The sequence below is a fragment of the Lactuca serriola genome, chromosome 7, assembly GCF_051521515.1.
Source record: "Lactuca serriola cultivar US96UC23 chromosome 7, Lser_US96UC23_V15, whole genome shotgun sequence".
Classification (NCBI taxonomy): domain Eukaryota; kingdom Viridiplantae; phylum Streptophyta; class Magnoliopsida; order Asterales; family Asteraceae; genus Lactuca; species Lactuca serriola.
In genome coordinates, this window is record NC_136414.1 from 206,534,615 (window position 1) to 206,606,703 (window position 72,089).

The 72,089-nt window shown below is 41.8% G+C and overlaps 1 protein-coding gene and 1 pseudogene across 4 annotated transcripts; one reads left to right on the forward strand and one right to left on the reverse strand.

Annotated features, from left to right (window-relative positions):
* Nucleotides 1-27,584: 27,584 nt before the first annotated feature.
* On the forward strand, nt 27,585-30,104 carry LOC145062406 (putative WRKY transcription factor 20). Its single transcript, XM_079010015.1, has 6 exons — nt 27,585-27,903; nt 28,314-28,490; nt 28,597-29,026; nt 29,127-29,247; nt 29,324-29,473; nt 29,553-30,104. Exons 1-6 carry the CDS (start codon nt 27,721-27,723, stop codon nt 29,926-29,928), a joined length of 1,437 nt encoding a protein of 478 aa, XP_078866141.1. The 5' UTR covers nt 27,585-27,720; the 3' UTR covers nt 29,929-30,104.
* A 91-nt stretch (nt 30,105-30,195) lies between these two features.
* Nucleotides 30,196-32,376, reverse strand: LOC145062405 (scarecrow-like protein 21 pseudogene; annotated as a pseudogene). 3 transcript variants are annotated; one of them, XR_013687551.1, is made up of 3 exons: nt 32,162-32,376; nt 32,016-32,059; nt 30,196-31,874 (listed from the first exon to the last, which is right to left on the reverse strand). The product of XR_013687551.1 is annotated as a scarecrow-like protein 21 pseudogene, transcript variant X3 (transcript). The 3 variants fall into 3 exon arrangements; XR_013687549.1 differs by lacking the exon at nt 32,016-32,059 and having other exon boundaries at nt 32,162-32,375; XR_013687550.1 differs by lacking the exons at nt 32,016-32,059; nt 32,162-32,376 and adding an exon at nt 31,979-32,001.
* Between the last annotated feature and the right edge of the window lie 39,713 nt (nt 32,377-72,089).

The window sequence follows — 72,089 nt, forward strand, 5'->3', positions numbered from 1 at the left end:
CTTGGAGTGAATGCTGATGCGGTGTGATCAGTAATATTGGGCCCGTACTACTGAAGACACCGGATCTGTAGGCATTCCATGTAAGAATCTTTTGGACAACGGAGGATGAGTAGGGTTGCGTCATTGAGTATGAGTATGCTCGATCGAGTCTCTGATAATTTTTGTTGTATTTCAGAGGCATCATGGTTGGGACTCGACACACACCTAAGAGTAGTGGTGTCAGCGACGAGGAGATCCGTCGATTGATTCACAAGGAGGTGGCTGTTGCCATCCGGGCTGAGATTCCTAAGATGTTTGGGGACATCAAGACCACATTGATTGAGACTTTTGTTGAGCGGTATGCAGCGCTGACTGAGGCTGCTGCAGCTGCAACTACTGTTGTTGTTGCTGCTGCCAGACCTCAGGGAGGTAACTCGTTGTTGTTTCGGGAGTTCAGCAACACGAAGCCACCAGAGTTCGACAGGACGCAGGACCCGATTGCCGCTATGAGATGGATCTCTGACATCGAGGGATGTTTCTATATGTGTTCTTGTCCAGAGCACTTGAGGGTTCGGTTCGCCCTGAACCAGCTCCGCTTGGGAGCGAAGGATTGGTGGAAGTTCGTGACGGCAAACTTCACTTTGGCTGAGATTTCCGAGGTGACCTAGGAGAGGTTCACCGCTATGTTCAGAGAGGAATATGTTCCCCCGGTGGAGAGGGAACGGTTGATTCAGGAGTTCTTGACCCTCAAGCAGGGTACTAATTCTGTGGCAGTGATCACCAGGAAGTTTCACGAGAGGGCGATGTTTTGCCCTGAGCAGGTGTCTTCTGTGCAGGCTCGTATGAGTAGTTATCTGAGTGTTCTGAGGAGAGATATTCGGGAGTTCGTGGCAAACTCGACTTACCGGACATTTGTTGAGCTCCAGGCAAATGCTCAGAAGAGGGAGATTGAGTTGGAGACTCAGGCCAGGGAGGAGGCCGAGTCATAGAGGGCGGATCGGCGACCGACTCAGTCTCAGCCGGCAGCCAAACGGGCTAGACCCACTGATTCGAGATCTGGGGACGCGAAGGGCCGCACTTGTGGGAAGTGCGGTAAGAGTCACGAGGGGTCGTGCAGGGCTGGAGTATGCTACAAGTGCGGGAAGGAGGGGCATATCGCGAGGGATTGCCCCAAGGGATTTTCGGTTTGCTTTCATTGCAACCAGACCGGCCATCGGAAGGCCGAGTGCCCTCAGCTTCTTCAGGGGTCAGCGTAGGGGTATGCGCCTGCTGCTAGGGCTACTGAGGTTCGGTCGGTGAAGGTCGAGGCCCCGAAGGCTCGTGGGAGAGCATTTCAGTTGACTGCGGAGGAGGTCTGCACGGCACTCGATGTTGTGGCTGGTATGTATTCTCTATTCATCTTTTATTTGAGTTGAGTTTTTATGCTTATATGATGATGTGCGTAGGTACTTTTCTTGTGAGTTATGTGCCTGCTTTGGTATTATTTGACTCGGGTGCGAGTCGGTCGTTTGTTTCTGTAGCATTTAGTCAGCATATTAGTATCCATCGAGAGGCGTTGGATCGGCCTCTGCGAGATTCCATAGCTGATGAGCGAGTAGTGTATGCTTCAGGTGTGATTCGAGGATGTGTCCTTGAGATCTTCGATGTGGAGTTTCCGATAGATCTGATTCTGATCGCGATGGGGGACGTGTGTGTTATAGTGGGTATGGATTGGTTGAGTCGATATGGAGCTGTGATAGACTGCGAGCATCAATTGGTGACGATTCGAGACCCTAGTGGGGGAGTTCTTATAGTGTACGGCGAGGGTACACGTACGGGGTCAGCATTTTGCTCGGCCGCCAAAGCGAGACAAAGTCTATAGCAGGGCTGCAAGGGATTTGTGGCATATGTGATGGATGTGAGGGTTGATTCAGAGAGACCGAAGTCAGTGGATGAGGTCCCGATAATGCGTGAGTTTCCGGATGTGTTTCCAGAGGAATTGTCGGGTGTGCCTCCGGAGAGGCAAGTAGAGTTCGGTATTGAATTGGTTACGGGAGTTGTGCCTATCGCTAAGGCGCCTTATCGCCTCGCGCCTCCGGAGATGCAGGAGTTATCCTTGCAGCTCCAGGAGCTGCTGGGGAAGCGGTTTATCAGGCCGAGCAGTTCGCCTTGGGGGGCGCCTATTCTTTTTATCAAGAAGAAGGATGGTTCGCACCGAATGTGCATTGATTATCGTGAGTTGAACAAGCTAACGAACAAGAACCATTACCCGTTGCCGAGGATCGATGATTTGTTCGATCAGTTGCAGGGAGCATCTTGGTTCTCCAAGATCGATTTGAGGTCTTGGTATCATCAGGTAAGGGTGCGGGAGGAGGACGTCCAGAAGACAGCATTTCAGACTCGTTATGGGCATTACGAGTTCGTGGTGATGCATTTCAGACTCACCAACGCACCGGCGGTGTTCATGGATATCATGAACAGAGTATGCATACCGATATTGGATCGCTTAGTGATCGTGTTTATCGACGACATATTGGTGTATTCTAGATCCAGAGAGCAGCATGAGGAGCATTTGAGGGAGATCCTCGGAGTTCTGAGATCGGAGAGGCTTTATGCCGAGTTCTCCAAATGTGAGTTCTGGCTACGATAGGTTCAATTTTTGGGGCATCTCGTTAACCCGAATGGGATATTGGTCGATCTAGCCAAGATTGAGGCGGTCATGAGGTGGGAGGTGCCAAGATCACCCACCGAGATCAGGAGCTTTCTGGGTTTGGCCGGCTATTATCGGAGATTTATTAAGGATTTCTCCAAGATCATCGCGCCACTCACCAAGTTGACCCGGAAGGGTGCTGCGTTTTCTTGGCGTCCGGAGCAGCAGACCTCGTTCGAGACACTTCGCCAGAAATTATGCAAAGCCCCAGTGTTAGCCTTTCCGGAAGGGATGGAGGATTTTGTGGTATATTGTGATGCATCGATATCCGGATTGGGAGAGGTGCTTATGCAGAGGGGGCATGTGATAGCATATGCATCGAGGCAGCTTAAGCCGCATGAGTCGAGGTATCCCACTCATGATTTGGAACTGGAAGCGGTAGTGTTCGCCCTCAAGATATGGCGACATTATCTATATGGGGTCCGGTGTACGATATACACGGACCACAAGAGCTTGAAGTATTTGATGGATCAGCCCAACCTGAATATGCGCCAGAGGAGGTGGTTGGACGTGGTCAAGGATTATGATTGTGAGATCCTGTACCACCCGGGCAAGGCTAATGTTGTAGCCGATGCACTGTGCCGTAGGGCGGCGGGCGCCCCAATGCGAGATGTTTGTTTGAGATTGACAGTGATGACCCCAGTGTTGGATGCTATTCGTGGGGCCCAGGCTGAGGCTGTAAGGCCAAAAAACCAGAAGAGAGAGCGAGTTGTCAGGATGGTATCGGAATTCGTTACCGATAGCCGGGGGCTTATGACATTTCAGGGTCGGATATGGGTACCGTCCGTGGGCGGAACGCGTACCATTTTGATGGAAGAGGCTCATCGATCGAAATTCTCAATCCATCCCAGGGCCACTAAGATGTATTTGGACCTGAAAAAGGAATATTGGTGGCCCTGTATGAAAAGGGATGTCGCATGGTTTGTAGAGAGATGCTTGACCTGTCGCAAGGTTAAGGCCGAGCACCAGCATCCACATGGTAAGCTGCAGCCATTAGAGATTCCCGAGTGGAAATAGGAATAGATTACCATGGATTTCATCACCAAATTGCCTAGGACCGCGAGGGGTGTCTATGCAATTTGGGTGATTGTGGACAGGTTGATGAAGAGTGCTCACTTCCTGCCCATCAGTGAGAGCTCTTCCGCGGAGAAGTTAGCAGGGATGTACGTGAGAGAGGTGGTATCGCGGCATGGAGTGCCAATCTCGATTGTCTCAGATCGATATGTACATTTCACTTCCAGATTCTGGAAGAAGCTTCATGAGGAATTTGGTACGAAACTGCATTTTAGTATCGCATACCACCCAAAGACTGACGGGCAGAGTGAGCGGACAATTCAGACGCTCGAGGACATGCTCCGAGCATGTGTGTTGGATTTTGACGGGAGTTGGGACACGTATTTGCCCTTGACAGAGTTTTCTTACAACAACAGCCATCATTTGAGCATTGGCATGCCGCACTTTGAGCTATTGTATGGGAGGAGGTATCGGACCCCTATTTGCTGGGGAGAAGTAGGGTAGCGTGTGATGGGTAGTACCGAGATTGTGCTTCAGACGACAGAGCAGATCCAGCAGGTCAGATAGAGGTTATTGACCGCTCAAAGTCGTCAGAAGAGTTATGCGGATAGACGCCGGTTCGAGCTCGAGTTTTAGGTCGGCGACTTCGTGCTCTTGAAAGTCTCTCCTTGGAAAGGAGTGATTCGATTCAGGAAGAGGGGCAAGTTGGGGCCCCGATATATTGGTCCGTTCAGTGTGATCACGAGGGTAGGCAGGGTAGCCTACCGTTTGGAGTTACCATCAGAGTTAGGTCAGATTCATGACACTTTCCACGTGTCGCAGCTGCGAAAGTGTATAGCCGACGAGTCGGCAGTGGTGCCATTGGAAGATATTCAGGTGGAAGCGAGCATGAATTATGTTGAGAGACCGGTGGCGATTAGGGATCGAAAGATCAAGGTTTTGAGGAGCAAGGAGGTGCCTCTGGTCCAGGTCCAGTGGCAGCATCGGAAAGGGTCAGAGTTAACTTGGGAACCAGAGTGTGAGATGCGGGAGCAGCATCCAGAGTTGTTTGCAGAGTGAGACTTCGAGGGCGAAGTCTGATTCTAGTGGGGGAGAACTGTAACATCCGGATTCCCAGGTATTATATTTTATTCTTTTATTTTTGGAAGTTGTGAGGGAACTCGGCGAGTTAGTGTCTAAACTCGCCAGGTGTGACTCGTCGAGTCAGGAGAAGTACTCGACGTGCCAAGAGAGGGACTAAGAGAGTCAGTGGACACGTGTAGACTCACCGAGTCGCCCTAGTGCACTCGACGAGTCGTGTCAAAGTTTGACCATTGACTTTTAGGGTTGAGTATAGTTGTATTTATGAGAGTATTTACTTTATGTGATTAGGCGAAGGCTAGATCACATTTCTACCGAGACACCGAGGTGAGTCTTCTCACTATACGTTACCTAGAGTGGTATTATGTGTGGATCAGAGGGTCTTATGTGTTATGTATGAGATTATGTGCTATGTGTTATATGTATGTTGTATGATGTTATAGACCGGACCGAAGGGTCCAACAATATAGACCGGGTCGGAAGGTCCAACGAGCTATGACCGGACCAGAGGGTCCAACGAGCTACGGGACTAGAGGGTCCCGCTGAGACACATCGACCGGAGGGTCGTATTATAGCCTCGAGTGGCGTATGTGTTGTATGCGGTATTTTGGGGAACTTACTAAGCATTTATGCTTACAGTTGTTGTGTTATGTGTTTCAGGTACCAGTGATGACCGCGGGAAGGCGGCGGCATGATTCGTACACACGCACATTGGAGTTTATATACTATGATCTTGGGGTTTGCACTGATACAATGTTGATAGAATGTTTTTAAAATGATCGTGAATGATATTTTATGGTTTTTCAAAAGTGAAAATTGTTCAAATTTTTACGGTGTTACAGAATCACGCATCGCTGCCATTTCTTCCATATTCCGCCGCCACCAGCCACCGTGGGTGGTGGCTGTGGGTGTTTATATGGACCGAGATTATGTCATCCAATAGCTGGGGTTGTGTCTTCGGGACTTCAGCAGTGTGAGGTGAGTTACCTTCCAGTGGCGGTGGGTCTACGACCACAATGTCGGCCCACTAGTAGGAGTTGTATGTTAGATGATTGTCTTTGTGATATTCATCTAGGTTTGTTGCTACCTTGTAGCACCTGGTTCCTAGTACGTATGACCTATCTCAGTAATGTACATTTTTAGCCTTGGACTCGGCAAGTTGTAGGCCCGACTCACCGAGTAGAGTCGGGATATTGAGCACGTTTAAGTTGGCGACTCGGCGAGTCCACATTCTGTACTCGGCGAGTCCCCGCTGTCTGGATGAAACCCTAATTTCAAGGGTTTGCACCCTATTTAAATCAACCTTATGCGCCCCAAGCCCGACTCCTTCACCCTCAGAGCTCCGTATATCAACCTATCCCCCCCTTTTCTTGTGAGATTGAAGTGTTTTGGTGTGATTTCTTGAAGATTTTGAGAGAAGAAGGAGAGTGGATCAAGAGGAGATGAAGGAGGCCATATATCTTGGTGCTATTTCAGAGATTCATTGAGGTATAACTCAGTTTCCTTCCGTTTCTATGCTTAAAGTCCCTTAGATCACCATTAAAGTCCTTCTTGAACCATTTCTAAGCTTGATTATGGATTAGGGGTTGTAATGAGTTGATTAACCTCTAGATCTAGGCATGTTTGAGCTCCAGAAGCTCAGATCCATGGCCTTTATGGAAGTAAATTGCTTGAATGTCCTAGATTTACCATTTTAGCCTTTATTAAGCCTTAATTCCCCATCCTATGCATGTGTACACGTAAAGTTGGAAACTTTACGTGCAAAACCTACCCTAAGAGCCCAGATCTATGTATGGCATGAGTTGGATTCAAGCAAAATCGAGTATATAGTAATTGCATGTGAACAACTCGGCGAGTCGTTCATCGGACTCGGCGAGTCGAGTCGCGAGTCCCCAAGTTTTCCCCTTTTTCGTGTTTGCTGAGTGGAGTTGTGAGTCACGGGTGGACTTAGTGAGTCGGAAGCCAGACTCATCCATGAAGGGACTCGGTGAGTCCAAGGCAATCTTCTTACCTCAAGAACAGACTTGGCGAGTTGCTCATACAACTCGGCGAGTCAAAGCATAGAGTGTTCATCGGATGAAGATGAACTCGACGAGTTGTTCATACAACTTGGCGAGTAGGATGAAGGACTTTTGGCCATCAGTTAGAAGGAGAACTCGTCGAGTCAATGCCTAACTCGACGAGCAGAGACGGGATTAAGGACAATCGAATGGGTAGGGACTCGACGAGTTGGCAAGCCAACTCGGCGAGTCGGGTCAACTGGAAGTTGACTTTGACTTGGACTTTGACCTGGTCAAGGGTAAAACAGTCATTTTACCCTAAGTACAGCTAACAGTGTTTGACTGAATGTTTTGTGGGAATTATAGTCGGAGGACTTCCGGAACAGCAGCAGCAGCAGCAGTAGACAGTTAGTTCCCGCTCAAATCAGCAGCTACTTTGAGGTGAGTTACCTTCCACTAGCGTTGGGTCTACAGCCACAATGTCGGCCCACCAGTAGGAGTTGTATCTTAGATGATTGTCTTTGTGATATCATCTATGTTTGCTACTACCTGATATGTTATGTGCTGGCATGATATGTTATATGTGATAGTAGTAGAGTTCGGTCGTTAGGACCGAAGGGTAGGTCAGGCACCCCAGTTATGTATGACAGTAAGTGATGATATGTTTATATGCCAGTATGATCTGTTATATGTGTTAGTGGTAGTAGGAGGGGAGCAGTCCCCGAGGTTCGGTCGTTAGGACCGAAGGGTAGTCAGCACCCCAGAACGGCTTGACATGGGTAGTCAGCACCCCAGAATGGCTTGACACGGACAGGATGGCACCCCAGAATGGCCGCACAGGTAGGTCGGCACCCCAGAATGGTCGTACCGGGTAGGTCGGGCACCCCAGAATTGCCTGGCAGTATTTATGCTATATGGATATATGGTATGTGGTACAGTGGGGGAACTCACTAAGCTTCGTGCTTAAAGTTTACAGTTTTGGTTTCAGGTACCTCTTCGTCGAAGGGGAAAGAGCTGGCGCGGTAGTGGCAAATCATACACACACTCACACTGTTTTCCGCATTCATGAGATTGTTCTGGGATTTATACTCTGACTTTTTGATTACTTACATGTTTTGGTTTTCAGACATAGTATATGTTTATGAAATGGTTGATTTGACAATGTTTATTTGCAAATGATTTTACTAAATATTGAATGAAAAATGAAATTTTTGGTCTGTATTTTTGGGATGTTACAAGTTGGTATCAAAGCCCTGGTTTGAGGGATTCGGACACACCTTTGGGGGTGTCTGAACTCAAATCGAGGGATTAAAAGATTTTGAAAAAGAAAAAGTTTTCTAAAAGGTTAAGTAAAGAGTTTTAAGAAGGAACAAAGTGTGTGATGTGTGCGACCGGCCGAGCTCAAGTAAGTATTCCCCAAAGTACCCAAACAAGGTTATGTTATATTTATCAGTTTCAGTAGAACAACATGCTAGAATAGGACTAAGGATCTAGGAGTGATGTCTTATGTGCCTACTTTATGTGCTTCAGTGTATGAAAATTGCATGCTAGAATTGATTAGACAACAGTAGGATAGCCTGTTTAGGTTATGCCTGATAGTATGAGTTTAGCAATGTATGCTAGTTCAGTTCCTCTCTATGAGAGCAGATTTGCTTGAGATTGTTTCCTTTTGTCTGAATGTTGCTTGCTTTGTTCTTCGTGGGACTCTGAGTGATGGGAGTTAGCCATTAGGTGAATACGTCACGTCACATGTGATCCGGGTTGAATAATCTTAGAGTGTTGGATTTGTCCCTATTGCGTAGCTCTTGTCTGAGTCTAACCGTTGTAGGGACGAGTCTGTTACTCGAAGGATTATCTGAGCCTCATCACATGTGATGGTATTTAGGTAATGGCTAATTGGCATTACAAAGAGGCCTTCAGCACCTGAGGATCGGGTAGGGTGGAGTCAGAGATTTCCCTAGGGCAAGCCTAGGATGAGTATAGCAGTGGCCAGCAGTAGTGAAAGGGATCTGGTGGAGTCGAGGTAGTCCTTGAAGAAGGTATGGATAGATGTGGAAGGTAGTATGGGCCCGTACTACTGAAAGCAGAGGATCCGTACCCGAACCGAGGAAGGCCAAGATAAGACCATGGAACTTTTAGTAGATGTGATCCCTCAAGAAGTATCAGTATCGCTAACGGTTGTTATTTATGTATTTCAGAAGGGTGGTACAACGCTCGAGTCCAGCAGTTGGCAGTTCAGGAGAGGGATCGGGCTCGGGATCAGGTTCCGAGCCAGTAGATGAGGGGCTACGCGAGTTCATCGCGTCAGAGATCACCAGGGGCATCCTTGAGTCGGTCCCCATTATCTTCGGGTCGATCAAGGAAGGGATGGTCGAGTTGATGGAGGATCGCCTCAGGGCATTCAGGAGCGACATGGCATCTGGCCAGTCGGGATCTCGCACACTGTCCTTTAAGGACTTCAGGGGCAGTGGTGCGCCGGATTTTCACAGGGCGAAGGACCCCATAGCTGCCAGGCGATGGATTACAGACATTGATTATGCACAGTTGACTAGCTTCTGCCCTGAGGGGTCGAAGGTGAGGTTTGCAGCAAGGGTGTTTACGACATCGAGCTAGGGATTGGTGGGAGTCCGTTGGTGACTTGTTGGGAGCCTCGGCTGTCGAGGCTATGACCTGGTCGGACTTCGTGACCAGGTTCAGGGCAGAGTTTGCACCGGCTATCGAGCTTTAGTAGCTGGCCAGGGAGTTCTTAGATATGAGACAGACGACGGAGACTATGGCGGAGATCACCGCCAAGTTCCGGGAGAGGGCATTGTTGGTGCCCCAGTATGTGGGTGATGAGGATATGAGGAGGACCCGCTACCATGACATGCTCCGAGCTGGTATTCGGGAGCATGTTAGTTTTTTGTCTTGCCCTACCTTGGACTCTATGATTGCTAGGGCGAGGGAGAGGGAGATACATCTGGAGCACATCCGGAAAAGGAAGGCAGAAGAGGGACAGACAGGAGGGGCTTCGAGGAAGAAGCCGAAGGGATCAGATGGTAGGCCGAAAGGCCATTCAGGACCGAGCCGCTGCAGGAAATGCGGCAGGCCTAATGAGGGGGCATGTAGACTGGGATCGTCGGGTTGCTATAAGTGTGGAAAGACGGGGCATTTCAGCAGGTATTGTACCGCCCCTGCACCTATGATACAGACGTTTGAGTTGCTATGTTTCCATTGCAACCAGAGGGGCCACAAGAAGGCCAATTGCCTCCAGTTGACAGCAACAACGCCAGTGAAGGCGCCAGCTCCAGCGACCCTACGGATCACTGATGGCCGTCAGGGCAAGGCAGAGGCTCCGGTGGTGAGAAGCCGGGCATTTCAGCTGACTACCGAGGAGGCACGTGCCGCACCCGATGTGGTGACGGGTATGATTCTTTCCCTCTATTTTATTTATATGATGTTATGTTATTGATATGTGCTCTGTGTATATGCATTAGGATTGTTCCATGTGAACGGTATCCCTGTTTAGGTGTTGTTTGACTCGGGTGCCACCCGATTGTTTGTTTCTTTTACTGAGTCTTCAGGCATGTTGGATTGCCCTTTAGAAGTAGAGATTGTCGATGATCGATCGGTGCGGGCATCAGCGGTGTTCAGAGATTGTGTTCTGAGGTTATTCAAGGAGTGCTACTTGGTGGATTTGGTTCTCATTCCGTTGTGTGGGAACAAAGTGATTATACGCATGGATTGGTTGAGCCCTAATGGGGCAGTGATAGATTATGCACAGCAACTAGTGCGGATCAGGACCCCAAGTGGGGGAGAGTTGGTGATCCACGACGAGAGGACACAACGAGGACCCACAGTATGTTCAGCAGCGAGAGCTAGGTGCTACCTTCAGCAGGCTTGCGCGGGATATGTCGCGTACGTTATCGACACCCAGGAGGCTGGTAAGGCGACAATGAGCAAGGTTCTAGTGGTGCGAGACTACGCTGATGTGTTCCCGGAGGAGCTTCCTGGAATACCTCCGGAGCGACAGGTAGAGTTAAGGATCGACCTAGTTCCTGGTGCGGCTCCGATAGCCAAGGCACCGTATCGGTTGGCTCCTCCTGAGATTCAGGAGTTGTCTACACAGCTATAGGAGCTGTTAGACAAGGGATTCATTAGACCGAGCAGTTCACCCTGGGGAGCCCCAATCCTGTTTGTGGAGAAGAAGGATGGGTCGCATCGGATGTGTATAGATTACCGGGAGCTGAACAAGGTAACAGTGAAGAATCGTTACCCACTCCCGAGGATTGATGACCTCTTTGATCAGTTACAGGGAGCATCTTGGTTCTCCAAGATCGATTTGCGTTCAGGTTATCATCAGATGAGGGTCAAAGAGGAGAATGTGTAGAAGACCGCGTTTCGGGTGCGTTATGGCCATTATGAGTTCGTGGTGATGCCGTTTGGGCTCACCAATGCTCCTGCCGCGTTCATGGACCTCATGAACCGCATGTGCAGACCGATGCTGGATCGGTCTGTGATAGTTTTCATTGATGACATCTTGGTTTATTCCAAGACGCAGGAGGAGCACAAGGAGCATCTGAGAGAGGTTTTGGAGACCCTGAGGAGGGAGAGCTTGTACGCTAAGTTCTCCAAGTGCGAGTTCTGGTTGCGCGAGGTGCAATTCCTTGGGCACCTTGTCAGCCAGAAGGGTATATTGGTCGACCCGGCCAAGATAGAGGCCGTGATAAGATGGGAGGTTCCGAAGTCTCCATCCGAGATTCGAAGTTTCCTAGGATTAGCGACCTACTATCGGAGATTCATTCAGAATTTCTCCAATATAGCCGTACCCCTGACACGATTGACTAAGAAAGTCGTGGTTTTTCGATGGGGGCCTAAGCAGCAGGCAGCGTTCGAGATTCTGAGACAGAGATTGTGCGAGGCGCCAATCTTAGCCCTGCCCAAGGGCGTAGAGGATTTTTTGGTATACTATGACGCGTCCATTTCGGGGTTGGGCGCGGTACTGATGCAAAGAGGGCATGTCATTGCCTACGCTTCGCAGCAGCTGAAGCCTCACGAGGCGAACTACCCGACACATGATTTAGAGTTGGGGCGGTGGTCTTCACCCTCAAGATTTGGCGACATTACCTCTACGGGGTTCGATGTACCATTTACACGGACCACAAGAGTTTGAGGTACCTCATGGATCAGCCGACTCTGAACATGAGACAGCGTCGGTGGTTGGACGTGGTGAAGGATTATGATTGCGAGATCCTTTATCACCCGGGGAAGGCCAATGTGGTGGCCGACGCGCTTAGCCGTAAGGCGGCGCCGATCAGGGATGTGTGTATGAGGATGACGGTGGTGAGTCCACTGTTAGAGCATATTCGGGAAGCTCAGCAGGAGGCTATGAAGGAGGAGCATCGGAAGAGCGAACGGATAGTGGGTCCAGTCACCTTCTTCGATTATGATAGCCAAGGATTATTGACACTACACCGTAGGGTGTGGGTGCCGTATCACGGAGGTGTGCGCCAGATCTTGATGGAGGAGGCGCACAAATCCTGATTCTCTTTTCATCCAGGGGCAACGAAGATGTATAGGGATCTTCGTCTAGACTATTGGTGGCCTTGCATGAAGCGGGATGTAGCTTGGTACATTGAGCGGTGCTTGACCTGTAGGAAGGTCAAGGCCGAGCATCAGAGACCGCACGGCAAGATGCAGCCATTGGATATCCCATTGTGGAAATGGGAAGATATTACGATGTATTTTATCACGAAACTTCCCAGGACTGCGTGAGGAGTAGATTCGATATGGGTCATCGTGGATCAATTGACCAAGAGCGCCCATTTTATTCCGATCCAGGAGAGTATCTCGGCCAAAAAGTTGGTCGATATCTATATCAGGGAGATAGTGGCGCGGCACGGGGTGCCGGTGTCAGTGATATCAGACAGAGATGTGCGTTTCACTTCCAAGTTTTGGAAGAAGTTTCATGATGAGTTGGGCACTCGTCTGCATTTTAGCACCTCTTTTCACCCGCAGACGGATGGTCAGAGCGAGCGGACTATCCATAATTTGGAGGATATGTTGCGGGCATGCGTGTTAGACTTCGGTGGTAGCTGGGATACCTATCTTCCCTTGGCTGAGTTCTCGTACAACAACAGCTACCACGCGAGTATTGACCGTCCTCCATTCGAGATGTTGTACGGACGGAGGTGCAGGACCCCGATATGTTGGGGTGAAGTTGGCACAGAGGTGGTGCTCAAGACGACCGAGAGGATTCAGCAGGTTCGGAGCAGGCTTCAGACTGCGCAGAGTCGGCAGAAAAGTTATGCCGACAAGCGCCGATCAGACCTGGAGTTCCAAGTCGGGGATATGGTTCTCCTGAAGGTGTCGCCTTGGAAGGGCGTCATTTGATTCAGGAAGCGGGGCAAGTTGGGCCTGAGATACATTGGACTGTTCAGGGTTGTAGCCCGGTGGGCAAGGTGGCATATAGGCTGGATCTGCCAGCCGAACTCACTCGGATCCACAGCACCTTCCATGTCTCCCAGCTGTGGAAGTGCCTAGTGGATGATTCAGCGGTGGTGTCGTTAGAAGATATTCAGGTTGATGACAGCCTGAATTACATTGAGCGCCCAGTCGCAATCCTCGACCGGAAGTCGAAGGATCTGAGGAACAAGAGGGTGGAATTAGTGGAGGTGCAATGGCAGCACCGGAAGGGTTCGGAGTGGACTTGGGAGCCGGTGGAAGAAATGATAGAACATTACCCCGAGCTGTTTTAGGATCGAGCAGCAGACTTCGAGGACAAAGTCTAAAATAAGTGGGGGAGATTTGTAGCACCTGGTTCCTGGTACATATGACCTATCTCAATAATATACATTTTTAGCCTTGGACTCGGCGAGCTGTAGGCCCGAATCGCCGAGTAGAGTCGGGATATTGAGCACGTTTAAGTTGGCGACTCGGCGAGTCCACATTCTAGAGTCGGCGAGTCCTTGTTGTCTGGATGAAACCCTAATTTCAAGGGTTTGTACCCTATTTAAATTAACCTTATGCGCCCCAAGCCCGACTCCTTCACCCTCAGAGCTCCCTATATCGACCTAACCCCCTTTTCTTGTGAGATTGAAGTGTTTTGGTGTGATTTCTTGAAGATTTTGAGAGAAGAAGGAGAGTAGATCAAGAGGAGATGAAGGAGGCCATATATCTTGGTGCTATTTTAGAGACTCATTGAGGTATAACTCATTTTCCTTCTGTTTCTATGCTTAAAGTCCCTTAGAGAACCATTAAAGTCCTTCTTGAACCATTTCCAAGCTTGATTATGGATTAGGGGTTGTAATGAGTTGATTAACCCCTAGATTTAGGCATGTTTGAGCTCCAGAAGCTCAGATCCATGGCCTTTATGGAAGTGAATTGCTTGAATGTCCTAGATTTACCATTTTAGCCTTTATTAAGCCTTAAATCCCGATCGTATGCATGTGTACACATAAAGTTGGAAACTTTATGTGTAAAACCTACCCTAAGAGCCCAGATCTATACATGGCATGAGCTGGATTCAAGCAAAATTGACTATATAGTAATTGCATGTGAACGACTCAGCGAGTCGTTCATCGGACTCGGCGATTCGAGTCGCGAGTCCCCAAGTTTTCCCTTTTTTCGTGTTTGCTGAGTGGAGTTGTGAGTCAAGGGTGGACTCATTGAGTCGGAAGCCAGACTCATCCATGAAGGGACTCGGCGAGTCAATGCCCTGACTCGGCGAATCTAAGGCAATCTTCTTACCTGAAGAACAAACTCGGCGAGTTGTTCATACAACTCGGCGAGTCGAAGCATAGAGTGTTCATCGAATGAAGATGAACTCGACGAGTTGTTCATACAACTCCGCGAGTAGGATGAATGACTTTTGGACATCAGTTAGAAGGAGAACTCGTCGAGTCAATGCCTAACTCGATGAGTAGAGACGGGATTAAGGACAATCGAATGGGTAGGGACTCGACGAGTTGGCAAGCCAACTCAGCGAGTCGGGTCAACTGGAAGTTGACTTTGACTTGGACTTTGACCTGGTCAAGGGTAAAATGGTCATTTTACCATAAGTACAGCTAATAGTGTTTGACTGAATATTTTGTGGGAATTATAGTCGGAGGACTTCCGGAACAGCAGCAGCAGCAGTAGACAGTCAGTTCCAGCTCAAATCAGCAGCTACTTTGAGGTGAGTTACCTTCCACTAGCGGTGGGTCTACGGCCACAATGTCGGCCCACCAGTAGGAGTTGTATCTTAGATGATTGTCTTTGTGATATCATCTAGGTTTGCTACTACCTGATATGTTATGTGCTGGCATGATATGTTATATGTGATAGTAGTAGAGTTGGGTCATTAGGACCGAAGGGTAGGTCAGGCACCCCAGCTATGTCTGACAGTAAGTGATGATATGTTTATATGCTAGTATGATCTGTTATATGTGTTAATGGTAGTAGGAGGGAAGCAGTCCCTGAGGTTTGGTCGTTAGGACCGAAGGGTAGTCAGCACCCCAGAACGGCTTGACATGGGTAGTCAGCACCCCAAAATGGCTTGACACGGGCAGGACGGCACCCCAAAATGGTCGCACGGGTAGGTCAGCACCCCAGAATGACCGTACCGGGTAGGTCGGGCACCCCAGAATTTCTTGGCAGTATGTATGCTATATTGATATATGGTATGTGGTACAGTGGGGGAACTCACTAAGCTTCATGCTTACAGTTTACAGTTTTGGTTTCAGGTACCTCTTTGTCGAAGGGGAAAGAGTCGGCGCGGTAGCGGCACATCATACACACACTGTTTTCCGCATTCATGGGATTGTTCTGGGATTTATACTCTGACATTTTGATTGCTTACATATTTTGGTTTTCAGACACAGTATACGTTTATGAAATGGTTGATCTGACAATGTTTATTTGCAAATGATTTTACTAAATATTGAGTGAAAAATGAAATTTTTAGCCTGTATTTTTGGGATGTTACATACCTATTATGTTTTATGTGCTAGCATAATATGATGTTATTGATGGGTTTTATGCATAAGAAACAATCCTATGTGCTCATACAAACCCTAATGCTTGGATCTAGGTTTCTCTATTGTACATGCTTTGAATCCAAAGCCATAAACCTTAGATCTAACATATAATAAACTGAATTAGGGTTTAGAAAATTACCATTCATTGTTATATTGCATTAACAAGCAATTCCTTGATTTGATTGGCTTTAGAAAGCTTAGCGCCTCAAGTGCTGCACCTCCAATGAAGTCACAAACACCTTATGCAACTTGGATGAAGAGGAGAAGAAAGGAGGCTGCCCAAAACGACTAGAAACCCTAGAGAATCAGTTACTCACCTTTTTAGGGCCTAAGGGGTCCTTTATATACTTGTGTGGGATGCTAGGGTTTCAGTCAAAACCCTAATGGATAGCTTAAACTCTAAGCAGCCCATGGAACCTTCTGGATAAGGCCATGGACGAAATATGATGGGCTCCCATCATAATTTCGTTCACTCCTTGTTCCTTTTGCATTCCTTAGCCCAATAACTCAATTATCCAATAATTGCAGTCTAGTCCCCTAAATTTAATTAATCTCTTTTAGCCACAAAATTAATTCTTAATTAATTCTTGACTAATATTATATTAAACAATATGATTTCTCTTTTAATATATTATTTTCATAATATATTAATAAATCATATTTAAACCTTTCTCTCCTTAATTCATCCTACATATTGCTATGGTGAAGGCAACCCAAAAGGACCATGCTTATAATCGGGTCAAGTACATACCAAAATAGTTATGGACTTAGACACTAATCCAACAATCTCCCACTTGGATAAGTCTAATAACTATTTTCCGTATAACTTCAGAACCTGATCAGCAATCGTAGCTTTCAAAAGCCGCTGTCAACTCTGATCTTATCAGATAGCGTGTCCTTTAGATAAGGGATTATATATTCCTCCATTCTTAAGATATTGTATAGACATAAGACATGAATTTTAATCATTCTCTCTATACTGTTTCCCGACTTCCGATTTATGACGACTGACAACAGACTACAATTGAACACAACAACTTTGTCCCGGCTTGGCCAAGAGCTTAGGTGTCATCACTAAATCATCGAGAGGCCCACATATATCGCTTTTATCCCACTTTGGGTAAAAGGAATGGATAAACTTCGACTCATATGCTTGCTTGCATTCACTGATCGAATCACACACAACAGTAAGTTTTATAACACCAAGTTACTGGTGCGTTTACTTATTATCAATGTGCAACCGACCAACAATTAGCAACTCACACGTCTCGGTTTCAAGAATATACAATATTATCGTCTCACTAATCACTCGTGATAAATCCATGAAGTGATCCAAGTGAGCGTGGGTTTAATCCAATACTCTAATCTTATCAAAGCATTCATGAACTCTGCAGCAAACATGTGCTATGTCTAAACCTTTCAGACAATCTACAGACTCTTCATGATAGTCTTCCTTCATACTTACTTCCAACATATGATCGACTGTGGATGTTCGAATAACCTAGTTATTCTGGAAGTCAAAACATGCAAACTGAAACATAACAATAATACTTAATCCTATATGGCCCCAAACTTGTGAGAGTAAATAAAACACTTCTATTTATCCACCATATTGATTACTCATTATTTATCATTTAATGTTTCGGATAATCAACTCATTACTTGAATTACAACAATTGTCCCATGGTCCAAGCATGCACACTTTGTTTCCTATGGTCCTTACTTTGTGAAATAGATCAATTGAAAAACTTTTCCAACGATGCTCATTTCACAATTCCCAATCCTTATCGTTAGTGTAATAATACAACATTCTTTCCATTAATAGAATATGTTAGATTCTAACATTTTATGCAATGATCCTTTCATAATGTCACAGCACAAAAGTCACCAAGACTTGGCCAATGAAATTACAAAGTACTCTATCAGAAATTGTTACAAGACAATTCCATAGACGCGAAGTCTCACATTCAAAGTACATTCCTTTGAACATCCTTCTAGCATCAAAGTTTCTAATCTAGACATAGACTCTCAACATCCAACTCCCAATATGGAAACATTTCCACATTTGCCATATGACAACTTAATAGAATCTTATCTATTCATAATAATGTCACTATGGTCCATCAATACCATACTTCCAACTACTCACAAGCGACCAATCCTCAGCGAACTTTGGATCTTCCTTTGATAGTTGTTTAATTATTTTAGTCAAAACCGATTCTAGTCCTTTTTCCCTCTTAATGCGCTAGACATTTGGAAAATTTAAGAATGGTCAAATATTATAGCATTTGCAATCGATCCTATATCTGAAGCGTATGGGACATGATGCATAATGTCTTACATAAAGATATGATACTTTATCAATCTTTTGCCATAATATTTTATGTGTCACGTTCTCACAATTCGAACTATGAAGAGGGATGTCATAATCATAATCGAAATTTAAGAACACACTATGTATCCTTTGACTAAATTTATTAAAATTTCTCAATCTAGGCTTTAGTTTTGAAACGAAGTATAATATTCTCTCCCTTAATTATAGCAAAACAACTTTTCAACCCATGCAACTTTGCAAATTGAATCTTTGTTTTTCTATAATTAATATTGCTAACTTGCAATACTCGCCATAATAATCATACAAGCATAACACTTATGCTCCCACTATCATGATTATCGTATAAACATAACACTTATGCTCCCACTAGCTTTGACATGTATTTAGAAAACAAATGAACTTCTAGAAAACAATGCCTATTGATTTTTTGAAATTCATATTTCTAATACCAGATGCTTCGATAAGCCTTTATCTAAGCTTCTTCAACTTATACACCTTTGCCTTAGATAGCTCATATGTGTGCTTAAACAATTTAGAACTTATGTTACTCAGTTCCAAATGCTAAAACTAATTGCCAAATCTCACAATTCGAACTATGGAAAGGGATGCCGTAACCATAATCGAATTTGAGAATACAATTTTCACAATTGTTATCTTCTTAAGATCTCTTAGTGAAAGCATTTCCTCACAGTCATTTTCATGAAGGAGAGAATCTTATGACACTTAGATTTTATGGTGTATGAGTTCCTATCCATGTGAATTTGCTAAAACCAAGGTTTGCGACAAATCCAAACTCATATGGACTGAACTTTTATTAATATTGATCTCTTGCCTTATGGTAACACGAGTGCCCACCATGTCTTCCAAGTAGTTTAGTAACTTGTCCTTACATATCAATGTACTTTCCATCGACTAAGGCACTAGTATGCATTTAAATGAGAGCTCATAGAACTCACATACACAATTATCTCAATTGGAATGGCACAGAAACAAAATAATGCCAACACGATAGGTTGTAAACCTCAAGTCGTGTGCTAGTGATGATCGATAAGGTTTATTCTTGATTTGTTCTTGAAACCTTTCAAGACCATTAAGACTCCCACTGACTCCTTGATATATAAGATTCTCTTGTCAAGAAACATTTCTTGACAAAGCAAATATTCAACAGTTAGTGTAGTTCTTATCAAGAAAAAACATTTCACATAATTGGTCCTAGTTTGTCTTTGTCTTATCCAAGACAACACAACTTACCAATTTCAAATGGGCAAGAATGAGAAACCTTTTTCCAAATTCCACATTTGGTGAATGTTATAAACCTACTTAATACTTTTCACTCAATGTCACAATCTTGGAGTATGACTCTAAGACTTGATATTGGAACTAAGTATGATTGACTTCTTGATTTAACCATTTCTACAATTCTCGATTCCTCTTCTTAGACATGCAGTTGCACTAAGACTCACTTAGAGGATCAATTGAGACATGGTTCTTAATCATTAAGACTTATCATAAAACACAATAAAAGGTACTCTCCCTTCTTCTTAGAATAGAGAAACTTTTATCTTTCTGCCTTCTTGATTCTTCTTATTCGTTTGCTATTGGTTGAAACTCTTTCAGTTAACTCTGAATTATACTCAATCTTATAAGTATAACTACATTTACTAAACTTTAGTAAATCATGACGAATATCTTTGTCACTCTTATGGTAGACTTGATCAACGTACGACCTAGTGTACTCAATCTCCTAGTCCTTCAATCGACACTTTGTCAAAGAATTAGTCTAAGTTTCCCAAATGTGAAAGTTTTTCATTCATCATATAATACACGTTGCATGATTCCAAGTTTCTTTCCAATTGAAACTTAGGTGATGAGAAACTCTCCATATTTGGTAAACTTTTGACATTTCCACAAATAACATAATTAAGAATCAAATCCATTTTGCTAATAATAGAAGTACACAAACATAAATTTTTCATATATGCCATTGTAAGGATAAACAAATAAGATAAAACCAAAATTTATTTTATTCATAAAAGCAGCGGAAAACATGTCCTTACAATGCAAAATTCGAATGAAAAACTATGTAATCAAATACTCCTAACAAATCTATCATAACTTCCTAAGCTTAAAATTTGATCTTCGAATCCATGCGATCGTAATCCATTTTTTCGTGATCAGACTCATCTTGCTCTTCCATCAAACTTCCTCTCTTTTCTCTAATCCTGCAAAACATGCAAATGTAATCTTATCACATTATGTATAAAGAATAGTAATTTAAATGGAGTTAGATAGTGGATTTTATACCTAAAGTAGAGTCATACTTCTTGACTCTCCCATCTCTTAGACTATTCAGGTCCTTTGGGCAGATTCGTATCCATTGCCCCTTCTCTTGGCAGCAGAAACAGGTGGGTTCTACAGAAGCATGGTTGGTTGAATTATCAGACAAATATGCTCCATTACTTTGCCAAATCATTTATGATTCTGCAGCAATAAGCATTTAAGTCAAGTCAATGAGGGTTGCATCAAGATCCGTCATATAATACTCTCTTATGAACTTATCATATGATTCTGGGAGTGACTGAAGAACCCATTCCACAGCCAACTTATTGGGGATAGACGCACCCAACATAATCAACCTATCAATGTGTGATTTCATCCTTAGGATGTGAGCACACACGTGTTTACCATCTTCATGTTCCATTGCCAATAGGGATTCAGTGATCTTGAACCTTTCAAATCTTCGATCTTGTGGGTTAGGGAGAACAACGGGAGGAAGAGGAGGAAGTGAAATCAAGCTAGTCCACATTGATCCTTCACTTTGAAACAAGCTTCCACTTTCAACAGGAACACCTTTTCCTTGGGATTCGGGAATACCACGGTTAGAGTCAGACATCTACAAAACGGGAGAAAACTCAAGTTAAGTTGATTGAGTCCTTAATAAAACACCTAAATGAGTTATTAAGGCTAGGATCCAAAACAATATTCTACAACCTATAAGAGGGATGCCGTAATCTAGTTGCAGAATATTTGAAGGTAGGTAAATGACGATTTACCAATTTCCACCATGAAAAACGAAAAAGGAAGTTTAAGTTTTAAATGAATTGAAACTCCGAGTTCTTTTGAGATTCATTGAACTTTTCAATGGCATGTTTGATCTCGATTATGCCCTTCTATTTGTGACTGGGATGCCGAGAATCACAAATAAGGTGTGAATAACCATACGAATCACGTGGTGCACCCAATACTACTATCACCTAATCAATGTGCCGGTTAGCCACACACGCTCCATTGATCTATGAGAAGCATCGAGTCACCCTTCGCTACCAATGTCATCCCCAAATTAGTGTGCCGGTTAACCACACACGCTCCACTAACGTTGACAAGGGTACGAAGTGAAATTCTATGGATTAGCATACAATTTCACATTTTTCTTAAAGTAACTATGATTTGGGAATTTGAAAAAGCATTTAGTTACTTTGTACTTCATTATACTTATAATGGAAGGTTTATGTCATATCCTACCCGTTCGGCTAACGACCCTCCATTAGTCAAGAGTGCGGTGGGTAAGAGTGGATACCCATTCAATCGCCATTTTATAGGCAATTTCCTTAAACACCCCTTATAGACCAGCTTCGTGAATGAGGCCTACTAACGGTAAGACTGACTGTTTACTCATATATATATATATATATATATATATATATATATATATATATATATATATATATATATATATATATATTAGACTCTTAACGTTATATATGGTATAAGGTGTATTTTACACTTTTAAAATAATAGGTGGTTTAACTTAGTAAATTATACTTTTAATTAAGGTGTTGTTTGTTTTTCTATAAAAACCTCTTCAAACCACTTATTGCTGCACGGCGCAGCACACGCGCATCACTTTCCCTCTCGCAGCAGTTTGTTTTTTGGAAGACTTCAGACTACAAAACCTCTGCGCGTGTGCTGCGTGGCGCAGCACTTGACTTGCCTCTTCTAACCTCTTCAGCTTTCATTTTTTCTAAGTGTTTTATTAAGAATTTTTGTATAACTTTTTTTTAATTTTTTTTTTAAACTTTGATTTTCTTAAATTTTTATTTACGGATATGACACAATTTATTTTTATAATTTCCACGATTTTTTTTAACATGATTTTTTTTAATTTTTTTACCGTTTTATTAATAATATTTTCAATTTCAGTTGCATCTTTTTTTTATTATTTTCTTTTTTAATGTTTTTTAAAATTAGTTTTTTTTTCTAGAATAAAACTATTAGCTTCTTTTACATTTTTTGAAGTTTTTTTTTAAAAAAAAAGTTTCATATTTTTGTTTTTTACATGTTCTTTTTATTATTATTTCAATGTTTTAAAACTAGAATTGTTAAATTTCGGTGTTGAGAACTATTTTCAGTTTATAAAATTAGTTTATTTAAATTTCAGTTTACTGCAGCAGTCTACAGATGTTAAAAAACAAACATGCTTCTTATTATAGGCTGCAGCCGTTTGTTCCACCTCTTCTGCTATAGAGGATTGCAGAGGTGGTCCGCATACTTCATGGATTTTCGCTTCGAAAAAACAAACAACACCTAAATGTAAACCAAAACTTTATGGATTTATTAAATCACTTTTAATTATACACTTTAATCAATTAATAAAACCATAAGTGTGTGATTTGAACTTTTTCAAATTATTAGGGTTTTAGAATTTAACATTTCAAAATTAAACTTTTAATCAACTTTTAAATTCCAAAACTTGAGGGCAAGTTTTTGAAACATTTCAAAACATTTAGGGTTTAACTTATTTAAATTTCATAAACAAAACTTATAAGTTCAAATTTGAACTATAAAACCTAAAGGGTGCAATTGAAACTTTTTCACATCACAAAGGATCAAATAACAAATAATATAAGCTAAACAATTAATTTAGTCATTATCTATATTTTACCTAATCTTATTTTAGTCACTAGATAATTACCAAATAATCCATATTTATCATATAAACAACCATTATTCAAAAGATTTGAAATTATCTATTGTTTTGGCAAGGATAATCATTAATTTAAGATAAAAATCGGATTTTAACTTCAAAAAACAAATTAGGCATTAAATCCAAGTCAAAATAGCAGTTAAATCCTGAAATACCCTCTGTTTGACGCTCGAACTCGCCGAGTAGGGGCCAACTCGCTGAGTCCAGATACTGACTCGCCGAGTTGAGTCGGGCAGAGGCCAGAAGCTCGATTTTTAGCAAACAAAACAGTTAAGCATCACATACAACTGATACCACTGATGGGTTTTATGCATAAGAAACAATCCTATGTGCTCATACAAACCCTAATGTTTGAATCTAGGTTTCTCTATTGTACATGCTTTGAATCCAAAGCCATAAACCCTAGATCTAACATATAATAAACTGAATTAGGGTTTAGAAAATTACCTTTGATTGTTATATTGCAATAACAATCAATTCATTGCTTTGATTGGCTTTAGAAAGCTTAGTGCCTCAAGTGCTGCACCTCTAATGGAGTCACAAACACCTTATGCAACTTGGATGAAGAGGACAAGAAAGGAGGCTGCCCAAAACGACTAGAAACCCTAGAGAATCAGTTACTCACGTTTTTAGGGCCTAAGGGGTCCTTTATATACTTGTGTGGGCTGCTAGGGTTTCAGTCAAAACCCTAATGGACAGCTTAAACTCTAAGCAACCCATGGAACCTTCTGGATAAGGCCATGGACGAAATATGATGGGCTCCCATCATAATTTCGTTCACTCCTTGTTCCTTTAGCATTCCTTAGCCCAATAACTCAATTATCCAATAATTGCAGTCTAGTCCCCTAAATTTAATTAATCTCTTTTAGCCACAAAATTAATTCCTAATTAATTATTGACTAATATTAAATTAAACAATATGATTTCTCTTTTAATATATTATTCTCATAATATATTAGTAAATCATATTTAAACCTTTCTCTCCTTAATTCATCCTACATATTGCTATGGTGAAGGCAACCCAAAAGGACCATGCTCATAATCGGGTCATGTACATACCAAAATAGTTATGGACTTAGAAAGTAATCCAACAGTTATGTGATAGTGGTAGTAGTAGCGGGTGAAATAGTCCCCGGTTACCGGTCGATAGGATCGAAGGGGTATATTAGTACCCAACTATGCTAGACAGATTATGATATATGTGATTTGATATTATGTGGTAGTAGTAGGGGTGAAATAGTCCCCAGTTACCGGTCGAGAGGACCGAAGGGGTAGGCCAGCACCCAGATATGCTAGGCAAGGTCACCGGTCGAGAGGACCGAAGGGGTAGGTCGGGCACCGAGATATGTCTGGGAGTATGCATGTCATATGATTGTATGGTATGTGGTATGATGGGGGAACTCACTAAGCTTCGTGCTTAAGGTTTACAATTTTGCTTTCAGGTACTCATTTTTGTAAGGAAAGGAGACGAGTTGATCGCATTGCATCACACTATGGTTTTTCGCACATGAGATCTTTAGGATTACACTCTGATATTGTTTTATTATAACATGTTTTGATTATTTCTACTTTGGTTTTGACATGACATGATATTATGGATGTTTTATTATACTGTTGGTTTTATAATAATGTATTTAAAAATGAAATTTTTGGCCTGTATTTTTGGGATGTTACACATTAAGAGCTTAATGGTCATTGTGCATGTCTAACTTGTACGCCGTGTGTAGCAGCATGTACACAACGCGTACTGACTAAGGCACTAGTACGTTGAGTGTACTGGAGTGGTACGCTGGGCGTACGCACTCTAATGGGTTTTGGGCTTCGTGTGGGCTTGTGAGCCCTTTAGGCCTTAATCAGTTTTGGGACTGGTCATATTTTGGGGTTAACGGCCCGATTATCTGTTTTGGGCCATGGTTGCTTTGGTTGAGCCTTATTGGGCCATGTGGCCCATTAATAGCTTTGGACATGGACTTTGGGCCCATTCGCAAAGGAAAGACTCTTGGCCCATTATGGAAGGATTTGGGCTTAGGTAATTGGGCTCTTTAATTATATTGTACTTAATCCTAATTTTGGGTTAATGGCATTATTGTTCAGCATGGGTGGTTTCAGACTATTAGACGAGCAACTTTCAAGTTCAGCAGATAGAGGTGAGTCTCCTCACCATACCAATGGGTTGAGGCACTAAGGCCGACCCATTTTGTGATATGTGTTACACTAGTTGATGTAGTGATATGTGGTATACTAGTTGGTTATATGTTATGTGGTATGTTAGTTGTTTTGTGATACTTGCATGAAAGACCTCGGGGGGTTCCCGAGGCACTTGGGTGTAAGACCTTAAATGGTTTCCATGGAATCCTAAGTAAAGACCTCAGGGGGTTCCCGATGCACTATGGTGTAAGACCTTGGAGGGTTTCCATGGCATCCTTAGTCTAGACCTCGAGGGGTTCCCGAGGCATTGGGCTAAGACCATGGGGTATCCATGGCACCCGAAGTAAGACCCTGGAGGGTTTCCAAGGCATCCTTATATGCTTGTACGTATGGATTATGTGGCTTATATGGCTGATATGTTTTATTTGATTATATGGATTGGGTGGGGTATGTTATGGGGAACTCACTAAGAGTTAGCTTACAGTTTGTTGGTTGTTTCAGGTACTTTAGGATCTAAGGGAAAGAGCCTTTCGTTATGACGCGACATGCACTCTCTAGCGTTTTGTTTGGGGACACTTTGATTTTATGAATAATTTATCTGATGTTATGGATTTTGAAAACAATTGTGATTGGAATTTTATAATGAATCTCTTAATTAAAAATGAAAATCTTTATTTAGAATTTAGGTTGTTACAAGGAAGATATTAGTATTGGCGTATCCCTTGATCTTGTGGTTGGCAACATCTTACTAAATTCTACTGATTAAAAACCTCAATTCATCAACTAAGTCTTTATGGTTGATTGTAGTATATGAACCAACTAAGTCTTTATATTGTACAATGGACTTTAAGGCATCAATTGGCTCATTTAATTCCAACTTCCTACTACATAAACCAATTTTTTTTTCTTTAGATTCTAACTCTATTCAATTAAGGAGAAGCATCCCCTTTAAGTTCCTCAATATGAACCTTTAATGGGGACTTAAAGTATGAGACTATTCTCATGCTCCCATGCTCAATGTACAAATAAATATCATTGTGATCAAGCACATACCTTGCCAAATGAATTACTTCTTGATTAATACCAAGTGGTAGCAACCCACTATCCAAGTATGTATACAGGATCATGAAATGGTTGAAAATTATACCTCCATCATTGCACCTTTAAACCGCTATCATATCACCTAATTCATGGACTGAAAACACATCCATGTCCACAAAATCAAGATAATCCACTAGCCCTTTCATGTATAACCTTCTAGGAAGCCTATTGGTGAACCAAACCCCATGGTTTATCTTGAATGTGCAAAAGCTTGCTACAAAACCTGAGATGGATGTTCAAGAAATAGATGTTATAGATAACAATGGATAACGAATACAAAAATCATTTGGTCAACCTTAACATTTCAAGGTTATGTATAATACTCTTTTATGTATGTCACATGATTGAGAATCTCGTGGACGTAAGATCTACAAAGTGAGCACCATTCTTGTCGAAACCCTAGAATCACTTACTCTGGAGTCGATGAAGTGAGAATCTACACAATGTCGTGAAGAAGAGGGGTGATCAAGAGTTTTCTTGGGGCAAGTAGAGGGAGGGATAATGATTATTATTTTCTGAAACTCAAACCCTCTGCCACCTTAATGTTAGGAGACGACCACAGATGAAATGATGAAAATGCCCTCATGCATAAAGCACACAGGGCATGGTAACGACACTTATAAACGAACGTCCACGATAAAGACTGTTTACGTGCAAAGTTTGCTCGAAAAGGACTATCCATGTAGAAAAGGTTTCATAAGGGCTATTTTAGGGAAAATTTTGAAAAATACTAAGACCATTTATGAAATTTTGTCTAAAATTAATGTATTTTTTCCAAGGTTGTAAAAAACGCTCGACGTTACCTAGTCGGTGGACTAGGGTCAAGGGATTAATCGGCTAGACGGAGATTTATCGGGGACCATTAATTGCTAATTTGTTGAATTTTAAAAAATTAAATATGACTAATATCATATCAAAATTCGTAAATACCACTAATATGATAATAAAATAGGTTAATATGATTAAATGGAACACTAATCATGTCTCAAATAGTTTCCATTGAAATAAAACTTCTTTAAAATGTTAAAATTTCATCATTTTATAATGTTTCACTCATTATCTATGCATGGATTAATCGCTAGACACCCACTAATCGGTCAAGTAGCGCCTAAGGATTAATCCGAGATTAATCGGGGTCTAATCGGAATTTTCACGACAGTGATTTTTTTCTTACATTTTATGAAAAGAGAAAAATAAAGTGAAATTGGTAAAGAATAAACAAAATGGTTATTGAAGGAAGCATAAATTTGTACGTGTCATCTCCGTTAAGTGTGTGAAATGTCCGTAAACGCCGTTTCCTCTTCGTCCACTGAATCTGAAAGTGAAAGCTCCTTGTTCTTCCTTGTGCTGCTGCTGCTCTCAGCTGACCTATAATCCGATCGTAGCCTTCAGTCATGGAAGACCAAGACGCCTGCAACTCCTCCACAAATACAAACACTGGTGGTGGTGGTGGTGCTAGGTATAAGCTCATGTCACCTGCTAAACTTCCCATCTCAAGGTCCTCCTGCATCACCATCCCTCCAGGTCTCAGCCCTACCTCCTTCCTCGAATCCCCCGTCCTCCTCACCAACGTTAAGGTAATATTCAAGTTGTAAACTTTGATTTGGATCCGGCTATTCTTAGATTTCTTTTTGTTTTCTACTCCCTCTTCCAGATAGTTTGGGAGCTTCCTTTGTACCATACTACAATACAATGTCAGGCGATTGGTTGCCCTACTAGTTTTTGTGGGATAATTTTACCCGACTAGTGAGTATGTTAATACAGAAATAAACTCCATCATCATTCATGAAAGCAACGAGCTTCTCCCAAAGCTTTTCTAGATTATGTATTCATCCATTGTGGTTGCAAGCTTCATTTGTTATTGTCGTTGTTGTTTCATTTATTTTGCTTATTGTGCACTATTGTTTAGGGTAATCTCTACAAACGGCTAATGTGTTGTATAACTATACTTGAACCTTTTGATGATGAGTATGTGTTTATCTTGTAGGCAGAGCCTTCTCCAACCACCGGTTCTTTTTTTAAGAGTCAACCAGTGCAAAGATTAAGCAGCTCTGCAGCTTTCTCCTTGAATGGCAACTATTCTGGTAGCAAGTCCTTGGATGACAGTAACTGCAGCTTCTTTGAATTTAAGCCACAGACTGGATCGTCTTCTCTAGGACTTGAGGTATATTCACTTTCTTGCACTTATTGGATGTGGTTTAAGGCGATTTGGTGTTTGTAAAAGAGTGGGAGTGAGTGATTTATAAATTATAATACTGGTTACATGAAAGGTTTCTGCAGGTTACAACATCCAGAGAAGTAGTGTACCAAATAAAGACAGAAGTCAGTATCAGTTATATGCAGCTCCAAATGAAGAGGAAACATTAGCAAATGGGGTGGAGGGGGAGGGGCATAAGGTTGCAGGTGATGATCATGATGGATATAATTGGCGAAAGTATGGTCAGAAAGTGGTGAAAGGAAGTGAATTTCCTAGAAGCTATTATAAGTGTACTCATCCCAACTGTGAAGTGAAGAAGATCTTTGAACGATCTTGTTATACTGGGAAAATCACAGAGATTGTGTATAAGGGTACACATGATCATCCCAAACCTCAGCCTACCCGTCGCCTCAATCCATCATCAATACTTATACAAGAGGAGGATCATCATAATGCTACTGATAAAGTATCATCTATGGCCATAACTGGTCAACCTCAACCAGGTAACCAGATGAGTAACTTTTGCATTTTCTTCTTCTTCATATTCAATGTGGATGCTGCTTCCTTTCCTCCTGAATCCTGATTAGACCTTTATTGTCGAAGGCTTTTCAGCAAAAGCAAATAATAATAATAATAATAACTCGGACACCAGTGGAACTCAAGTGGATGAGAACAACACTCGTGATGAGGATGATGAAGATGATGATCCGTATCCAAAAAGGAGGTAATAACATTGTGACTTGTGAGTATATTGGTTAAAATAAGATATACATATTGAGTGATTTTGTATCAATTCTCAGGCGAATGGATTATGATGTAACCCCGGTGGTTAAGCCTATCCGTGAGCCACGTGTGGTTGTCCAAACCATAAGCGAGGTTGACATATTGGACGATGGATACCGTTGGCGTAAGTATGGCCAAAAAGTTGTGCGGGGTAATCCTAATCCCAGGTGTGTGAGTGTTTTGCTGTTGTTTAATGTTGCTTTGGTTGATAACTTATATATATACATATATTTTTTTTTATGTTAGGAGTTACTACAAGTGCACAAGCGGTGGATGTCAGGTTAGGAAACATGTAGAAAGGGCATCCCATGACCCGAAAGCAGTGATCACCACATATGAAGGGAAACACGATCATGATGTGCCTATTGCAAGGAATGGAAGTCATGATGTTTTTGGGAATCTAAGGAATACAAGAGCAGAGGAGGATGTTGGTATTGGTGTATCCCTTGATCTTGTGGTTAATTCTACTGATTACAAACCTCAATCGGCATGCTATGCCTATGGTGGTGGCGGTGTCTATCGATCTAGGGAGAATGAGGTTGAACCCCATCCCCATCATAATAACTATGATTCTTCTAATTCATATCCACAAAACATTGGGAGAATACTGTTGGGACCATGACACTTGCCTTGGCTGCTTTTTGCTTTTTTCAGAGCCTTACCTTGTGTCTATGTTTTGGAATTGGAGGCAATAACTAACCATTAGCAGATATGTATAATGTATGTACGTATTCCACGAACTAAATGATTTAGTTTTGTAAACATGGTATAGTTAGTGCTTAAGTATACTTATTATTAGGTTTATGTGTATTGCAAAATACATTCTTCATCCTCCACTTTTTTGGACTCTTTATTTGTTTGTGGTAAAAGTTTGTTACAAGTAGTACAATGAAGGAAGGAAGCTTTATTACCACAAAACGTAATTCGACAGGTGCTTGTTTGTGTTTGTGTGTGTGTGTGATATACTACAACCACTAGTCCACTATCAAACCAAAGTACCAAACAAAACACATATATAATATATAATTATATATAGATTAGATGATCTAAAAGTTGCATTTCCATGCACAAGAGGAGACCAGGTCTCGATTCATCCATCCAAGAAAGAGGGCCCCATCTCGCTCCTCAAGTCTATACTTGTCACAGTAGTTGTCTAGCAAGGTCTTGATGGTGGCATTGACATAAGAGCTAAGAGGATACGGAGTGAATCCCGCCATAGCAAAACGTGACCTCCATTTCCCAAGAAGCTCATGTCTCTCCTCCCTTTCAGCACCCTCACACGCGATTATGTTAACTATCTCACCAGCAAGACAATGCTGTTCCACATTGATTCGGTCTTTATGATCCCTGGGAACAGTCACATCAATCGACTCAAACATAGCCGAGTAGTAGCTCAACGCCTCTTGGAACCTGTGCAAGAATGGCGCAGTGTTCACATTAGCTTCTTGCTCAACAAGAGTCACCACTTTTGGAGACAAACCCTTGATCAGCCTCAACATTCTGTCCCTGTGATTCTGAGGATCCACGCTCTCATCTGGCAAATGGTGCAACACAAACGCACAATTAACAGCCAATGCCTCCCCCGGGTCGATCCTGAAATGTCGAGCCTCGATCTCGGAACCGGAAACAGGCAATCCCTGGAATTCGAACGGAAGTTTACATGCTTCGGCCAGCTTTGTTAGTCTCTGTCCAACGACTTCCAGTCCTCCGCCCCTTGCGTACGCGTTTCTGGAATCATCGATTCCGGTGATTCTTAGCCTTGGGGGACCCGGCAGAGCTGCAAGAGCCTGGATAAGAGTCGCCCACTGTCCGCCCTGTGCAATCTGAAAGTCGATTATATGGATTCTGTCCTCGTTCTTCATTGCTTCTGCAATGGCTCCGTTTGCAGACAAATAACCAAACTTGAAGTAAGGACATGCTTCGTATAACATGTGCATGTAAGAGAAGAGCTCAGGCCCCGTTGGCTCTTTGCACCTCAGAGATTTGTAGATAAAGCTGCCTGAAGCAGATAGTCTCGCCACCAGCCCTTCCATCAGGTAAGCTCCTAATCTCTGTGTGGGCTCCCCGGAAACAGACACCAAAGGACGTACCATCGATATCAGCCACTCCGCGGTTATCGACTCATTTTCTGCTATTGCTTTAGCACAAGCAAGAAGCACTTGCTTCAGGTCTCCTCTATCGATCATCTCTTTCATCGTCCTGCAATCATCATCACGCCAAGCAGTAGCAGCAGTCAAAGCAGAAGAAACATCAAATAAGTCTTGAAAATCCTCATCGGTTCCCAGCATAACAGTTTCTAGTTCTCTGAGCCTCAACTGCAAATCGTCCACGGCCTGAGAGTTATAGTCAGTGTCCGGGTGAGACTCCTGCAGTGATACCGATACGGGGCTGCCATTTGTGGAGAAGCTGACTGAAGAAGTAGAATTGTTGGAAAACTGGCTTCCTTGGCTTACGTCACCCGAGTATAGATTTAGGTTCTGCGTAGGCCTCCAGTAATAGGGTTGGTTAGATGATGCTTCCATCCAGGCTCTAGCTGTTAGATATCTTCAGATCCGACTTGATTCATACCTGCATACAACATACATCAATGAGTAGAAGATAACACAAGCCAGATCCATAGACTGCAACTACAATAACATGATAACACTCTTTAATTGGTGACTCAGAACAACCCTAGGCTACACAGAAATATACAACTACTTCAATTACTACGCATCAAACTCAATGTGTGAGCGAAGGAGAGGATAAAAACCCTAAAAGAAAGAAAACCCCAATTAGAAATTAATCGGAGGTTTCTGAATAAGAAAAAGGTAAATTGACAATTAGAGATGAAATGTTCAACTGAAAGTGGATACCTTTTGTTGAAAGTGGAGATGTGATGGGTGTGATTTTGAAGGTGGAAGGTAACATAATCCAAAGAGTGAGTTGAGTTGAGTTGCATTTATAGAGCGGAAGGAAATGAAGGGAGGAAGAAGGTTCTGTGTGTCGACGGTCCACGCAGTGGAGCGGACGAGAGCATGTGGTTTACTTTAGACAACTACTCCACCCCGGCACCCCCAACCGAAGGTATAAACATATTAGAATATCAATGTACTTTAACATATATATATATATATATATATATATATATATATATATATATATATATATATATATATATATATATATATATATATATATATATATATATATATATATATATATATATATATATTTAAGTTCAAATGAGAACACTATTTAATTTGAGAACGTGAGAACACTACTTTATGTTACTATTCTACTATGAATTTTGTATATACAACAATATGATATTATTTATCAATAAATATACGAACAATCACACATTAATATTCACATTAAAATTTTGTATATACAACTTTATGACATTATTCATCACCGAATATATGAACAATCACATATTTAACATTCACATTAGAATTTACTAAATTACTACATATATATATATATATATATATATATATATATATATATATATATATATATATATATATATATATATATAAATTTTATAGTAGAATAACAATATAAAATTGAATACATTCATATTATAATTACTACAATACGATATATATTAAATTCATAGTAGAATAGTAACATAAAGTAGTGTTCTTACGTTCTCACATTAAATAGTGTTCTCATTTGAACTTAACCCTATATATATATATATATATATATATATATATATATATATATATATATATATATATATATATATATATATATATATATATATATATATGTGTGTGTGTGTGTGTGTGTGTGTGTTTATGTATATGTGTGTTATACAATCGATCATGAGAGTTTGAATTAGAGTTTTTGTTTCCAAATTGTAATAGATTTTTGATGAAAAAATAAAATATTTTTTTTCGTAAAATATCCAAAAAATAATGAGTTATTTAGTATCTAAAAACCCTATGGTTTGGTGGAAGATTGATTTTAACAAAGTCAATTCTTGGGAATCTGCCTACCTATTACCTATCGTTATTCAAAGCTCCATTGGGTGTGTCAGAAGAATTGGAGAATGTTAGGCGTCCATTCTTATGGGGTGGGTGTGATGAAAGGAAGAAAAGTTACTGGGTAAGTTGGGATAAGGTGCTAGTAGCCAAATGTGATGGGGGTTTGGGAGTAGGTTCCATTAAAGCCTTAAATATTGGGTCGCTTGTGAAATGGTGGTGGCGACTAAAGAATGTAAGACATTCCTTTTGGGCCCGGGTGATTTATGGGATCCACAACTTAGCGAATAAGCCCTTCGATTATCTTTCTACACAAACGTCTTGTGGAGTTTGGAATAATATTGGTAGAACAAAAATGGCACTGCTTGAGCAAGGTATATACGTTCAAGACATATTCAGATTGGTGATCGAACAGGGAACGAATCTCTGTTTTGGTATGATTCTTGGCTAGGGTCAGGGAGTTTAAAGGTAAAATATCCCTCCTTATTTGAATTAGAATCCAGGAAATGATGCACTGTAGCTGACAGAATTGGTGGTTCGAATTATGGATGGAATTGGAAGTCTATACTTGCTGACCTGGGGTTAGACTCTGCTGTTAGTACCCTTTCTAGTGATGTATCCAACATTCGCTTAGGGACGGGCTCAGACCATTGGAGTAGCAAGCTAACTGTTGATGGTAGGTACTCGGTTTGTTCTCTTAGGAAGATTGTAGATTCTACGTATGGGAACATGCTCGATACTTCAGATATGGTATGGAGTAAGGTGATTCCAATCAAGGTGTTATGCTTCATCTGGAGGGCTGTCCAAGACAAAATTCCAACAGCTTTGGCTTTGGAGAAGAGGGGTATTATGGTAAACTCATCATTGTGCAGTGTTGTCACACTCCCAAACCGAGATGGCGGAAACATTCGGGGGCGGAGGACGTCATGTACAGTATCATAACAATGCACAATAGTAAAACAAGCAACAACATCCATTGCATTAATAATATAGTTAATACAAGTGTGTTTTGTGTAAAGTTGTAAGACACCAAAAATTATATCAAAATAAAAGATAGAGTCTTCAACATGCTCCGTCTTCTCAAAACCTGGTCCAGTGTACCTGTCTACTGGTGACCTGAAAATACAAGTTATTTTGAAAGAGAGTATCAACATAAAATTTGAGTGAGTGCACAAGTATTTTTGTGTGAAATGTTTGTATTTATTTCATGAAAATGTTTGTAATTGTTTAATGAAAATGTTTGTATATTTCCTAGAAAATCCTATATTTTCTACTAAAATGAAAAGTAGTCTTCTATCAAGAATCAACTGTTTTGTATGCTCTGTTCCCTTGAATAAAGTGTAAAATGTAAGTTTGTAATTGAAATAGTATAATGTAATGTTTTCCATATTTGTAAAACTATTTTTATTTTAAAAATAGTATGCATTTCTCTTGTGAGAATATCATTGTATGAATGTAATGGAAAATGAAGATTTACAGTAATATTGTATAAAATACACTACTGATGCATTAACTACCTCATAACCAAACTGGTTAATTTTAAGGTTAAAATGTGATAAAGTTATAACCATGCTTGATTGACCAGTGTGAGATACGACGTTCTTCAGGCGTCGAAAAAGTTATGACATTTGTCACCCGTAGACTTGCAGGTACTACCGTAGCTAGCAGCAAGGTATAGGATTATCAATCCAGTATAGATCTATACACAAATTCACGCTCTCCATACAAAAGACTCTGGTTATAGAACGTGACATAGCAAGGAAATTGCTATGCCATGATATAGTATCTCACATTTTTGTTATCTTGTTCTTGTTATAGTATGTATGTTCCTTCTTGTTCTTGTAAATGAATAGTAATAATATGTATGTTCCTTCTTGTTCTTGTTATAGTATGTATGTTTCGTCTTGTTCTTGTAAATGAATAGTAATAGTATGTATGTTCCTTCTTGTTATTGTTATAGTATGTATGTACTGACTCATGTATGTTTCTTTGATTCGAGAAATAGTATGTAGTGATCCTCTAAACTATATCTATTATAGTTTACTAGTATGTTCGTTTGAACTGTTACTGATTTGTAGAAAATACTCAATTGTTCAACATAAGCACCCGAGTTAGTATGTTCCTTAAAAATGGGTTTAATATTCATGTATGTATTCAGTGAGTATAATTATGATTTAGCCGACAGTCGGACTAGTGATCTTACCTCAAGCCCACAACCAAACAAGGAACATGAGTCAAGGTATTTAGCAATAGTCCTAAGTCGTTTAAAGTATATTTATATGTAAATAGATACACGAATATGAATTTGATAAAAACATAAATCTAAGAATAGTTTTAAAATGGCTTTAACAAGTATTTGAGTATAAGAAATCCTTTTGTTTGATGTTTTCACATGTAAGTGTTTAACACAATTATATCGTGTTCTACTTGTCTTCCCCCCCCCCCCCCCCTTAAAAGCATTTAAAAGCATATAAAGCTGTAATTTGTAGGGGTATGAACTCACCTTGTGTGAGTGATTCGATTTGGAGTTCGATATAGGATGAATGTTTCACTAGTTAGCTCCCAGGACAAAATTAAGTCCTAAATGACAATATATTCAACATATTGGCATGAATTTAGTGAATATAACCTCTAAGTGTCACACCCCCAAACCAGAATAGCGGAAACATTCATGGGCGGAGGACGTCATGTACAATATCATAACAATGCATAATAGTAAAATAAGCAACAACATCATCCATTGCATTAATAATATAGTTAATACAATTGTGTTTTCAATAAAGTTGTAAGATACCAAAAATATGTAATCAAAATAAAGACGAGTCTTGAATATGATCTGTCTTCTAAAAAACCTGGTCATCTGTACCTATCTACTGGTGACCTGAGAATACACGTTATTTTGAAAGAGTAGATCAGAATTTAAGCTGGTGAGTTCATAAGTATTTTTGTGTCAAATGTTTGCATTAGTTTCACGAAAAGGTTTGTATATGTAAAGTAAATATGTTTGTATCTTTCCAGAAAATGCTATATTTTCTACTTAAATGAAAAGTAGTCTTCTACCAAGACGCAACTGTTTTGTATGCTTGTTCTTTTGTAAAATGTATGTTTTTCCAAGTTTATGACTATCTTTACTAGAAAAATAGTTTACGTTCCTCAATATGAGGATATCATGTATGAATGAATGGAAAATGAAGATGTATAGTAGTGTGGTGTAAAAATACCCTACTGAAGCACTAACTACCTTAAAACCAATTAGTTCAGTTAAGGTAAAAATGTGATTAGGTTATAACCATGCTTGATTAACTAGTATAAAACACGACGTTCTTCACGCGTCAAAAATGGTATGAAATTTGTCACCCGTAGACCTGCATGTCCCATTGTAGCTAGCAGCAAGGTGTAGGATGGTCAATCCCGTATAGATCTTTACACAAACTCACGCTCTCTTCCCAGGAGACTCTGGTTACAAAACGTGACACAACAAGTATATTGATATGCCATGAAATAGTGTTTCACATTCTAGTTGTTCTGTTCTTGTTATAGTATATATGTTATTTTCTATTCTTGTTATAGTATGTATGTTCCTTCCTGTTCTAGTTATAGTATGTATGTTCCTTCTTGGTCTAGTTATAGTATGTATGTTCCTTCCAGTTCTAGTTATAGTATGTATGTTCCTTACTGTTCTAGTTATAGTATGAATGAACTGACTCATGTATGTTTCACTGTTCTAGAAATAGTAAGTAGTAATCCTCTAAACTATGCCTATTATAGTTTATTAGCATGATTGTTTGACTGTTTCTGATTTGTAGAAAAGACTCAATTACTTACCATAAGCAACTAATTTAAGTATAATCCTTAAAAATGGGTTTAATATTCATATATGTATTTATTGAGCATAACTATGATTTTGCTGACAGTCGAACTAGTGATCCTACCCTAAGCCAACAACCAAACAAGGAACACGAGTCAAGGTATTTAGTAGTAGTCCTAAGTCCGCTAAAGCATACTTATACCTAAATAAATAGATGAATATGATTTTGATATAAAAGAAGTTTAAAATTGTAGCACCTGGTTCCTGGTATGTAAAATTTATCTAAGTGTTTTGCATTTTTAGCCTTGGACTCGGCGAGTTGTAGGCCCGACTCGCCGAGTAGAGACGGGATATGGAGCACGTTTAAGTTGGCGACTCGGCGAGTCCCCGCTATCTGATGAAACCCTAAATTTCAAGGGTTTGCACCCTATTTAAGTCATCTTATGCGCCCCCAAGCTCGCCCCCTTCACCCTTAGAGCTCCCTATACCGTCCAAACCTTGTTCCTTGTGAGATTGAAGTGATTTGGTGTGTTCTCTTGAAGATTTTGAGAGAAAAGGAAAGTAGATCAAGAAGAGAAGAAGGAGGCCAGACATCTTGGTGTTATCTCAGTGATTTCCTTGAGGTATAACTCAGTTTCCCTCTGTTTTCATGCTTATAGTCCCTTTATAGCTCCATTAAAGTCCTTATTGAGCCATTTCCAAGCTTGAGTATGAATTAGGGTTTGTAATAAGTTGACTAACCTTTAGATCTAGGCATGATTGAGATCCAGGAGCTCGAATACTGCCTTTATGGATCCATATTGCATGAAAGCCCTAGATCTACTCTTTTAGTGCATTTTGAGCCCTAAAACCTTCATTGGTGTTTATTTACACGTAAAGTTGGAAACTTTACGTGTTAATCAAGCCCTAAGAACCTAGATCGATGTATGGCATGAGATGGATTCAAGCAAAATCGAGTATATAATATTTGCATGTGACAGACTCGGCGAGTCGTTCATCAGACTCGTCGAGTCGAGTCGCGAGTCCCCGAGTTTTCCCCATTTTCGTGTTAGCTGAGTGGAGTAGTGAGTCATGGGGTGTGACTCATTGAGTCGGAAGCCAGACTCACCCATGAAGGAACTCGGCGAGTCAATGCCCTGACTTGGCGAGTCCAAGGCAATCTTCTTGCCTGAAGAACAGACTCGGCGAGTTGTTCATACAACTCGGCGAGTCCCAGCATAGAATGTTCTTCGGATGAAGATGAACTCGACGAGTTGTTCATACAACTCGACGAGTATGATGAAGGACTATTGGACTTTGGTTTAGAAGGAAAACTCATCAAGTCAGTGCCTAACTCAACAAGTAGAGACGGGATTATGGTCAATCGAATGGATAGGGACTCGGCGAGTTGGCAAGCCAACTCGGCGAGTCGGGTCAACTGGAAGTTTACTTTGACTTTGACTCTTGGTTTGGTTAAGGGTAAATGGTTATTTTACCCTAAGGTCGGTTAGCAGTATTTGACTGAGTGTTTTGTGGGGATTATAGCTGGAGGATTTTCGGGGCAGCAGCAGCAGAAGACAGTCAGTTCCCACGCAGATCAGAAGCTACTTTGAGGTGAGTTACCTTCCAGTAGCGGTCGGTCTACGACCACAATCCCGGCCCACCAGTAGGAGTTGTATGTTAGATGATTGTCTTTGTGATATCATCTAGGTTTGCTACTACCTGATATGTTATATGTTGGCATGATATGTATATGTGATAGTAGTAGAGTTCGGTTGTTAAGACCGAAGGGTAGGCCAGACACCCCAGATATGTATGACAGTATGTGATGATATGTTTATATGCTGGCATGATATGTTATATGTGACGTGGTAGTAAGAGGGGAATAGTCCCCAAGTTCATTCGTTAGGACCGAAGGGTAGATCGGACACCCCAGATATGTCTGATAATATGCTATGTTATGATATATGTGATAGTAGTAGTAGGGGTGAAATAGTCCCCGAGGATCGGTTGTTAGGACCGATGGGTAGTCAGCACCCCAGAATGGCTTGAGATGGGTAGTCAGCACCTCAAAACGGCTTGACACGGGTAGTTCGGCACCCCAGAATGGCCGTACCGGGTAGGTCGGGCACCCCAGAATTGCCCGACAGTATGTATGATATGTGATTGTATGGTATGAGGTCTGATGGGGGAACTCACTTAGCTTCGTGCTTACAGTTTTCAGTTTTGGTTTCAGGTACCTCTTCTTCGAAGGGGAAGGAGCTGGCGCGGTAGCGACACATCACACACATGCCTTGTATTCCGCACTATGAGATCTTCCTGGGAATTTGTACTCTGACATTATTATGTTTTATAAAATGTTTTCCAGATATGCGATCTCTTTTATGAAATGATATGATCGGTGAACGTTTTATTTCAAATTTTTTGCTAAGTATATGTTTTAAAAATGAAATTTTTGGCTCGTATTTTTGGGATGTTACAAAAATAGTTTAAAATAGTTTTAACAAGTTTTTGCGTATAAGAAATCCTTTTGTTTACTGTTTTCACACGTAAATGGTTAACACATTAGTATTGTGTTTTACTTGTATCCCCCCCCCCCCAAAATCATTTAAAAGTATATTTGTTGGCGTATGAACTCACTTGATGTGAGTGATTCGAATGAAAGATCTATATAGGATGTTAAGTATGCCAAGTTAAGTCCCGAGCACAAACGGATCCTATTTAGCATATAATAACATATATAGGCATAAAATTAGTGTTTATAACAACTAAAGTGTAAAGGTAGCAACCTTAGGATCTAGGAAACACTTACAATGAAGTGTTAGAATTGAAAATGAAGGGCTGAAAGATGATCACGACCAAGATAGATGGGTTCACGACCCTTGGGTTGTTCAAGGCCTTAGAACACTTGATGTGTTCATGGCCCAATGATGAAGATAAAGAGGGTTCACGGCCAATGATGATGGTTCACAGCTCTATGAAGGGTTCACGTCCAAGAACACTTGAAGATCATTGATGAAAAGATGATGAATCAATACATGAAAGCAAGGAACTTCTTATAAACCACAAGTAAGGAATGAGTTACTTATGATTTTGAGGTGAAAGGAGACCCTTTTGATGATGATACTTGAGAGAGAAATGAGATGTTCATGGTTGGAAGGTGAGAAGTGAAGAGAAAAGTGGCTAACTTCCATATATATAGGGGGGAGGTCGTTCACGGCCCAAGCATGGGTTAACGGCCGTGAACCTAGTTTGCGGCAGTGAACACCTTTTGAAGGTGTTTCCGGCTCAAATGTAATCCACTAATCACTTGCTAACACTTCCTAACACACAATCCATTAAGTGTACTAGGCCTAGAACTCATAAAATGACCTTTAACGTAGTAAAAGATAGTATAAAAAAGTCTAAACTTTTGATTGATTTGATTGACTTTACAAGATAAGAATTTCGGGTTGTCACATCATCCCCCTGTTAAAGGGAATTTCGTCCCGAAATTAGAGTTTAAGCAAATACAGATAGACTAAGGGAAAAGATGAGGATATTTAAGTTTCATTTGATCCTCCCGCTCCGAAGTGAATTCGGGTCCACGCTTTGCATTCCAACGAACCTTCACTATCGGGATACGACTTTGTTTCGTTTGGTTGACCTCCCGGTCCATGATTTGTACTGGTTCTTCCACGAAGTTGAGGCTCTTATTGATCTCGATTTTGTCGAGTGGGATAACAAGAGTCTCATTAGATAAGTTCTCGAGGTAGTTTGAGTTTGTAAGCTACAAGGCCGATCCTAGAGATAATCTCAAAAGGCCCTATGTACCTTGGATTTTGTGACATCCCCATTTTCATGGACAGAAAAGACCGATTTTGTTTATGCTTTATAAAAATCAGAGTACTTCTTTTAATAAAAATGTTGCGGAATTTTTTCCCAGAAAAACATGATAAATACGTTATCAAAGCATTTCTGAAGAAATGTATTTTTATTCATTTAAAACATTTGGGATGTCGTTGTCAATACAGAAACATAAGCATAAACAAAACTTACATTCATTTACACTAGTGATCTACATCTCTTTTAAATCTCTCAGTGCAAAGTAGCTTCGTATCGACACCAGTGATACAAAGAAGCTTGAGTGGTTCAGGTTGGGAAACCTAGTGAGTACATAGGGTTTTCAACCCACAATAATATAATTATTATATTTAAACATCAAACTATCAACCTGATTACCCATCCCCATTATCTTCTTTGATATTCCTTAAAGAATTATCTTAAGGGTCATCTCCTATATCATATTTACCTCTCATCTTTTTACCTCATATTTCCTTATATGCTCGTTCCTAAGGCATGAATACGTAGTTACAACCTCGCCTGAACTCATAATTCATAGTAAGGGTTAGAGTATCATCACATGAATATACAGTCACAACATCACCCGGACTCGTAATTCATCACCTACATGTTATAGCTCTGCTGGTGTTTCCACGGGTTGTCTAGAATAGTCCGTGGTCGCCATCTATACTCTAGTAGATGACTACATCTCCAAATTGTCGGTCAAGGTTATAGTATCTTTCATCCTACATCACCGATTCATCATCACCTATCCATCACCTAATTATCATCACCTATCTCTGATCATTTTATTTCATCACACACCAACTATTTCATCTACCCATGTTTTATCCCAACATATTCGTAGATATAAAATAAATATATATTTAAATCATTTAAAGCATGTATAAAATCATTCATCCATCATAGATAGCAAGTATTCAGATAATATGCACACATAGCACACAATTTATATACAATACTTCCTATGTATGTGTAAGATGAACGGGGCCATGCACTCACTTGAAAAGGTGGTGATTCCGAACTCAGACAACGCTTTGCTTCTTAAAAATAATTTCCTTCGACGATACCTAGTATTATTACCACTAGAGTTTAGTCTATTATTCGCCGAGACTAATTAATAGTCTAGCTATTATTACTATTATATGAGCGTTAAACAATACTTATATAACCCATAATAATAGCCCAAGTACTTATTATAAGTTCCTAATAACGTTACTATAATTAAATAAACGATATATTAAAAATAGCGTATGCGTAGCTCACTTACAACGGGTTTTATAGAAAACCGGGCTTTGCTTGGAGCAGTGTTCCTGAACCGAAAAGCTCTTCTTCTCGGAGCCTTCGAGCACTTCGGGGCTTTCGCCTCGTGCTAGGGAGGTTCCCTAGGCTCTTCGGTGGATTTCGGAGCTAGAGAGAGGTTCTAGAGAGAGAGAGAGACAGAGAGTAAAGAGAAGAAAGAATGGAAAATGTGTGAAGAAAATGAGGGTGTGAGAGGCTCTATTTATAGCGTGAAAATGGCTGAACTTGGTGCCACATGTCACCATCTAGTGGCAAGACTTGGGGAGAAAGCAATGGCCAAGATTGTGTCACGTCACCCATTTTCGCACAGCACACTTCCGACTTCTAAAATCCGTAACTTTGGCATACGAGCTCCATTTTGGACATTCTTTATATCCACGCGTAGGTAAAAATAATATCTACAACTTTCATTTTGACTTTCTCAGCTAATTCTCGACCGATCTTAAATTTAACAGTACGAGGAGATTATACTGTTAAATGTTCGCGTAAAATTCATAACTTCTACATACGGACTTTGTTTTCGTCTGTCTTTTTACCGTTGAGTTCCTATTAATGAGATATTCAATTCTCATTTAGGTCGCGTAGGCCAAAAACCGCTCGAACTAAAATTCGAGTTTCGGGCCGTGCACTGGTATGCCAAAATCTTAGAAAATTCATAACTTCCTCATTCGAAGTCAGATTTGGGCGTTCTTTTTTTGCATGTTCTCGGTTTAATGTATACTACAACTTTTATTTAGATCAATAAGGATAAAAAGTCCTTTATCAAAAATTCACTATTTACGTCTTCCGGCGTCGTGTCGGTTTTGCCGTAAAACTTCGACGGGCCATAACTTCTTCGTTATAACTCGGATTTCGGCGTTCTTTATATGTACAGAACCCTTGAGACATATTCTACAAGTTGGTTAAGATTATTTATTCTAAATAATCTTTTGTATTATCTCTAAATTGACTAGCCCAGATGTAACAACGTAAATTTCAAAACAATTTTTCACTTTTAAAAATGTAATTTCATTCATAAATATTCTCAAATCACAATGTATCACATGTCAAAACCATAAAAACACATCCCAAGATCAAAATGTATAAAAACTCCAATAGTGTATACTAATCATGTCGGCACCTTCCCGCGATCCTCACTGGTACTTGAAACACATAACACAAAACACTGTAAGCATAAATGCTTAGTGAGTTCCCTAAAATACCACGTATAACACATATTAGCCACTCGAGGCTATAACTCTGTGGGCCCTCTGTCCTTAACTCTATGGAACCTCTGGCCCTAACTCTGTGGACCCTCTGGTCCTAACTCTGTAAACTCTGGAGTACATACATCATAAATCAAATAGAAATAATGCTGTGCAACACATCACATACATAACACACAATATACTCTGTCACATAACTCTAATTACCGCTCAAGGTAAAGTATAGTGAGAAGACTCACCTCAGATAACTCGGTAACCCTCGAACTCGTAAATACTGATCTAGCCTCTGCCTAATCACATAAAATAATTACTCTAATCAATACGACTTTAAAATACTAGGTTAATCCCTCTCTAAGTTCTCTAAGAAGGGTAAAAGACCATTCTACCCCACTCATAGCTCAAAAGTCCAAACATTGAGTAAACCCTAATAGTCAACGAAGTCAACTCCAGTCAACGGTCAACTTTGACCAGACTCGTCGAGTGCACTCGGGCGACTCGGCGAGTCCACGTAGGTCCCCTGAATCCTTCTAAGCCTCTCTTGGCACGTCGAGTCCCTCCTCCACTCTCCGGGTTACTCTGCAACAAATCGCAGGGCAACCCCGACTCGACTCGTTGAGCCCACTTATGAACTCGGCGAGTTGCTCCCAGAACAACTCTCAAATGACCTTCTGAGGTCAGATATGCTTTTCCAAACTATAGATCTGACCTCCCCAAGACCAATAACCACGTAAAGGTCAAAACTTGACTCACATGCAATGCACCCAAGGCTTCTTTTGGTGAAATAACTACTAAATTTGCTTCCTAGGCTCAAAACTCCAAAGGGGTGGCATAAAGCATAATGATAGGGACTCTCTGGACCCCTTAAGGTCCATATCTAAGAACCATTTCACCGTGGGACCTCACATATTCCAGATTTAAGCTAAAATAAAGCATAAAGAAACCCTAGGTTCAACCAAATCATCATAAATACGAGAGTAAGCACAGATTGATACCTCCAACAGCTTCCTCTGGTCAAATGGGAGTAGATCCAAGCTCCCCAACTCGTCTAGTTTGACCTTCCTTCCCTCTTCTTGCTAAAACACACAAGAAATGGTGAACAATGGCCTCCTTTCTCACTCACAAGACTCACAAATGCTCTGGTACCCTCAAGGACAAAGGTAGCCATAATTAAGGGCAATCAGGTCCTTTAAATAGGGCATAGGCCCGGGGATTTAGGGTTTCAATCCATAGCGTGGACTCGTTGAGTCCACCCTTTCCGACTCGTCGAGTCCGTTCATTAATCCAGTCAGCAATCGCGGTCCTACTCGACGAGTCTACGTCTCAACTCGTCGAGCCCCTCTCTTTTAAAAAAATGATCAAACACAATACCTGGAAATCCGGATGTTACACCAGATCTACGTGCATTACAGATTTAGCTTCCCATGCTTTCTGAAGTGTATCAAGCCCTTCCAGGGCGAGACCTTCAATAGAACACGATCACCAACCTGGAATTCCAAAGGTTTCCGTCTCTTGTCAGCGTAGCTTTTCTGTCGGTCTCTAGAGGCTTTCAATCGTTCACGAATCTGAACAATATTCTTTGTCATTTCCCGAATGATTTCCAGACTCGTGAGAGTGCTGTCAGGAACTCGTCCTTTCGCTAGTTGCATGTCACCCACCTCAGCCCAGCATAGAGGGGATCTGCACTTCTGGCCATAGAGGGCTTCAAATGGAGCAACCTTTATGCTTGTGTGATAATTGTTATTGTAGGAGAACTCGACTAGGGGTAAATGATTATCCCATGCCTTTCCAAAGTCAATCACACAGGCTCTCAACATATCTTCAAGAGCTTGAATAGTCCTCTCACCTTGTCCGTTGGTTTGCGGATGGTAGTCTGTGCTCATATCCAGCCTAGTTCCCAGGGACTTTTGTAGCGACTTCCAGAATCTTGAAGTGAATCTATTATCTATTTCAGAGATAATAGATATGAGAACACCATGCAATCGTACAATCTCCCTAATGTAAGTTCTGGTTAGCTTTTCCATCTTGTCAGTTTCTTTGATAGGTAGGAAGTGTGCGGACTTAGTTAACCTGTCTACGATCACCCAAATGGTATCTAGACCACCCGTTGTCTTGGGAAATTTGGTTTTGAAGTCCATTGTGACCCGCTCCCACTTCCACTCAGGTATATCAGGTTGTTGTAGCAAACCTGAGGGTTTCAGGTATTCGACCTTAACCTTGGCGCAAGTAAGGCACTTACTCACGAAGGTAGAAATCTGTGCTTTCATGTTAGGCCACCAATATAACTTTTTGAGATCCGTATACATCTTATCTGAGCCTGGGTGAACAGAAATATCAAGTATATTCGTTTCGTTCACGATCACGTCTCTAAAACCACCGAGCTTCAGTGTCCAGATCCGATCCATGAGGTATAAGGCTCTGTCACCCTTGACTTCTAAGTTCTTATCCATCCCACTAGGGATTCACCCACCACATTTTCAGGCTTCAAGGCTTCTAGTTGAGCCTCCTAAATTTGTGTGGACAGATGAGAATGGATCGTCATAGTCAATGCCTTGACTCTACGGCCCGAGTATTCTTTCTATCATAGGGCGTCAACTACTACGTTGGCTTTACCGGGATGATAACAAATTTCGCATTCATAGTCATTGATTAGCTCGACCCGCCGTCATTGTCTCATGTTGAGCTCCTTCTGGTCGAATATATGTTGAAGGCTTTTGTGGTCTGTAAATAATGCTTTTCGTACCATACAGGTAGTCTCTCCAGATCTTCAGAGAAAATACCACTGCTCCTAACTCAAGATCATGTGTCGTGTAGTTGACTTCGTGTGTCTTAAGCTGTCTTGAGGCATAGGCAATGACCTTTCCTCGTTGCATAAGAACACAGCCAAGCCCTTGGTTGGATGCATCGCAGTAAACCACGAACTCTTATATCCCTTCTGGGAGGGATAATATCGGTGCGCTGCATAAGGCTCGCTTCAGCGTTTGGAACGCCCTTTCCTATTTCTCTTCCCAGTCAAAGGTCACACCTTTCTGGGTCAACGAAGTAAGATGTTTCGCGATCCTAGAGAAGTTCTGAATAAACGTGCGATAGTAGCCAACAAGGCCTGGAAATTGACGAATTTTTGTAGGTGTCTTTGGTGCTGACCAGTTCTCAATGGCCTTTATTTTGGAAGGATCCACGTGAATTCCCTCTTTGCTAACCACGTGACCCAAGAATTCGACTCTATGAATCCAAAATTCGCACTTAGATAACTTCACATAGAGTTTCTCTGCTCGTAGTGTTTCTAAGATCTGAAGTAGGTATTGACTATGCTCCTCCTTACTTTGAGAGTAGATAAGTATGTCATCGATGAATACAATAACGAAATGATCTAAGTAAGGACGGTACACCCGGTTCATTAAGTCCATGAACATTGCGGGCGCATTGGTTAATCCGAATGGCATCACTACAAACTCGTAGTGTCCATAACGAGTTTGGAAGGCTGTTTTGGGAACATCTTCCTCTAAAACTCATAACTAGTGATACCCGGATCTTAGATCAATCTTTGAAAAGTAGTTCGCACCTTGCAGTTAGTCGAACAAGTCTTCTATACGTGGTAGAGGGTATCGATTCTTGACAGTAAGTTTGTTTAGTTCTCGGTAGTCGATGCACATATGGAATGATCCATGTTTCTTCTTTACGAACAAGACCGATGCTCCCTAGGGTGAGAAGCTTGGTATAATAAATCCCTTGTTGAGCAGTTCGTTTAGTTGACCTGATAGCTCCTGCATCTCAGCTAGTGCTAGTCGATAGGGCGATTTTGCTAATGGGGAAGCACCTGGAACTAAGTCAATTTTGAACTCGACTTGACGTTGTGGTGGTAATCCTGGTAGTTCTTCGGGAAAGACGTCAGGAAAGTCGCGTACTTCTGGGATGCTCTTTATGTCTTTCGCCTCTTGGCCCATATCAACTACATGAACAAGGAATGCATGAAATTCCTTCCATAAGTACTTCTGGGCTTTTATATAGCTAGTGCTCTCAGTCTTTCCGTTATCCATTTGTACGGTGAACGGTTCTTTTAGTGCTCGTGGCTGTTGTTTAAGTAAGTGTGCAAATTTTTGGTTCACAAAACTCCTCTCCGCTCCATTATGAAATAGTATGCATGCATAAGAGTTATCGAGGAGAAACGTACCAGTGACCATTGTAGGGTCTGCTACCGCTTCCTCATGGCCTATCGCCAAAACCCTTCCCACTCCACCAACGTTCCCTGCCTTCAGGCAGTTCCTCTTGTAGTGACCAACCTCACCACACCCGAAGCATGCCAGGGACCTGGGTGAGTAGTCTAGTTGGAGCTTTGAAAAAACGGGCAATGTGCCCCTTCCTATTGGACTTAGCACACTACATTTCCCGACAGGGTCCGTTATGGTGGAAGTTGCACTTGTTGCATTTTGGCAAACTCCCAACGTACTGTTTCGCTGGCGCAACGACATCAGGTTAGTAGTGTATGTTCCGGACTCAATTTATAAATATTTATGAAGACTAGGGCTCCGTGGTAATTATTTGGATTTAATTTAAAAGGAAAAGAAGTGGAAGGGCTGAATATGTCATAATTAAGATATTGGGGGATGTTTGGTAAATTTTGTTCCTAAGTTGTAAGGGATTTTAATGCTGAGGGTTAAAAGAGTCAAATATGGACTTGGATTGTATAGGTTAGAGATGGGAGGGGATGGAAGCATCAATCCTCATGAAGTTTGTATGGGACATAGGTATTAAACCCGTTGCCTTCTCCATGACAAACCCTAAACCTAGTTGCTATGTCTCAGCCGCCACGTTATCTTCTCCACCCTCAGCCGTCACCTCCTCGCTACCACTAAAGGATCATCGGAGCAATCGCCATGTTCCGTCGTCGGCGAAGACGAAGAAGGCACAACGATATCGGGAAACGTGGTTTGTGGGTGCTTTTGCGGTTCATGGGTGGGTCACACACTCTCTCTTCACGTCTCTTCTGTTGCTGCCCCAGCCTACGCCATCGTCGTCACGTTGTTGTCGCCTCCGGCTGTTGCTCGTCGCCGAGAATGATGGTTGCAGTTTTGTTTCTGTGTTCAATGTGGACTGCTGACTTACATCTGTTCATGACGGGGCTGTGTCACGAATGGGTGTGGTTTTTAGATCGTGTTTGCATGTAGAAGCTCGACTGAGAATCAAGAGAACCACCGCCACCACCTTACGGTGTCGGCTGTCACCATAATCTGTCACTGATGCTGCCATGTGTGTATTTTGGTGCGTTTGTGTTCATTGCTGCTGTGAGAGGGTGTTGTCTGGATTTTTAGTTGGTCGGAAAAACCACCACTGCCACCGTGTACCACCACCGGCCACCACAAGGGTGACTTTGTGTGTAGGTTTATATTAGTGTGTGTGTTGTTATTAAGTTGTATATTGTAAATGATGCCCAAAATAATAATGAAAATATCAAAACCACCACCGTAGGTTGGTGGCTGCCGCCACTAGACGCCGTGTCGGGTGGCAGTGTGCTTTGCTTTGTTGTGTTGATTTTTTTGGGATGCTTGAATCCCTAATGGTCCTAATGAACCTTACTTGATCAAAAGACCTAGCTATTTGGCTTATTGGGCTAAAATAGGGTTGGAAACCCTAATTAGGGTTTAGAAAACCCTAATATTGGATTTATGGGCTTGGACTTATCGGGACCCACATTTGGGCCATTGGAATGGATGTGTGTATTAAGCCCAATCACACCGTATGAGTTATTTAGAAGAGTGATGGACTTAATGGATTAAGTCATTAATGGGTTAAGTGAGAAACACTTAACCCTAATCGTTATTTTATGTGAAACCCTAATTTCACTTGGGTTTAATATTGGGCCGTTCTATTGGGCCTTGATGATTGGGTTATTAATGGGCCATCCAAAATCAAGCAAATGGACTAGAATAATTAATGGGCTTTGAAGTAAGGCCCATATGAGGAGTTGTGCCCAATTTTGAAAATTGGGCCATAGTTTGGTCCTTTATGATTATGTGATATTGGGCCATTAGAATGTTGAATGTTAGACTGGACTAAATGGTTGGGCCTTATGGTGAGACCTTATAAATGTTTGGGCCCTGATGTGTGTGAAACCAACTAGTTTTAAACCTACTTTTAATTATCAAATAACACACAAAAGGCAGTGAACCTATCAATTGTGGCATAGCTAAATAAGCAGGGTATCGAACACAGGGAACGACAAATTAAACTAAAAACTAATTTAATCTAAGTTAATCAAGAAGCAGGGGTTTTTCTCTAGTTTTATAAGAGTAGAAACTTACTAATTATTACTAATTTAAAACTATAAAATAACGATTTAACTAGATTCAATAATTGGAAAGGAACTTCTGTTTAGTTCAACTTGGTTAACTCTATGGTTGATTTTCAAGGTAATACTGCAATGGATTAATTCTTTCGTTGGTTACCGATTCAAGTGATTAGATTTGTGTTCACTACCCTAATCCTTAGCAAATAAACTAACTCAAATAGTGGCCAATTGTCTAATTTAATTATATTTACTAGATTAATTATTCGGGTTAAGTTAGACTTGCAATAGTTAACTAATTTATTCTTTTTAATTAACCTCTTGTTTGATAGTCATCTTACAAGCTTGCACATGAATTTACTCAATTTTCTTATTAATTCTAGTTTCATATTCATTAATCCTAGACATATGACTATGTGGTCACAATATATCATATGAGGACAATAATCAATAGATGTTCATGCTAATCAATTATCTTCCTATTAACAGAAAATTAATTATTATTCACACACAAGGTTCTTTAGCAAGCTAAAATAACAAAAATTCCCCAACTTGGAATTAATCCTACCAATCAATCAAACCATATTGTCAACTTTGTATCCCCAAACAGAGTCTAAAGGTTTTAGCTCATAATTAAAGTAAATAACAGCAAACAATCAAAGTCAAGTTGCTTAATCATGTTGAATAAACAAAAGAATAAGTGGAACGATGAAATTTTGCCTTAATTACTCTCCGGAATTGAATTCTAGCTTCCTTCGTCGTCTTCTAGGGTTTTTCAGGCTTCTCAATCGTAGCAAAGCACTTCTGAATCGTCCTAGAACTCTCCCTTATCGATCTGTGGAATTATCTTTAAATATACGAATCGACTCGTCGAGTCAACTGGTGACTCGTCGAGTCCCTCTCACATTCCCCGTATTGCGATAACTCTCTGGGATCCCGAGTCATTATCTTCTCGATCCTTCGATTGGACTCGCCGAGTAGAAGTTATGACTCGCCGAGTAGGTGCCTTTTTTAGTGTTTTCCTTCTTTATTCCATTCTCGATCTTCTAACTGTTTCTCCCGCTTCCTTTCGCTTCCAAGCTTCATCTTAGGACTGAAAAACATAATTTAACACTTTTAAGTACCTTTTGTCCATAATATGCGATAATTAAACTAATAAATGAATAAAAATATATACTTAATATGAACTAATTATGCACTTATCAGGCCCAATTTGGAAAATTGGGCCATGTGTTGGGCTTTGACCCATAGTTAACTTTTGGGACTTTGGATTGGGCCTTGGGCTTCAATCACGCCAAGATAGGGGTAAATCAGTCTTTTACCCCAACATGGACGTATGATTTTTGTTTTGGGACCCAATTATTAATAGGGTGATGTTTGATATTGACAGTTCGAGAATCTGTCAACCAGTAGCTGGGATTGTGTCTACGGGACTTCAGTAGTGTGAGGTGAGTTACCTTCCAGTAGCGGTGGGTGTATGGCCACAATGCCGGCCCACCAGTTGGAGTTGTATGTTAGATGATTGTCTCTGTGATATTCATCTAGGTTTGTTACTACCTGATATGTTTATGTGCTAGCATGATATGTTATATGTGATAGTGGTAGTAGGGGGAAAATAGTCCCCAAGTTCAGTTGTTAGGACCGAAGGGTAGGTCGGGCACCCCAAAATTTCCTGACAGTATGTCGGTCGTAGGGACCGATGGGTAAGTCAAGCACCTTATAATGGCTTGACCTGGGTAGGTCAGGCGCCCCAGAATTGTCTGGCAGTATATGTGTGTTATATTATTGCGTGGTAATGGTAGGGGTGAAATAGTCCCCAGTACTCAGGTGAAATAGACCGACGGGTAAGTTTAGCACCCCAGAATGGCTTGACCTGGGTAAGTCAGGCACCCCAAAATTGCCTGACAGTATGTTATTGTGTGGTGTGTGGTATGATGGGGGAAGTCACTAAGCTTCGTGCTTACGGTTTTCAGTTTTGGTTTCACCTACTTTGTTTTTAAAGGAAAGGAGTCGACTCGATCTCAACGCATCACACTATGGTTTTCCGCACATGAGATATTTGGGATTATACTATGATATTGTTTTATGATAACATGTTTTGATTATTTCTACTTTGGTTTTCGCATGCCATGATATTATGGATGTTTTATGATACTGCTGGTTTCATAATAACATATTTAAAAATAAAATTTTTGGCTTGTATTTTTGGGATGTTACATCGGCCCCTTAAGAGTGGCATGAGGAACCTTGTATGCGGGGCGTATATTGCTATGCACGCTCAGCGTACTCAGGAAAAGGAAACAACGAAAGCCATGTACGTACGCCCAACGTACCAGGAGTACGCCCAACGTACATGTGCAGATCATTAAACCCTAAAATTAGAGTTTGCTCCCTATATAAAGAACATAATCCCTGTTGGTTCAGCCTCCCTTCACTCTTACCCAGCCACCACGAAAACCCTAGCTCCCTTTGTGTGCCTTTGTGTTCTAGAAGCCATTTGAGAGTGTTTGTGTGTTGTTTTAGTGAGAAGAAAAGAAAGGAGCTTGAAGAAGAAGCAAGGATCCACCAAGAGATTGTAGATCCCAGTGTTGGGAGTGCTTGAGTAGTGTTGGTTCCAGAGCATAAGAGCTGTCCTTTTAGACTCTTAGAAGCACCTAGGGTCATAAAAATTGGATCTTGGTGGTTAAGCCAACACCATGCAAGGGGTAGATGGTCTTAAAGTTTGTATAATGGACCAAAATCATGTTTTGACCAAAACCGTACATGCAAGCACCTAAAGTTCATAACTTTATGGCTTGGGAGGCCTTAAAGGACCTAGATCTACATTTTGGAAATAAAGACTTAATGGATTAAGTCAGTAGTGAAGTCCCAAGGAAACTGGGTAGTATGCTAAGTGTAAACCCTAATATGTTGCGTGTACTGGGGTGGTTCACGGTCAGTTACCGTTTATGGTCAACCTCCGTTTGCGGCCAAGAGTACGCTGGGCGTAGTTGCCAGGTACGCCGCACGTACGTGTGCAGGATGGAAACCATGGGCTTTTGGGCCTTAAGGATCTGGGCCTGGGCTTGGGGCCCTCTGGCCCACTGAGAAGTACAAATTTGGACTTAAAAATCTGGAACTAGAGCATTGGGACTATTAGGCCAAGATTGGACCCTTGGAATTGTTACCTTTGGGACTTGGAGCTTTTGGGCCCAATTAAGGGGATGAGGCCCAAATCAGGAATTGGGAAATTATTAGGCCTTAAGGGGTCTTTAATAGGCCATTGGAGGACTGGGATTAATAGATTAGAATTGGGACTCTTGAATGTCCCAATTAGACCAAAAGGTAAAATGGTCATTTTCCCCCAAGTTGTGTTATAGACTCTGATCAGGTGTTAATGTGTTTATGTTAGCTAGGAGTCATCAGAGCAGCTATTAGAGACTACTATCCATGAGATTCGACACTCGTTTTTCGAGGTGAGTTACCTTCCAGTAGAGGTGGGTCTATAGCCACAATGCCAGCCCACCAACAGGGATTGTCTTTAGATGATTGTCTGTGTGATAATTATCTAGGTTGGTATTACCAGATGTGCTTTATGTGCTAGTATGATATGATGTATGTGATAGCGGTAGTAGGAGGGGAATAGTCCCCCGCCTCGGTTGTTAGGGCCGAAGGGTAGGTTAGTACCCCAGGAATGCTTGATAGTATGATTATGATAACATGATAGTATGATTATAATTTGCTAGTAGTAGGGGTGAAATAGCCCCCTTGCCGGTTGAGATAGACCGGAAGGTAAGTAAGCACCCCAGAACTGCTTGACATGGGTCGGTCGGGCACCCCATAATTGCCCAACAGAATGTAGTTTGTTTGGTATGTGGTATGATGGGGGAACTCACTAAGTTTTGTGCTTATAGTTTTCAGTTTTGGTTTCAGGTACCTCTTCATCTAAAGGGAAGGAGCCAGCAGGGTAGCAGCGCATCGCACACACATGATTCCACATTTGAGATTTCTGGGATTGTGCTCTGATATTTTTACTATTTGACATTATGGGTTTTGAGACATGTAACTATGGTTTATGAAACAATGTGATATCAGCAATGTTTTCTTCAAACAAATTTTATGAGCATTATAATTAAAACAAAAATTTTTGGTCTTGGTTTTTGGGATGTTAAAAGTTGGTATTAGAGCCTTGGTTTGAGGGATTCGGGCACACCTTCAGGGGGGGGGGGGGGAGGGGTGTCTGGACTCAAATCAAGGGCTTGAAGGATTTTTATAAGAAAATAGTTTTCAAAAATTTAAAAAATAAATAAAGAGTTTTGAGAAAGAATAAGGTGTGTGATGCGTGCGACCGGCTGAGCTCAAGTAAGTTTTCCCCAAGATACTCATACGTGTTATGTTACGTTATATGAGATGATTATGAGAACTACATGCTAGAATAGGGCTAAGGATCTAGGAAGGATGCCTTGTAAGCCTGTTATGTGATTATGAGAACTGCATGCTAGAATAGGGCTATGATCTAGGAAGGATGCCTTATATGCCTGATGTATGAGCTTATAGAGCTGTATGCTAGGGCTGGTTAGTTGGCATTATGATAGCCTGATTAGGTTTTGCTTGGAAGTGGTTACTTAATGCACGAATGCTGCCTGCTTTGTGCTTATAGGGATTCCCACTAGCTTTAACTAACTAGTAAGCGAACATGTAATAGTATTCGCAAGCTAGTTAGGGAAGATGGTAGGGACTCCTTGTGCAGCTGATGGCCGAGAGTAGGTCGGAGACTACCTTAGGACAAGCCTAGGATGAGGTTAGTTGTAGCACCTGGTTCCTGGTATGTAAAATTTATCGATGTATTTTGCATTTTAGCCTTGGACTCGGCGAGTTGTAGGCCCGACTCGCCGAGTAGAGTCGAGATATGGAACACGTTTAAGTTGGCGACTCGGCGAGTCCATAATCTAGACTTGGTAAGTCCCTGCTGTCTGATGAAACCCTAATTTTAAGGGTTTGCACCCTATTTAAACCATCATATGCGCCCCCAAAGCTCGCCCCCTTCACCCTCAGAGCTCCCTATATTGTCCTAACCTCGTTCCTTGTGAGATTTAACTGCTTTGGTGTGATTTCTTGAAGTTTTTGAGAGAAAAAGGAGAGTAGATCAAGAGGAGAAGAAGGAGGCAAGACATCTTGGTGTTATTTCAGAGATTTGTTGAGGCATAACTCAGTTTCTTTCTGTTTTCATGCTAAAAGTCCCTTAGAGCTCTATTAAAGTCCTTCTTGAGCCATTTCCAAGCTTGATTATGAATTAGGGTTTGTGATAAGTTGATTAACCTTTAGATCTAGGCATGATTGAGCTCCAGGAGCTCGGATCTACTGCCTTTATGGAGCCATATTGCATGAAAGCCCTAGATCTACTCTTTTAGTGCATTTTGAGCCCTAAAACCTTCATTGGTGTTTATTTACACGTAAAGTTGGAAACTTTACGTGTTAAACAAACCCTAAGAACTCAGATCTACGTATGGAATGAGCTGGATCGAAGCAAAATCGAGTATATAGTAATTGCATGTGAAAGACTTGGCGAGTCGAGTCGCGAGTCCCCGAGTTTTCCCCCTTTTGGTGTTTGCTGAGTGGAGTCGTGAGTCATGGGGGGGGGACTCAGTGAGTCGGAAGCCAGACTCACCCATGAAGGAACTCGGCGAGTCAATGCCCTGACTCGGCGAGCCCAAGGCAATCTTCTTGCCTAAAAAACAGACTCGGTGAGTTGTTCATACAACTCGGCGAGTCTCAGCATAGAGTGTTCTTCGGATAAAGATGAACTCGATGAGTTGTTCATACAACTCGGCGAGTAGGACGAAGGACTATTGGACATCAGTTTAGAAGGAAACTCGTCGAGTCAATGCCTAACTCGACGAGTAGAGACGGGATTATGGTCAATCGAATGGATAGGGACTCGACGAGTTGGCGAGCCAACTCAGCGAGTTGGGTCAACTGGAAGTTGACTTTGACTTTGACTCTTGGCTTAGTTAGGGGTAAATGGTCATTTTACCCTGAGGTCGGTTAGCAATATTTGACTGAGTGTTTTGTGGGAATTATAGCCGGAGGATTTCCGGAGCAGCAGCCGCACAAGACAGTCAGTTCCCGCACAGATCAACAGCTAGTTCGAGGTGAGTTACCCTCTAGTAGCGGTGGGTCTACGACCACAATGCCGGCCCAACAGTAGGAGTTGTATGTTAGATGATTGTCTTTGTGATATCATCTAGGTTTGCTACTACCTGATATGTTATATGCTGGCATGATATGTATATGTGATAGTGGTAGAGTTCGGTTGTTAGGACCGAAGTGTAGGTCAGACACCCTAGATATGTCTGACAGTATGTGATGATATGTTTATATGCTGGCATGATGTTATATGTGATAGTGGTAGTAGGAGGGGAATAGTCCCCAAGTTCGGTCGTTAGGACCGAAGGGTAGATCGGACACCCCGGATATGTCTGATAATATGCTATGTTATGATATATGTGATAGTAGCAGTAGGGAGTGAAATAGTCCCCGAGGATCGGTTGTTAGGACCGATGGGTAGTGAGCACCCCAGAATGGCTTGACATGGGTAGTCAGCACCCCAGAACTGCTTGACACGGGTAGGTCGGCACCCCAGAATGGCCGTACCGGGTAGGTCGGGCACCCCAGAATTGCCCGGAAGTATGTATGATATGTGATTGTATGGTATGTGGTATGATGGGGGAATTCACTAAGCTTCGTGCTTACAGTTTACAATTTTGGTTTCAGGTACCTCTTCTTCGAAGGGGAAGGAGTTGGCGCGGTAGTGGCACATCACATACACGCTTTGTATTCCGCACTATGAGATCTTCCTGGGGATTTGTACTCTGACATTATTATGTTTTATAAAATGGTTTGTAGACACGCGACATCTTTTATGAAATGATATGATCGGTGAATGTTTATTTCTAATGTTTGCAAAGTATATGTTTTTAATGTGAAAATTTTGACTCCTATTTTGGGACGTTACAAGTTGGTATTAGAGCCCTGGTTTGAGGGATTCGGACACACCTTCGGGGGTGTCTGAACTCAAATCGAGGGACTAAAAGATTTTAAAGAAGAAAATATTTTCTAAAAAGCTAAGTAAAGAGTTTTAAGAAGGAACGAAGTGTGTGATGTGCGCGACCAGCCGAGCTCAAGTAAGTATTCCCTAAAGTACCCATACAAGCTTATGTTATGTTTATCAGTTTCAGTAGAACATCATGCTAGAATAAGACTAAGGATCTAGGAGTGATGCCTTATGTGCCTACTTTATGTGCTTCAGTGTATGAGAAACTGCATGGTAGAATTGAGTAGACAGCAGTAGGATAGCATGTTTGAGTTATGCATGATTGTATGAAGTTAGCATTGTGTGCTAGTTCAGTTTCTCTCTATGAGGACATATTTGCTTGAGATTGTTCCGTTTTTTTCTGAATGTTGCTTGCTTTGTGCTTCGTGGGACTCTTGAGTGATGGGAGTTAGACATTAGGTGAATACGTCACGTCACATGTGATTAGGGTTGAATAATCTTAGAGTGCTAGATTTGGCCCTATTACGCAACTCTTGTCTGAGTCTAACCGTTGTAGAGCCGAGTCTGTTACTTGAAGGATTATCTGAGCCTCACCACATGTGATGGTATTCTGGTAATGGCTAATTGGCGTTACAAGGAGGCCTTCAGCAGCTGAGGACCGGGTAGGGTGGAGTTAGAGATTTTCCTAGGGCAAGCCTAGGATGAGCATAACAGTGATCAGCGGTAGTGAAAGGGATCTGGTGGAGTCAAGGCAGTCCTTGGAGAAGGTACGGATAGATGTAGAAGGTAGTATGGGCCCGTACTACTGAAAGCAGAGGATCCGTACCCAAACTGAGGAAGGCCAAGATAATACCAGGGAACTTGTAGTAGGTGTGATCCCTCCAGAGGTATCAGTATCGCTAACGATTATTATTTATGTATTTCAGAATGGTAGTACTACGCTCAAGGCCAGTAGTTGGCAGTTCAGGAGAGGGATCGTGTTCGGGATCAGGTTCTGAGCCAGTAGATGAGAGGCTACGTGAGTTCATCACGTCAGAGATCACCAGAGGCATCCTTGAGTCGATCCCCATTATCTTCGGGTCGATCAAGGAAGGATAGTTGAGTTGATGGAGGAACGCCTCAGGGCATTCAGGAGCGACATGGCATCTGGCCAGTCGAGATCTCGCACACTGTCCTTCAAGGAATTCCAGGGCCGTGGTGCGTCGGATTTTCAAGGGGCGAAGGATCCCATAGCTGCCAGGCGATGGATTGCAGACATTGAGTCAGCACAGTTGATTAGCTTCTGCCCTGAGGGGTCGAAGGTGAGGTTTGCAGCTGGGTGTTTACGTGATCGAGCTAGGGATTGGTGGGAGTCCGTTAGTGACTCGTTGGGAGCCTTGACCGTCGAGGCTATGACCTGATAGGACCTCGCGACCAGGTTCAGGGCAGAGTTTGCGCCGACTTTCGAGCTTCAACAGCTGGACATGGAGTTTTTAGATATGCGACAGATGACAGAGACTATGGCGGAGATCACCGCCATGTTCCGGGAGAGGGCATTGTTGGTTCCCCAGTATGCCGGTGATGAGGACATGAGGGGGACCCGCTACCATGACATGCTCCGAGCTGATATTCGAGAGCATGTCAGTTTTTCTGCTTGCCCCACCTTGGACTCTATGATTGCCAGGGAGAGGGAGAGGGAGATAGATCTGGGGCACATCCGGATGAGGAAGAAAGAGGAGGGACAGGCTAGAGGGGCTTCGGGGAAGAAGCCCAAGGGACCAGATGGTAGGCCGAAAGGCCAGTCAGGACCGAGCCGCTGCAAGAAATGCGGCAGGCCTCATGATGGGGCATGCAGATTGGTTGAGCCCTAATGGGGCAGTGATTGATTGCGCACAGCAGCTAGTGCGGATCAGGACCCCGAGTGGGGGAGAGTTGGTGATCCACGGCGAGAGGCCACAGCGTGGACCCACAGTATGTTCAGCAGCAAGGGCTAGGCGCTACCTTCAGCAGGGTTACGCGGGATATGTCGCGTACGTTATGGACACCTGGGAGGTGGGTAAGGCGACGGTGAGCGAGGTTCCAGTGGTGCGAGACTACGCTAATGTGTTCCCGGAGGAGCTTCCTGGAATACCTCCGGAGTGACAGGTAGAGTTCAGGATTGACCTAGTTCCTGGTGCGGCTCCGATAGCCAAGGCACCCTATCGGTTGGCTCCTCCCGAGATGCAGGAGTTGTCTACACAGCTGCAGGAGCTGTTGGACAATGGATTTATTCGACCGAGCAGTTCACCCTGGGGAGCCCCGATCCTGTTTGTGAAGAAGAAGGACGTGTCGCATCGGATGTGTATAGATTACCGGGAGCTGAATAAGGCGATGGTGGAGAACCGTTACCCACTCCCGAGGATTGATGACCTCTTTGATCAGTTACAGGGAGCATCTTGGTTCTCCAAGATCGATTTGCGTTCAGATTATCATCAGATGAGGGTCAGAGAGCAGGATGTACAGAAGACCGCGTTTCGGACGCATTATGGCCATTATGAGTTCGTGGTGATGCCGTTTGGGCTCACTAGTGCTCCTGCCGCGTTCATGGACCTCATGAACCGTGTGTGTAGACCGATGCTGGATTGGTCTGTGATAGTTTTTATTGATGACATCTTGGTTTATTCCAAGACATAGGAGGAGCACGAGGAGCATTTGAGAGTGGTTTTGGAGACCTTGAGGAGGCATAGCTTGTAAGCAAAGTTCTCCAAATGTGAGTTTTAGTTACACGAGGTGCGGTTTCTTGGGCACCTTGTCAACCAAAACAAAATTTCAGTAGACCCGGCCAAGGTGAAGGCCGTGATGAGATGGGAGGTTCCGAAGTCTCCATCCGAGATTCAGAGTTTCCTAGGATTAGCAGTCTACTATCGGAGATTCATTCAGGATTTCTCCAAGATAGACGTACCCCTGACGTGGTTGACTAAGAAAGCCGTGGTCTTTCGATGGAGGCCTGAGCAGCAGGCAACGTTTGAGATTCTGAGGCGGAGATTGTGCGAGGTGCCAATCTTAGCCCTGCCCGAGGGTGTAGAGGATTTTGTGGTATACTGTGATGCGTCTATCTCAGGCTAAGGCGCAGTACTGATGCAGAGGGGGCATGTCATTGCTTATGCCTCGAGGCAGCTGAATCCTCATGAGGCGAACTACCCGACGCATGATTTGGAGTTGGGGGCGGTGGTCTTCACCCTCAAGATTTGGCGGCATTACCTCTACGGGGTTCGATGTACCATTTACACGGACCACAAGAGTTTGAGGTACCTCATGGATCAGCCAAATCTGAACATGAGGCAGCGTCGGTGGTTGGACGTGGTGAAGGACTATGATTGCGAGATCCTTTATCACCCGGGGAAGGCCAATGTGGTGGCCGATGCGCATAGCCGTAAGGCGGCACCGATCAGGGATGTATGTATGAGGATGACGGTGGTGACTCCACTGTTAGAGCATATTTGGGAAGCTCAACAGGAGGCTATGAAGGAGGAACATCGGAAGAGCGAGCGAATAGTGGGTCAAGTCACCTCCTTCGATTATGATACCCGAGGATTATTGACACTACACCGTAGGGTGTGGGTACCGTATCATGGAGGCGTGCGCCAGATCTTGATGGAGGAGGCGCAAAAATCCCGATTCTTTATTCATCCAGGGGCGAAGAAGATGTATAGGGATCTTCGTCTAGACTATTGGTGGCCCTGCATGAAGAGGGTTGTGGCTTGGTACGTCGAGCGATGTTTGACCTGCAGGAAGGTCAAGGCCGAGTATCAGTGACCGCACGGAAAGATGCAGCCGTTGGATATCCCGTTTTGGAAATGGGAAGATATTACGATGGATTTTATCACAAAGCTTCCCTGGACTACGCGAGGAGTAGATTCGATTTGGGTCATCGTTAACCGATTGACCAAGAGCGCCCATTTTATTCCGATCCAGGAGAGTATCTCGGCCGAAGAGTTGGCTGATATGTATATCAGGGAGATAGTAGCGCGGCACGGGGTGTTGGTGTCAGTGATTTCAGATAGGGATGTGCGTTTCACTTCCAGGTTTTGGAGGAGGTTTCATGACGAGTTGGGCACTCGTCTGCATTTTAGCACCGCCTTTCACCAGCAGACGGATGGTCAGAGCGAGCGGACCATCCAGAATTTGGAGGATATGCTGTTGGCGTGCGTGCTAGACTTTGGTGGTAAGTGGGATACCTATCTTCCCTTGGCTGAGTTCTCATACAACAACAGCTACCACGCGAGTATCGACCACCCTCCATTCAATATGTTGTACAGACGGAGGTGCAGGACCCCAATATGTTGGGGTGAAGTTGGCCAGAGGGTCATGGGGAGCATAGAGGAGGTGGTTAAGACGACCGAAAGAATCCAACAGGTTTGAAGCAGGCTTTAGACTACGCAGAGTTGGCAGAAAAGTTACGCCGACAAGTGCCGATCAGACCTGGAGTTCTAGGTCGGGGATATGGTTCTCCTGAAGGTGTCGCCTTGGAAGGGCGTCATTCGATTCAGGAAGTGCGGCAAGTTGGGCCTGAGATACATTGGTCCATTCAGGGTTGTAGCCCGGGTGGGCAAGGTGGCATATAGGCAGGATCTGCCAGCCGAACTCAGCCAGATCCACAACACCTTCCATGTCTCCCAGCTGCGGAAGTGCCTAGTGGATGATTCAGCGGTGGTGCCGTTAGAGGATATCTAGGTTGATGACAGCCTGAATTACATTGAGCACCCAGTAGCAATCCTCGACTGGAAGTCGAAGGATTTCGAGGAACAAGAGGGTGGAATTAGTGAAAGTGCAATGGCAGCACCGAAAGCGTTCAGAATGGACTTGGGAGCTGGTGGAAGAAATGATGGAGCATTACCCCGAGTTGTTTCAGGATCGAGAAGCAGACTTCGAGGACGAAGTCTAAAATAAGTGGGGGAGATTTGTAGCACCTGGTTCCTGGTATGTAAAATTTATCTAAGTATTTTGCATTTTAGCCTTGGACTCGGCGAGTTGTAGGTCCGACTCGCCACGTAGAGCCAGGATATGGAACACGTTTAAGTTGGCGACTCGGTGAGTCCATATTTTGGACTCGGCGAGTCCCCACTGTCTGATGAAAACCTAATTTCAAGGGTTTGCACCCTATTTAAACCATCATATGCGCCCCAAAGCTCTCCCCTTTCTACCTCAGATCTCCCTATATCGTCCTAACCTCGTTCCTTGTGAGATTTAAGTGCTTTGGTGTGATTTCTTAAAGATTTTGAGAGAAAAAGGAGAGTAGATCAAGAGGAGAAGAAGGAGGCCAGACATCTTGGTGTTATTTCAGAGATTCCTTGAGGTATAACTCAGTTTCTTTTTGTTTTCATGCTAAAAGTCCCTTAGAGCTCCATTAAAGTCCTTTTTGAGCCATTTCTAAGCTTGATTATGAATTAGGGTTTGTGATAAGTTGATTAACCTTTAGATCTAGGCATGATTGAGCTCCAGGAGCTCGGATCTACTGCCTTTATGGAGCCATATTGCATGAAAGCCCTAGATCTACTCTTTTAGTGCATTTTGAGCCCTAAAACCTACATTGGTGTTTATTTACACGTAAAGTTGGAAACTTTATGTGTTAAACAAGCCCTAAGAACCCAGATCTACATATGGAATGAGCTGGATCCAAGAAAAATCAAGTATATAGTAATTGCATGTGAAAGACTCGGCGATTCGTTCATCGAACTCGGCGAGTCGAGTCACGAGTCCCCGAGTTTTCCCCCTTTTCGTGTTTGCTGAGTGGAGTCGTGAGTCATGGGGGGGGGGGGGGGGCAGACTCACCCATGGAGGAACTCGGCGAGTCCAAGGCAATCTTCTTGCCTCAAGAATAGACTCGTCGAGTTGTTCATACAACTCGGCGAGTCTCAGCATAGAGTGTTCTTCGGATAAAGATGAACTCGACGAGTTGTTCATACAACTCGGCGAGTAGGCTGAAGGACCATTGGACATCAGTTTAGAAGGAAACTCGTCGATTCAATGCCTAACTCGACGAGTAGAGACGAGATTATGGTCAATCGAATGGATAGGGACTCGACGAGTTGGCGAGCCAACTCGGCGAGTCGGGTCAACTAGAAATTGACTGTGACTTTGACTCTTGGCTTAGTTAGGGGTAAATGGTCATTTTACCCTGAGGTTGGTTAGCAGTATTTGACTGATTGTTTTGTGGGAATTATTGCTGGAGGATTTCCGGAGCAGCAGCCGCAGAAGATAGTCAGTTCCCGCACAGATTAGTAGCTACTTCGAGGTGAGTTACCTTCCAATAGCGGTGGGTATACAGCCACAATGCCGGCCCACGAGTAGGAGTTGTATGTTATATGATTGTCTTTGTGATATCATCTAGGTTTGCTACTACGTGATATGTTATATGCTGGCATGATATGTATATGTGATAGTGGTAGAGTTCGGTTGTTAGGACCGAAGGGTAGGTCAGATACCCCCGATATGTCTGACAACATGTGATGATATGTTTATATGCTGGCATGATATGTTATATGTGATAGTGGTAGTAGGATGGGAATAGTCCCCAAGTTCGGTCGTTAGGACCGAAGGGTAGATCGGACACCCCAGATATGTCTGATAATATGCTATGTTATGATATATGTGATAGTAGCAGTAGGGGGTGAAATAGTCCCTGAGGATCGGTTGTTAGGACCGATGGCTAGTCAGCACCCTAGAATGTCTTGACATGGGTAGTCAGCACCCCAGAACTGCTTGACACGGGTAGGTCGGCACCCCAGAATGGCCGTACCAAGTAGGTCGGGCACCCCAAAATTGACCGGCAGTGTGTATGATATGTGGTATGATGGGGGAACTCACTAAGCTTCGTGCTTAGAGTTTACAGTTTTGGTTTCAGGTACTTCTTCTTCGAAGGGGAAGGAGCTGGCGTGGTAGCGGCACATCACATACACGCTTTGTATTCTGCACAATGAGATCTTCGTGGGGATTTGTACTCTGACATTATTATGTTTTATAAAATAGTTTCTAGACACGCGACATCTTTTATGAAATGATATGATCGGTGAATGTTTTATTTCTAATGTTTGCAAAGTATATGTTTTTAAAATTAAATTTTTGGCTCGTATTTTGGGACGTTACATTAGTTGAGAAGAAGTATTAGTTAAAGGGACTTGGTGAAGTCGAAGCAATCCTTGAAGAAAGTATGGATAGATGTGGAAGGTAGTATGTGTTGGAAATAGTGTCTAAGTCCATAAATTTATTTGGTATGTACTTGATCCGACCCGGCATGGTCCATTTGGGTTGCATGGCATTGCAATACTTGGATAGACTAAATGAGAGAATATGGCACTTATGATTATTAATATATTATAAGTTCTAATATATTAATAATAGTGTTATTTAATTAGTGTTGATCAAGTATTAATCTAGTATTAATTTGGTGATCAAAGTGAGACTAATTAAATAGATAGGGTTGATTATGACAATCATCAATTCTTTTATGGTGGATTAATGATCCATGGTTTATGGGTTATGGGTGTAACCATTTGGAGCTCCATGGATAGTCCATGGGAATTACAAACCCATGGGTCATGAGAAATGAAGAGTCATGACAATTATGGGTCTTCTTAATGAAACCCTAATTGTGACACCACTATAAAAGGAACCCTTTGGCTAGCAAAATCGTGACCTAGTGTTAATAGAGAGGGCATAACCGATTTTAAGTGCTAGAAGTATTCTCTTAAGTTATTCCAAGTTTTGTGGTGTTGTGTGAAGCATTTGAGGCACAACATTTGGGGTGCTAGGCTCACAAAGTCTTGAAGGAATCCAAGCAACAAAAAGGTATGTATTTCTACTAGTTTTTATGTTTCATATATTCCCCATGCCATGCTGGTTAGGAAATATCCCTGAAAAAGAAATTTGCATGTATATAGAGAAAACATAGATTCAAGGTTATTAGGGTTGAATGTACACTTAGGAAGTGTTAGAATGCTCATAACCCATTAGTGGTATCAAAGCCTAGGTTTGTTTTCTGTATAATTGATGCAAAACTGCTTGAAAATCGAAAATTCTGCTCACTGTCGACTGGACTCGCCGAGTTCATGGGGAGGACTCGCCGAGTCCATGTACAAATTCATCCTACTCGTCAAGTAGGATCATGCATTCGACGAGTAGGTGTGTGCTGGGCAGTCTTTTCGTGTTTTGTTGCTGGAAATGGATTAAAATCATTATCCCAATCTGTTTTGGACTTGTAAAAACTGTTTTTCAAAATGATAATGATTATGTCAACCCATTTTCACATGACTTTTATCAATTTTCAAGAATGTATATGTTAATATGATTCATGAAATTGCCTGGCATGAATTTGTGTTCTTATGAGTTTTTAGAAGATCATAGGAATTATGTGTAACCTCCATGTGTGTTTAATTCATGATCTTAATTGTAATGATGGTGTTCATAACTTGTCCTCAAGTTATGGATAACCAAATGCCACTTCTTTAAATTATGATTAAAGAACTAAAGAGGTTTCATAAAATGAAGAGTCTTCATGAACCATTAAAACTCATAAGTTACAAATTGAAGAGACTTGGAATAGTTTCAGTTCTTGCCCTCAAGTTTTGGAATTTGAAAAGTCTTACACTCTAATACTTTAATTCCAAATTAAACCTTAGATTTTTAAAAAGTTTAAAAATCAACAATTATACTATTATTATAATTTTATTATATAGATATGTATAAGAATATGTCGTTCTTACCGTTAGTAGGCCTCATTCACGAAGCCGGTCTATAAGGGGGGGTATAAGGTTGTTGCCTATAAAATGGTGACTTAATGGGTGTCCACTCTCACCCACCGCTTCCTTGATCGGTGGAGGGTTGTTAGCTGAACGGGTAGGATATGACTTTAAATTCTCATTAAAAGTATAATGAATTATATAGTAACTATACATTATAAATTCCCAATCTTAGTTACTTTAGGAAAATGTGAATTCGGTGCTAGCCCATAAAATTACACTTTGTACCTTACCAAGTCGTTAGTGGAGCATGTGTGGTTAACCGGCACACTAACATGGACTAGTAAGAGTGGCAAAGGGTAACTTGACTTTATTATAGATCGGTGGAGCGTGTGTGGTTGACCGGCACATCGATTAGGTAATATTGTTAAGGGTACCAAGTCAATTTGTATGGTTATTCATACCTTGTTTGTGATCCTCGGCATCCCAGTCAAAAACTTGAGAGGGCACATTCGAGATTCAAACATGCCATTGAAAAGTTCAATGTATCTCAAAAGATCTAGGAGTTTCAAAACCAATAAAACCTAATAATAAAATATTTCGTCTTATGGTGGAAATTGGTAAATCGTCATTTACCTACCTTCAAATATTTTATAGTGTGGATTACGGCATCCCTCTTCCACCTATAAATAGTTTGTTGGATCCTAGCCTTAATATTTCATTTGGGTGACTTATTAAGGAATCTTAATCTAATGAAACTTATCTTCCTTTTATTCCAGATGTCTTCCAATAACGCTGCTAGCTCAAACCCGATAGGCTCCTTTTCCCTAATGAACTTGTGTGGTAAGGTCATCTTTGATGGATCCAACTTTAATGAGTGGATCAGAAACATCAAGATGATTACCCTCTATGAGGACAAAGAATATGTCCTTGACAGGGAGCCTAAGGTTGTTAATGAAGCCACTGCTACTCCAGAAGAGCTTGCGGAGTTCATTGCACATGAAAAGGATGCCACCAAGGTGTCCTGCATCATGATGGCCACAATGACTCCGGAACTCCAAAAATCTTATGAAGATTTCTACCCCTATGAGATGCACCTAGATCTGATGGAAAGGTACCATCAGAGCACGCATCAAGAGAGGTATGAAATCATTTCCTCCATGATAACCGCAAGGATGAAGGATGGTGAACCCATCACCGGTCACTTGTAGAAGATGCAGAGGTTCGTTGACCGGTTGCTAAAGCTTAATGTTGACTTCCCTGAGGAATCGGCGATTGACATAATTCTCCATTCCTTACCTCAAAGTTATGATTAGTTTTGTATGACTTATCATATGTACAAGGAGGAAGTCACACTTAGCAAACTTCAAGGACTCTTAAGGACAACTGAAAATGGCCTTAAGCGTAAAGCGGTTGCTACTTCTACTCCTTTAACAGCCCCTGTTCTTGCAATTGGGCAAGGGAAGGGTAAGAAGAGGAAAATCCCTTCAAAGGGTACCAAGGGTAAGACTCTTGATGGTTCCTCTTCAAGTGGGACAAAGAAAGGTCCCATTACTCCTTCTTCGAACCCAAAGGAAGCACAGTGCTTCTATTGCCAAGATAAGGGACACTTCAAGCGAAGCTGCGCCAAATATCTGCAAGATGTAAAGGATGGGAAGGTTAAACCCACCCATGCAGGTATTTACACAATATTGTCTAACAACTCATCTAATGCTAATTCTTGGGTGCTTGATACAGGGTGTGGTATTCACATTTGTACTGATTTGCAGGCACTAAGAAGAAGTGAGCAAGTGGAGCACGGGAACATAAACTTAGACATGGGCAACATGAAAGCATCACCTGTTACCAAGATAGGAGATTATTCTTTATTGATTAATAATGGGTTAATGTTAGATTTGAATAAGTGTTGTTACTCGCCCGAAATGGCGAGAAATATTATTTCTTTTCATGGCTTGTACAAACAAGGTTTTACATTTTCATTTGATAATAAAAATGGTGTTATTAATGTTTATTACAATGCTGTATTCTACTTTAAAGCAATACCTTGTGATGTTATATATGAAGCTATGAATGTTGTAGACAATTTAGGAAATAATGTGTTGTATATTGATTCTTCTGATAGCTTAGACAAAGCATCCTTGTGGCATTGTCGTCTTGGACATGTTAACAGGAAGCGCATAGGCCAACTCCAAAAGGCTGGAGTCTTGGAATCATTTGACCTCAAGTAAGATGATAGTTGCGAGTCTTGTTTACTTGGAAAAATGATAAAGTCACCCTTCACAGGTACTTGTGATAGGGGTGAAGGTTTGTTGGACCTTGTACACACAGATGTGTGTGGGCCCTTCAGAGTTGCTACAAGGGATGCTAATCGTTATTATGTGACTTTTACTGATGATTACAGTAGATATGGATATATTTACTTAATCAAGCATAAGTCAGAAACCTTTGAAAAGTTCAAAGAGTTTAAGCAGGAAGTTGAGAATCAATTGGGCAGGAACATCAAGATGCTCCGATCCAATTGGGGAGTAGAGTATCTTAGCATTGAGTTCCTTGACTATCTTAAGGAATGTGGGATTGTCTCACAATTGACACCTCCCAGGACACCACAGTTGAATGGTGTAGCTGAGAGGAGCAATCGAACCCTGTTGGATATGGTTCGTTCCCTGATGAGTCGAGCTTCGTTACCAATCTCTTTCTGGGGGTATGCCTTAGAGACTGCCGCCCATATCCTTAATCTAGTCCCTACTAAAAAGGTTGCAAAAACACCTCACGAGATGTGGACTGGGAAAGTGCCCAATTTGGACCACATCAAGATTTGGGATTGTGAAGCTTTTGTGAGGCGTGAGACTCATGAAAAGCTTGAGCCCCGAAGCGAGAGGTGTATTTTCATCGGCTACCCACAGAGATCCTTTGGTGACCTCTTCTACAGACCCAGTGACAATGTGGTCTTTGTAGCAAGAAGAGGAGTCTTTCGTGAGAGAGAACTCATAAGCCAAGGGGACAGTGGGAGGCAAATTGACCTTGAAGAGCTTCAAGAGTCAAGTGGTGAAGGAACCTCAAATGCTGTCAGCCAACCTGAGGAGGAAACTCCTATTGAGCTGATAGATGAGTCTGTACCTCCAAGTCGTTCCACTAGGGTGAGGAACACACCTGAATTTTATTATGGTTATCACATCACCACTGAAGGTGATACTGTTGGGATTAAAACCCTAATTGTGATTTGATGAACAAGATGCGGAAAATAAGAACAAACACAAATAATGAAGATTATGTCGAATGATCACTCGATTTATTGAATTGTGAGGAACGAATTACACTTAAGAAATAAGAATCTAACTCTACAAGAAACCTCACGTGGCGGCTACATTTTGCCACACTCTTAACCCTAATAATGAATAATACATGACTATTTATAGGGAAAAGACAAGTCTTGGGCTTTTAACCTAGAATTCATCAAAGGGACCCATTGCCATCATCCATGGAGTGCTTTGAAACCCTACAATCTCCCCCTCAAAGTATGGAATGGATGACAATGCTTTAACTTCCAAAACAAGCATCTAGCAAATAAAAAGATCTGCAACGAGGAATATATGAAGCAATCCACGAATCTTGATTCTTCAATAGTCTTCAAACACGGGCTCTAGGATATATAAATCAAGCACTGAAGTAATGTCTTTAAACTTCATTTTCGAATGTAATCCCAAAGAATCTTCATGAAAACCAAACCCGCCATAAAACCCATCTCGGAACAAAGAAATTGAATCACTTCTTGTCTTTGAAGAGCTCCCTCTCCAAGTCACAACGATCTTCAAATAAGCTAATGATATAAGCCATCAAAAAATATCATGTAACAACCCAAACTTTAAGATTCGTAACACCACTTGATTGAGAAAATACAAGAAGTCGGAGATATAACAAGTCCTTAGCAGAGCTCGATGAAGAACTCCTGCTGTAAAGGATACTTCTCTGTAAAAACCTTAGTAGAGCTCGATGAAGAACTTCTGTAAAAAAGCTACCTTCATAATTCTCCCACAAGCTTTATCAAAAATCTTCGACTTTGAAATGTCACAAATCCAATTTCGAATGGCCATACCAAATTCTCCCCCGATTTATAATCAAAAACATGATTATAAAGCCTTCAAATGGTCATGAGAATGATCTTGAATGGATAAAAATTTACTATGCTCCCCCGCGACAAAAAGATAAAAAAAAAATCCGAAAAAATCGTGAAAACTTGACGTTAAAAAAAAACGACTTTCCGAACCACCAAGACTTGATGGAATCATTATTTTGCTGTTCACGAAAAAATACGAGCGTTGAAAAATCCAAAACTGTTCACCAGCCCTTAAAATTGCAAACTTTTCTGAAATATAGACTGAAACTGTCACTTTGCTGAAAGTCAGGGGACTAGATAGAAAAATTATGTCGAATGATCTAGGTTAAAAGCCCAAGACTTGTCTTTTCCCTATAAATAGTCATGTATTATTCATTATTAGGGTTAAGAGTGTGGCAAAATGTAGCCGCCACGTGAGGTTTCTTGTAGAGTTAGATTCTTATTTCTTAAGCGTAATTCGTTCCTCACAATTCAATAAATCGAGTGATCATTCGACATAATCTTCATTATTTGTGTTTGTTCTTATTTTCCGCATCTTGTTCATCAAATCACAATTAGGGTTTTAATCCCATCAATTGGTATCAGAGCAGGAGGCTGTGTAATCGATACACATCTTTTCTGTGAAAAAGATTTCCATTAGGGTTTTCCGCAATCATCGATATTTATTGAGCCGTCATCTTAATTGACGTATCTTAATATTTATTGTTTTGCCCTAATCTGCTTTATTACAAGTCTAATCTTTGAACAGGTTTTTACGATCATAATGGACGCGACGCAATCAAACCCTATTAATATTTCCAACAGCATTGGTTCGACGACAAAGATTCCAATCTTATACACCCATGACTATGAAGTATGGGTGCATCATTTTGAAGATTACGTGATTGGATCGGAGGACAATGGTTATCTCATCTGGGAAGCCATCATCAATGGACCGTTTTCTCATTCTGCAACATCCAGAATCATTAAAACGCAAAAAGAGTACAACGATCTGCTTAAGGACGTGAAGGATATTGCACAAGACGAGAAAGACAAATTCCAGTGTAATATTAAGGCGTTAAGGTTGATCAGATTCGCCCTTCAGTCAGACACATTCAGACTGGTCAGCTCATGTACTATGGCGAAGGAAGTATGGGATAGACTTCGCGAACTGTATTCCACAGACGAAGATCTTGAACATTCTATCCAAACCTTGCTTCTATCTGAGTTTGGAGAATTCAGGCAAGGGGCCGAAGAAACGGTGACCCAGACGTTTGATCGCTTCAATCATCTTCTCAGAAAGATGATCAAACACGACATTGAAAGAAAGCTTATCGAACAGAAGGTTACTTTCTTGAACGGACTAAGGTCTGAGTGGAGAGCAGTGGTTTCCACAGTCAAAGCCCATGAGCAGTTTAAATCATACTCTTTGGCGAAACTGGTGGGTACTCTAAAGTCCCAAGAGAAGATTGTGGTTCAAGAGAAGAATGTTGTTTCTAGCCTTGGTTCGCTGGCCCTCCTATCTAAAAGTAAAGTTGTGATGGAGGATGAAGAGCTCAACTTGGAGGAATATGACCTCACGACTGAGGATTATGCCATGATGGTATCCAATCCTAAGAGGTTCATAAAGAAGAGATTCCCCAGCAACAAAAACCGAAACTGGCAGGGGAGTTACAGCTCTGAAAAGGTGAACAATGAACCGAAGGCTGAAGAGCCCAAGAAGGAACCGAAGGCAGATGGCGATTCTGGAGTAAGCTGTTTCTACTGTGGTGGCAAGAACCACTATGCTAAGGACTGTGTTCTTAAGAAGATGGCTGAAAAGGAAGATGAAAATGATGAGGAAGCCGTGCTGCAGAAGAGATTGGATGAGTTGAGAAAGAAGAAGTCTACCGCTAACCCTTCTATTAATGCTCTTATTGTGCAGGGTTCGGTTAATGACGATGAGTTCGGTAGCACAGAAGTTTGGTCTACTGACTCAGAAGATGAAGAAGTGAGGAAGCCTACCCATGGAAAGGCGTATGTGGCTAAGGAGGAAAGCAGTGGAGGAAAATGCTTCATGGTGACTGACGTATCACAAATAAGGGGATACAACACCGATGGAGGAAGCGATGGACCGAAGGTACAGGAGGATATGTGCTTTACAGCCAAACCACTCAGCCAGCAGTTCAATGAGCTCGATGAACTGATAAAGAAGGTACAATCTGTTTTTATTTCATCTAAAGTACCACCATCCTCATATGAGAAAGAACTAAAAAATGTTAATACAAGATTTTCTCATTTAGATAGTAGCTTAACTCAAACTCGGGTCACCAATTCTAACCTGACTGATCAATTAAGCAGGGTGGCGTCGAAGAGTGAGGAGCGGCGAATGTGGATTGAGTTAAAAGAGTCGGAATTAGTTAAAGTTAAAGACGAAAACATTTATTTGCAGAGAGACAATTTGAAATTGTTAAAACAACGAAATGTTTTTTGTTTAATAGCTAAACGTTTATATTCCAATATTACTCAACTTCACTTGGATTGTGAGATAGGCCAAAAGATCCATCGCATGATTTTGCCCTTCCTAGAGT

Coding starts and splice junctions, on each gene's coding strand:
- LOC145062406 (XM_079010015.1), top strand. CDS start 27,721: ATGGAAGACCAAGACGCCTGCAACTCCTCCACAAATACAAACACTGGT. Junction 28,491..28,596: donor CGTCTTCTCTAGGACTTGAG/GTATATTCACTT, acceptor GTTACATGAAAG/GTTTCTGCAGGTTACAACAT. Junction 29,248..29,323: donor GATCCGTATCCAAAAAGGAG/GTAATAACATTG, acceptor ATCAATTCTCAG/GCGAATGGATTATGATGTAA.